This window comes from Oryzias latipes, chromosome 9, assembly GCF_053564925.1.
Source record: "Oryzias latipes strain Hd-rR chromosome 9, Olatipes_Hd-rR_3.1".
NCBI classification, from domain to species: domain Eukaryota; kingdom Metazoa; phylum Chordata; class Actinopteri; order Beloniformes; family Adrianichthyidae; genus Oryzias; species Oryzias latipes.
In genome coordinates this window covers 23,486,165-23,550,246 of record NC_136245.1, presented here as the reverse complement: position 1 = coordinate 23,550,246, position 64,082 = coordinate 23,486,165, and the positions used below count along the sequence as shown (strand labels likewise).

Genomic DNA, 64,082 nt, shown 5'->3' with positions numbered 1-64,082 from the left:
AGAAATAGTTTTGGGGATATTTAGACAAACATTCCCAACCTGAACAACCTTGAGTTTATTCAACTTTAGAGTCCATTTTTAATTGGGACTGAACTGTAACTGAAAGTTACAATATATAGAAGAATATTGGCTTTTGCCTCGTTTCTCATATCCTTTCACTAAAAGGACAAATATCCTTTCTGAAAACTTTATACATGACATTTTTCTGTCTCTGCTAAATATTTGAAAAAAAAGTAGCTTCTATAATGTCAGCTATAACTTTATTCATACATTGTTTTATTCCAAAGTTTTTTTTGCCATATTTGTAAAAAATAAAGTATTTTTTTTCTGTCTTTTGGGGAGGAAAATTTTTAGATAGATTAAAAAGTAGGATAGGAAAACCCTTATTATGCACAAGTTGTAACAGAGAATCATGTTGTCAAGCAAAAAGAAGACCAGACAAATATTATGTGCTATTTATCCATTTTATAAAACTGCTACTTTAGAATCAGAAAAACTTGCAGCATTCTATGCGATTCACTCATCAGCACTCCTTGCTAACCTGTCTCACACGAGATTTATTGTGCTACTGAGCTACTTACATGAAGCCATAAAAATGTCCACTGCCATGAGCTCCATACCCTGACATGTTCTACAGTCTTCCTGGCTGCTGTGTTCGTGGTGTGCACCCATTCAGTTGGACCACAATACAATAATCCCTCTTGACAAACAAATAAACTACAGTTAATGGTTTTAATATTTCAAGAAACAATTTTACACAAGACAGAGTCTTTTGTTTTCAGCAACAACTTGGATCCTAAAGTAAAACCTTTTGTTTGTTTTTTGTTTTTTCCCCCTCCAAACTAAGCAGACAACATTCTCCAACATCTTTCTTAAAAGTCCCCTGCAGTAAATAAAGTTCATCCTTTTGGTCTGATTTGAAATAAAAGATAGTAAATAAAAAGTCGAAATTATGGTTTTTGTTTCTTGCTGCTGGTTTTTTTTTCATGACTTTATAAGCCTTGGCTGAGTTTGCGAGTTGGAAAGAGCCGTGTAAACTGTCTAATAAAAGCTAGTTCAATAAAGCGAACAGCAGATTCTATGAAAGAAGAAACAAGTAAAAATAGATTGAAACTACTCGGTTCTGTGTAGGATAAAAGCTGAGCAAGAACAGCAGCCCTATAACAAGACAATTTTTCAGATTAATTCTGTGCAGTTTACTTGCATTTCTGTTTGGATGTTTGGCTTAAAGACAAAGATTTCAACCTTAAGATCAGTTTCTTACATCTAACTTTATGAATTATTTGTTGCAGTTGGAAAGAACTGCTGTTTATCAGCTCCCAACATTTGCTAAGACACTGTCAGAAAGAAACAGAATTAGTGTCTATCTGTTCACTATTAACAGAGATATCCATATGCCTACTCCAGATGCCCACTCTCTCATTATTTCCTCTCTATTTATGAACTGGCAGAGGTGTAATCTCATCTCATTCCAAGTGCAGCTGGAAACATTTGGTTAGTAATTAATTTTAGGACATGCTTTGCTCATTAGTAACACCTCTGATTGTTTCCTTGTAGGTAATCAGAGAAAGACGGCACTGCAGAAGATGCTTCAAAAACACATATCTTTTTCTAAATGTTAATTCCTCCGCTAACATCTCTGTTTTCTCTGAAACTGGAAGAAAAATAAAAAATGGACATGGTGTCTATTTAGGTAACCTACTATTAGGAAAACCTTTATAACATCATGACACTTTTTGTTTTTTGGCTCTATAAATTAAGCCCGTATTTAGGCTTTCATTCGTTGCTTTAAGTTAATTGACTCAATAGTTTCCTAAAATGTTAATAGGATGCCACATTATGCTCTGTAACAGTAATCTACGAAAGTGTGAATCTCATTTGTATTCGTGTTGGCAGTTACAGAATAGTTTTTCTCCTCTCCCTAATAAAATACCTCCTGCTGACAAATTCATCATGAGTTAGACTTTTTCTCTTTTGAATTATTCCCCTTGGATATCTCACTTTGTGGATTTTGGTCTCTTCCTATTAACATTGAACCCTCTCACAGTTTTTGTCATTTTCCTCTGTGACTCTGTCATCATTAGACTGCATTGCTCTGTCTTCTCCATCATTTGGTCCTTTGTGATTTGTCTGTGCTTGCCTCTTCACTCTTGACTTGCCCTCAAAAGTATCAAGTCTACATTTCTGAGCCTTTTTACTGGCAGCATTTGGGTGAGGTGGTCTTTCCTTTCTGTTCATTTAAGGCTCAGTCTGATGAAACCTGTGTTTTGAACATGGTCTTGTGGCATTTTTCTGCTGAGGGAGAACACATATTAAGAAAACTAAGCTCAAAATTGCATTTCGGAAGATTTCTTTATTCAAATCATTGTGAATCACGACAAAATAAAACAAATCTCTGTTTGACAAAAACATTATTTGGGATGCAGAAAAAATGCTAGGCAGGCCACAAGCTCCCTTGTCGGCTACATTCTGATGGATCCACTTGATGCATCCATGAACGTCTACATTTTCCTCTTCCAAGCTGGCATCTCACTCTAAACTGTACGGCTGGATGGCTCCAATATTGCTCGCCATTGTTTTTGCACTTGTAAGGTTAGGTTGGGAGTGTGAGGGGCTGTAAGTTAGTGACAGAGTGGGTAAACAGAGAGCTCTCATCCATGGGAAGGGGAAGAGGGAGTGGTATTGCTCTGCATCATTAGTCCAACACAACTTAGCCCTAAATTTCTAATGAACTACTGCCGCTCTGCAGAAACTACAGTATGTCCAAGAAAATGTCTTTTTTTTTGGCTAAAAACGTCAAAATCACGATTAAAAGACCACTGGGAACACTTTTAAAATATATTGATAGATGATTGGAGTGGGTCTTTATAGCAAGCTATGGTGGCCATTTGCGCCGTGTAGTTCCACAGGTGTTTATGCATACGCCTCTCCATCTCAAAAGGTTTACGCCAACTTCCATCTGCTGGTGCGGTGAATATGGAGCTGATCTCTCATGTGTAATGTCATTTTCTCTAATAAGCTTTGAAAATCCCAGCATGTGAACTCTGTGTCTTTGTCAGATCTCATACACTTTACTTTTACAAAAGGGTCAAAATCTGCTAGAAATGTCTATTGCTTGAAAAATATTACTTTTCATCTTTAAAAGAAAAAAAAATATATATATATATATATATATATATATATATATATATATATATATATATATATATATATTGCACCTGACTAGTCATAGACTGAACATATTTGTATCTATTAATAGACTCAGTTGCTGTCTGACCTGCTAAATCTGTGGATACCATCTGCAAGGAAGTCTTTACTCTCTTATCCGAATTTCTAGTTTCAGTTTGCACAAACTTCAGATTAAAGGTAAAGGCTTTCTGCATTGCCTTTAATCTGCATTCCATTTACCACATGTTGCAATCATAATCTTCCAATTCGCATAGACCCAATGTCTCATGGAGTGTATGTAAAGCATGACAGGTGTTCACTCTACTACAATAACATTTTAAATTCACGTGGATGTTAAAGTTAGTATAGTTTTTGTGCAACATTTCCTGCTCTTGTTCAAAAGTGCACGTTGCTCCTATTGGGATGGCAGGACCGGTGTCTTGAGGGGTATTATGGAATAAACAACAACCTCTCAGTGTTGATTAGTGTTGCTGGACTGTCAATAAGAACCATGTCATCATTACTTCTTTGCATGGGGTAACATGTGCTATACTTCTATGCACTGCTTATCTGGCTTGACATCAATAAAAACCTCAAATATTGAGATGTTCTTTGAAGTAGCTTCTGCATCAAGGCCTCTCTCTTTACTGTTGCACATCAGCTGTTGCTGAATTGTAATGTCATAATCCCAAAAAAAATTAATCTTCTATCTAGCACAACTCCAGATTTTAGCCACTTCATCAGCGAGTTTCCTGACTACATCTGTTTTTACAGCTGGTGTCATTGTGTGTGTTAGTCTCATAATGTCTGCATCACATCTTCTGTCTGCACGCTTTTGCATGATGGGCCTTCATTCCACACTTTAAACGATTGGTTTCAGCGTTACTATTCTCTCTGCTCCGTGCACTTAAGTCAGTGTGCCCTTGTGCAGCTCTCGCTACAATCTTCATCATATTGTCACTAGTTTTAGCTGCAGGTCATTTTTAGCATCTTCCAAAAATACCTACGTCTGCTTTAAACTCAGTAACCGTTGTTTTGTCCTCTGCGTGTTATGTGTGGTTCAAATAGTTTAAAACTATCAAACAGTCCTTGATTATATAATCTGTAACTATTTTAACATTTCCCTTCATAGCAATGTTGGATAGATTTACAGGCTAATGGAACACTGCTGTCTCCTTCAGTGTAATCGTTTTTCTGAATTCTCAGTGGTTTCCTCCCATCCTCAAGTCTCTTTATAATTAATAAGAAGCTTTTATTGTCCAAAAATTGAATCAGCTCAGCGCTGATTCTTCTTAGCATCTGCCATTACTTTGGCTTCAACATTGGCCATAATGATACATTTTAATCCTAATGAATATAAATTGACATGAACTTACTTTATGTTTGTACTTTCTTACATCTCTATTCAACATAAGGTAAGGTGACCCATTGTATCCTCATTGAATACGGTTTTACTGAAAGTTGCTACAGATAGTGTGCAAATGCTATCGGTACAGCTCTGAAGACTGATCCTGCTACTAGACTGCTTACTTACTTTTGAAGTTTCATCTGTCAATCAAAAGACTGTGCTCCATTTTTGCAAAATTGTATAATCTATTGTACTTAAAACTGAAAATGAATGTAAAATTAATTAGCTATAGAGTTGTCTGGAAGATCCCATGAATGAGAACCTTAAATTAATTAGCTATAGAGTTGTCATAGAGTTGACATATATATACAGTTGTTATTACCTCGTAATCTTGCCCTACAGATCAGATGTACTTGACAAACCAGACTTTTAATGTTTTTTTGTTATTGTGAGTGTAAGGTTGAACTTTTTCACATCAATTGGGAATTGACTCATAGTCATGGCCAGCCCCTAGGGGTTAATCAAAGTAATACAGAATGTTACACTTTAGGGCAGGCCTTAAATGGGAAGTAAATTGGCTCCTGCTCTGTAAGTCCCTTTATTCCCTTCATAAGGTGTGTTATTTGAATTTCAGATTTTAGATAAAGCTCTTAAATTTGCTGTGATTGCAACAACAATTTTTTTGTTTTTTTTGTGCTTCCAGGAAGCCTTGGTTTGTACTGTATTTCCCTTTTTCCCTCCTTTGATCTGTCCAATTCAAATTTACATTTGATTGTGTTTTGGAAAGCAGTCTGTCATAGATGAGCTATGATACCCAAGAGTCCTTCTTAATGATTTTGTTTGCCTCTGTGTGGGTTTGTGTGACAGAAAAACACAACAGATTCTTTGCACTAGAGTCACACAGCCCCAGTGTGTCTGTGTGTGTGCGGGTTACAGGAAGATGTAATTAAGGGAAAGTGTGTGTTGACGTTTGAGAAAGTGACAGTGACAACAAGCAAGTGTGAGTGTGTCTGTGTGTGTCACATTGATCAGTTCCTCTCAGACTCTGAAGGCGACCCACAGAGCAGTGAGCAGGAAAGCAGCAAACCCCCCCGCTGGAGAAGGAGTGAAAGAGCGGGGCAGATAATGCCCAGTTATCTTCCCTACCAGCCCCTCCTCGCCTTTTTCACCCTCTAACCCGCCTCCTCTAACTCCAAAAGACCTTCTTCCTCTGCCAGCTCACTACCTGCCTGATAAAAATACTTTAGCTGAATTTTACAGAGGTGAGGACATGGGGTTCTTTAAACTGTCTTGATTCTTTTTTTACACCCAACAGCTAAAAGCAGTAAAAGTCAATGCAGCTTGATCATTTAGACGTTTCATTATGTATTCCGCTGAGAATATAATGAAGCAGAGTCCCACTGTGGTTAGCCTTCTGGGATTAGTTAAAACAAAAAGTAATTCTATTAGAATATTATCTCAAACTGATGCTTTGTAATTAAAAATGTTTAAAAGTCTAAGCAAAACAGGGGATTTATGCAAAAGGAAAATTTTGACAAGAGCAAAGTTATTTAAGAAAACAATGACTGAAAACTGAAATCCAACACTTCTGGTACAAAAAGTGTTATTGAAAGTTTGGTCTTCTGTTTTTTTCTCATAGAAGCAACATGCTGTTTCTCCTTGAAACAAGTTACAACATAGGTCACTGGAGTCAGGCAAGTCTCCATGGAAATCACTAGATAACTTGTTACACAAGGAGGTCAACTTTTATTGGCTCTTTTATGCAACAGTCTATCCTTTTCTCAGAGATAAACAATCTTTTAGTTCTCTGGTGCATTCATACTGGACATGTGTCGCTTGTTCAAGAATGCGCTGATCGCAGAAGAGCTGAACATGCTTTTAGCAAAAGGTGATCACTCTGGACTTCCGCTACCCTATACAAGCACATGTACTCACAATTGAAAAAGACTTGATGCAAATCTGCAAATCTTACAAATTTTGCTCCAGGCCTTTTTCTTTCAAAGCTGCATTCTGATATATGAAAGACTGGGTGTAATAAAATTCAGGCTAGGTACAAACCGCAACTACTCTTGTCTCCTCCATTATTAATTTTCAAACGGTTGGCACTTCTTTGAATTAAAAGGGACGGCATCTATATGTCACTACTTCAATCCAACTCAAGTCAAAATGTAACGGCACCAGCTCTTCTCTCCCCACATCAACTATTCTCATCATTTAATCTACCATCAGTTGAGCAAATCACCGAACTCATTAACAAATCCAAAACCACCTCCTGCCAACTTGACCCAATTCCCACTGCTCTGGTCAAGGCTACTCTCCCCTCTTTATCCGCCCTCATTACTAGCATCATTCACGCCTCCCTTAAGACTGGAACTGTTCCTCCTGCTTTCAAAACCGCAGCGGTCACCCCCATACTGAAAAAAACAGGTTCTGATCCCACCAATCTCAACAACTACCACCCAATCTCTAATGTTCCACTCATTGCAAAAATCCTTGAAAAAACTGTCACCTCTCAACTACAAACCCACCTCTCTTCCAATAATTTATATGAACAACTCCAGTCTGGCTTCCGTCAATTTCACAGTACAGAAACAGCCCTCCTTAAAATTACGACCTTCTACTCGCCGCTGACTCTGGTTTAGCCTCCATCCTCCTTCTACTCGATCTGACTGCTGCATTTGATACAATCTCACACCCCATCCTTCTGGAAAGACTTTCAACCATTGGCATCACTGACTTACCCCTCAGCTGGTTCCAGTCCTATCTTTCAGGCCGCACACAATTCATACAATTAAAGTCATTCACCTCTCCCACAGTTCCAGTTACCACAGGTGTGCCCCAAGGCTCTGTCCTAGGGCCCCTGCTATTCAACATTTACCTTCTTCCCCTTGGTTACATCTTCCGTAAACACAACATCCACTTTCACTGTTATGCAGATGATACCCAGCTCTACCTCTCCTCCAAGCCTGACTCCACTCTTCCACCTGCCTCCCTCTCCAAATGCCTTCTTGAAATAAAATCCTGGTTCACTGCAAACTTCCTTAAACTAAATAGTAACAAAACTGAACTCCTCATCGTAGGAACAAAGACCACCCTAAATAAACTCCCTAACTTCTCCATTTCCTTCGATAACTGCTCCATCCTTCCCTCCCCACAAGTTAAGAGTCTGGGTGTCATCCTTGACAGCACTCTCTCCTTTACTGCCCACATAAATAGCATCACCCGGACGTCCTATTTCCACCTCCGAAACATCCGCCGTCTCCGCCCCTCTCTCAGTCCTCACTCCACAGCCATTCTAGTCCACAGTCTCATCACCTCTCATCTGGACTACTGCAACTCCCTTTTATCAGGACTCCCTTACAAAACCATTCACAAACTACAACTGCTCCAAAACTCTGCTGCCCGGATCATAACACAAACCCCCTCAACTATGCATATCACACCTGTTCTACAAAAACTTCACTGGCTACCAGTGTCTTTCCGGATTAACTATAAAATCCTTATCTTGACCTACAAAGCCCTCCATAACCTCGCCCCCCCATATCTGTCTGACCTTATCCATGTTGCCATTCCCACCCGCTCCTTTAGGTCTGCCTCTTCACTCCAGCTTGCTACACCCACCGCTCGGCTCGTCACTATGGGGGGCAGAGCATTCAGCCGCTCTGCCCCCCAGCTCTGGAACTCACTTCCCTCAGGTCTGCGGAACATGAACTCACTCCCACAGTTTGCTAAAAATCTGAAAACCCACCTCTTCAGAAAAGCATACCCACCCTAATTAATTTTATGATTACAATGTCTTGTTTGTTTTTAACTAATGTGTCTTTCTTTTAACTGTATTTTATTGTTCTCTATCTGTAAGGCGACCTTGGGTGTCTAGAAAGGCGCCATATAAATAAAATTTATTATTATTATTATTACCAAATCCGAGTCCCTGACTAGTCAAAGTTGAGTCAACGGCCACGCCTTTTGTACGTATTGCCCAAAAATGTATTTAAAAACTTGCATAGAGTGATGCAGGTCCTCGAGAGTTTGAACGTGGAAGCCCAAAATACGCATTTATGCACTTTTGCATGTTTACATAGACTTACATAAACAAGTCCAAATTGAACAGTATCCTATGTGACAGTTAAATCCTCAGCTCCCAAACAGTCTATCCTGATGTGATCCAATAACTTTCAGCATTGCTTGTTTCAGACAGTTGCCCATATTTGTAGACTCTAGGGTCTGATCATGTTACAGCCAGCTAAGATGACAACAGCAGGAGGGTATTTGCTTTCAAACTGACCCACTGCAAACTTTACAAAATCTCCAACTTTACAGTTTTTTTCTTTTTTAATTGTAATGTATTTTCTCTGTTTGTTCAAATTAATATGACTGGGACAAATAAGCAAATCTAAAACATTATCTTTTGCACTGTGTGTCTAAAAACAGGTATTAACAACCCCTCTCATGTCTGGTAAATGCTTTGATGATCTATTCCATCTCAATAGCATCGTTGATGATTTGATTTTCTCTAAATGTTGCTCTGGAGCTGTTGGCCATGAAACATAATCCAGATTGCTTTAGTTCATTTACAGAAAATGTCCAGCTTAGTTGACAAAACGACAAAGGCTAGATGCAAATTGATGCATCAGACAAATACAGGGCCTAATGCAATCACTGAGACATCCGCCACTCACACAGTGTATAATACTATATCAGGCAATCTTTTGGAAATTAATCGCTTCAAGTTGGATGATGCTAATAATCTCCTGATTGTTTTATTTTATACGCAGTTTCACAAAGGGGGATCCGTGCACATGATAAGCAGTACTTTGATGGTCTCTAAGTGAGTGCTTGTGTGTGTGGTGTGTGTACATATACATTTGCATTCCATTATCTTTGTCATTAGACACCATAATGGCACTCATTGTGGGAACCTCAGGCTATGTTTTGAGGATCTCTTGTGCACACAGAAGCTGTCTTCAGGCTGTAGTCTCGCCTAATTGGGAAGGGAATAACTGTGGTGTGGGCGATCACACTGACGCCCCTGGCTCCTTGACACAAGGTTAAAGACCTATTAGCTTGACCAGCAAAAAAATAAAAAAGGGGACAAAAAGGGAAACTAACAAAAAAAAGACAGTGGAAAGGAAAAAAGAATTATGTAAAAAACTGAAACATAAACCCTGACAGACACCTTGAAAATACAGTTCTGAGGTATAGTGCCCGAATTAGTGTTTACATGCTAATCTTTTTGCAATTATTATGCTTTGTAAATGTAGCATTACCTACCTAGATTTACACATATTCAATTAAGTACCCAACAATTCAATCAAACCAACTCCATCATGGTGAAATCTAATGACGGAATTAACAAGAGTGTCTTTCATTCTCTGTTTAACATACATGGTCATTTTAGATGTGTTAATAATAAATTTGCAGTTTGTGTTAACTTAAATACAGTCCACTATCATAAAAAATCCCCCTTCCCGCCTGCTGGTGGACTGTCAGAGCATGACTTGGAGCTCTGAAAGTCAAAGTCGAACCTCAATCTTACTTTTATCTTTTGAGCAGCACAAAGCTGAACGTGATAAAGTGATAAATCCACGGGGTGAAAGCCCGGGTAAATCAATTCTTTTTGAGCTGAACCTTTCTGGGCTATCTAATGGAGATGTACTCTTTGTCTCGACATCAGTCGAAAAGATTTTTAAAAGGAATTTTGTTGTATAAACATTATGAAAGAGGAAAGAAATTGTGAGAAAATCTTAAAATGATACTACAAGTTTCCAATACCATGATGGTCATAAAGACGTATCATCAAATGTTTAACATAAACCTACCGTGCCTTAATCCAAATGGTATTTTCCAACATTGATTATAATTGATTTATTTAATTTCAAAATGATTTGCGTTGTTATGAAACACTTTATGGTCATAATATCAGTACATATATCAGTGCAAAGCTCATAAGACAAGCTGCTGTTCTCTGCATCAGAATCAGCAGATTCACACTAATTGCGCAGTTGGTCAAAAAGTTAAACAATGTCAAAGGACGCATGTTATTTAGCTGTCACTGGCAAATTCCCCAGTGTTAAAAGGTTAAAGCAAGAAAGTCAAACAGCCATTTAAAAAACTAGAGTAATTTGACAAACATGTGCTTCTTCATCAGGTCTAAACCACACATTTCCACTTTTAATTATGGAGTATACGTAAATAATTTTTTTGTATATTACACCATCCGTTTACTTTAGTCAAATTGTGTACAGATGGATGGTTAAAAGGATGAGGAGCGAAAAAACCTTTAAGTCATGGTTGACATGACAAAGTTCTCAGCCTCTAAAAATGTAATACTTTCATCTGCTTTGTCTTAACAACTGACAAACCTGGCATGATTTGTAAACTTAATATGCTTTCTGTTCACAAAAATGCTGTTTTATCTGCTCTGACTGCAACGTCATTAAAATCATATCTTGTCCTTCAGAGGTCTCTACCTAAAAAAAATAAATATTTTTATTTTTTATTTCATAGCATCAGAAATACAATTTATGTTTTAGAAAATTTTGAATCATGTCAATTAAATTAAAGGTTTATTAGAAAAATTACAACATGGTAAGAGAAAAACTGAGATTGGATTATCTTAACTTAATTGCTCTTTCCGGACTAAAGTGTTTTCTGTAATAGGGCTACCTGCCCTGCAGGAACGACTTGTTTTTAGGATCCTATTCCCAGGAAAGAGAAACAGAGTCTTAAGGGAAGAGAGGGGAAGAAACTACATGAAAGATGTAAGGCAGGGGAAGAGCTGCGCTGAGCAGATGGTAGTGCTCTCTCAGGTGTATGAAGACCTGCAGAGAAAGATCTGTTACACAGGTGGAAAGGGGCAAAGATGCAGAGATAGATGAATAATAGGAAGGACTGAACAGGAATAGAAAGCTGTGGGGGGAAAAAAGAAGGAATAGACTTTTAGAGATCTTAAAGGTAGAAGAGGACACAGGCTGGCATTGAAGGAGAAAGCGCTGGGAGGAGAGGAAGCTGGCTGAAGTAAAGTAAAGGATGAATGCATGGTGAGTAGAAGTTGAGGCGAGAATCAGCAGGATGTGAGATGACCAAAGAGATGAAAGTCAGGGTTCAAGGGAGAGAAAGTAAGAACAGCTTTGGAGAGGGATGGAAAAGAAAGAGAGTGGGGGAGGATAAAAAGATGGAGTACGATTTTTAAGATAAGGATCAGGAGAAAGTACATGAAAGTTGACAAATCGCTTGCAAAGTAACAGAAAGCCGGAATGCAGATACTTATTTAAGGTGGGACTTTGTTTCACAATTGACTAGGGGAGGATTAAAGGAGTATTCGGGTGAAAATACTAAAAAAAATGTTATTTTCAACTGGACCAACAACAAAAACAATAAAAATCAGCAATAAGGAGATAAACAAACCAAAAACACAAAGATCTTAAAGATCAAGCAAAGTATCACTCCATACAAACATACTATACTCCAAATTTTCACCAATTACCAGTATAACAAGACAACAACAACAACATACAGATGAGCACAGTCCTGACTCAATCATGGACAATTTTAGCCTCAAAGATCTATATGTGGGGCATTTACCCAAGATTAATGGTATAGCCTTTCACAACCTACATCCTCAGACTGACGCTTTGTCCCAAAAGTGTTATATCTCTGGGGGTGTACTTATATTGCCGGTGAAGCTGGTAAAAGTTCAGATCTATAAAAAAAAAAATTCTATCAAGCTGTCTTTCTTTCTGATTTTCTTGACCGTTTGACGTGCAATTTCAAGCAAGATCTTCAAAGACAGATGCTTTTCCACCTTGGGAGTTGAGCATCTGAACGTGAGCGCTGATTTTACTTTCCTTTTTGATTTTTTGCATTTTTTAAAAAATCACAAAGATCACAAAAAAGGATCAGTTGCAAATGGCTTTATAAACTTCACAGTTGTGTCACAGTTTTGTTTTCCCCATTAGTTTTGTCATGTTTCCGTTTGGTTATTAAATATTTTATTTTCTGTCACCAAGCCTGGTGTCCTGCATTTTGGGTCCTCCACCACCGGTTCCTGACAGGGACTGATTTAAAATGAGGACATTTAAATATGATTTGTTTCTATTATTACCCCTCATCCATGTGTTATTAGTCTTATACTGCATCTTTCCAGTTGTAAAAAGGATGCTGTATGATCTATGTAGTGTTTGTTACCTTTATTTTGACATGTTGCTTGTATCTACCACTAAAGAAATATAAGACATCACTTCCTGACAAAAAATGCATTATACAAAGTACAGATTAATCAATAAAGTGTTTTTTTACAAGTGAAGACACTATTTAATAAATACTTGTTTTTTTTTAATCAAACTTCAAACACTAAAATTAAAACTACTTAATTTACTATATTTGTCAATTAAGATTAAAGTCAATTTTTTTGGAAAAAAAATGCATTTTATATTCAGCCAATCACCAACAAATTATATTCATATATGTAGCATATCAATAGTTTATATTGTCCACTCTTGTAGGGTTTGAAGAATATGGAGTTAATTCAGTTTCAATAATCAGAAAGGCACACAACCTGTTTCACATGCTTTGATTCACAACTGTAATTTTACGCAAACGTGCAACATAAATGTGGAAATGCACATGTTGTGTTTCACAAATGCACACCCTATGTTTTACTTTTTTTTTTAATCATTTATTTTTTTTAACTTGGCCTGTCCAACAGCTATGCAAACAGATGAGCGCTGAAAGCCTTTTGTGTTGGACATATTTTACGGTTACAACAGGGGTTATGAATCTCATGATACACCAAATGTATATTTAAATAAACCCCTTTTGTAATTTCAGCTAAACTTTATCCAGGTTAATTATTTTTGTAAATATTTTTTGTTGGACCGGACGGAAAAGAAAGGGAGAAAAGAAGATAGAGGGATGACAGATAACAGGGTGTGGGGGTAGAGGGGTGATTATACTAATGAGGGTAAGATCCTGAAGGGTCAAAAAGCAACAAGTTGCTGGAGCTTTATAATCACAACTGACAGGTTAAGATGCATGAAAAATCTAAAATGGGCGGGGCCTGTCCACACACACACTCAAACGTTAAAAACACACTTGTTGGCTCCAAAAGTGTTCACACACAAAAAAGGCTACATGGACATACTACCACTCATATTCACACACGCCTACTTATGCATTCAGACTAACACGTGAAACATTTCATTCAGACATGCAAACTGTTTGTGCAAAGGTGAGATAGCAGCTGTGCTCGAGTGAGTGTTTATGTTATTCTGGGGTGGATGATGGAATGTAGAAAGAGTGAGAGAACCCAGGCGCCCCCCCACCAAGGCCCCCACCAGAGCAGCAGCGGTAGCCTGGACCCCCCAATGCCACAGTACAGGAGATGGAGAAAGACTGCCTGCTGGGAACCACATCCGCCACCCCAGGCAGGGCCAGCGGGACCACCACAGTGGCCCCCAATGCCAGAGAGCAGGGGGGCGCAGTGGGTAGAAGGTGCAAACCCTAGCCGGACCCGTAGAGCAGCCCTCCCACCACGCCCAGGGGGACCAACAAGCACCCCAAGCCCCAGACAGGCGGCCCACCACCACCCAGGAGTCCTGAGCATCCCCCCGCCCCAGCCCCAGGCACGAGTCAGGCCCCCCAGGGAAGACCCGCCCCCACGCTCCAGGCAGCCCCCCCCCCTCCAAACACCCTGTGTTTTACAAACACACACATTGTGTTTCACAAATGCACACGAAATGTTTCACGCATCCACAATAAGTATTTCTCACAAATGTGCACGCTCTGTTTCACTAAAACACAATACATTTTTCAAAAATGGACAATAGATGCTTCACAAACATCATTTTTAGGTACACTTGTAATATGAACTCACAGATCGTGCATATTTTAGAATGTGCATTCACAAACCCGCTCTCATTTGTGAATCTCCCCACATTTGTGAGAAATTTCTCTGCAGTGAATATTGAGACACCCTTCACACTGCAGGTCAACTAATGTCACCATTGGCTAATGAATCTGTCAATCAAACTCATCAGCAAAGCAGGCGTGCTCGCTTTCAGCCAATTGAATGGCCCCTTAGACTTTGTAGTACTAAGCTGCTTTGTGAAACAGGTTGTGTGCATTTTTGATTATTGAGACTGAATTAACTCCATAATTAAAACAGGTGAAAGCATGAATGTTCAAAAGCTTGGCCTCACATTCACACCCAAGGAGCAATTAACTGGACATTGAAGCTTGTCAAATACAAACAAACCAACCTGTTCCACATGAAGACTGCTGGGGAGTGAAAAGACAACCTGATTGATCGGCGCCAGGGGGAAGCTGTCACTTCCTGTTAGCATCCCCATGTCGTTTTTTTTTTACATGTAAATTGAAAGTATACCTCCAACAGTGTGTGGATTTCATTAAGGTTTTGTCTAAAAGTTCCTTTTAGTCCACAAGTTGATTATGAAATTTCAAATAATAACAATTGTGCCTTCAATGTTTAATTTGAAATACAGAAAAAATTGGTTTCACTTTGAAACCGTTTTGGTATGGTCAGTGTAAATCAACAAGTCAACACTTGCACTATATAGATAGATAGATAGATAGATAGATAGATAGATAGATAGATAGATAGATAGATAGATAGATAGATAGATAGATAGATAGATAGATAGATAGATAGATAGATAGATAGATAGATAGATAGATAGATAGATAGATAGATAGATATTTCTTTTTTTTAGAGAGTTTTGTGTACAAAGTAAAAATGTTAGCCAAAAACCAAATCAGGAAAATGTCCCTGACTGAGTTTTTTGGACAGAATTCAAACAGCAACCATCTGTCCTTGTGGTTAACAAACATCATGTCAAAGTCAAACTTGACAGAGTCAAGCTCATGCAATATACAGTATTTTGTTCCTCTTGATTTTTCTGGAGCATGGATGTAATTGATAAATGACTTTGGTAGGTACGCAGCATAAATAATGTGTCCTTTAGGTGTTAGCCACATCTGCCTTTTAGCATCAACAGAATGAATGAATCTCTGAAATGTAATTACACCAGCTCATTAATTAGATTTGTTCCTATCACCTCAAATGCCTTTATCTCTGTTTGCCCACCACAGAGAGAGCTTATCAAGTCTTTCTTGTTTACCTTTGTTGAGAATTTATGTAATTAGAAAGAACAGCCTATTAACTCAGGCTCATATATTCTTAAATTCTTATGACTTTGATGTGCAGAATTGTTTTAAAGTTATCCCTGCAAAAACAAAAATTGCAATTTAGACATGAATGAATAATCTAATTATCAAAATGAATAAAAAATACAAGCTCTTTAGATCTGGTGAACTCCTGGATTTGAAATATAAAGCATCGTTACATATTCTGACACGTGCCAATCTTTTGAGTTAATTTCTTAACACATTGTGAAGGATCTTATTCTCTTCTGGACTTTTAAAAGCTCCTTCTATATTTTATCATGTGAAATATATATTGCTGTAACCTTTTCCCTGAGGTTCCACATTTCCTGGTGCACACGAACATTAAGAAGTGCTGATGGTTGCACTGCTGTGGCTTTTTCTGTAAATCTGGACAAAGAGCGCAATAATATATGTACAACTGCACTTTTTCATCTCAGTTCAGACAGGGAGACTAAACTAATTAAATTTTAGTTCAATTAAACTTTAAAAAAAACTGTCTGTTGTGAAAAATTCTATAATTTTGATGTTTCTTTTCAGTTTGTTTTTATAGTGATGAGTCTGTTGACATGAAGTCAATGAAAAATGGAAGGGTAATGAATTGCAGTTATCTAAGCATGACCTTAACCACTATTAAGCAATTTTTTATAATTGGTTTCCCGAAAACTAAGTGGGACACTTGTTACCAACCCACACAGCCACATCAAGGCAGCAGGATCTTCAGCTGCACTCCTGGACGTTAATGGATGTGAATGTGGGTCTAGTAATTGTAACAAGCAGTCAAATATTAGAAAATTTATGGGGAAAAAAGTATTCACATTTCTGGCAGTTGAGTCATGTTTATTTTTAAAATGATAAAGAAAATAGTATTTGACATTTCATTTTCAAAAAGTTCTCTGTTAAATGTGTAGCAAAATTCATTTAGAAATGTCTAATTTGACAGTTAAAATGTTTTAACCAAAATGCTTTTTCTTTTTCAACATGTAGCTGCATTAAATGACTCAAAATTAAAATAAAAAAGCAATTTTTCAAAATGCTTTTTCATTTTATACTTATAAAACCGCTTATTATGTGTCATAATTAAAACGAAAATGAAAAGAGGGGATTGCATTTGCATTTTCACATCCACCCTGCAAAACTTGTAGCAAAATTCATTAACATTGAGCAGTAGCAGAAGGGAGGCGGGGCGATGACGTCACTGCTTTCTCCGTGTGTCCGGCCGCTGAAGTTAGCTTGCGATTCACAGCTTCTGATTCGCGAGGGCACTAAAGGAACATTCCACTGCATTTTTCGCATTAAGATCCAGGAATCCAAAAATAAAGATTGATGTAATTCCTACATATTTACAAATTTATTTGCAGCTTCGCGCTGAATTTGCTGTTCGATGACAGCTGGAGCCCCATCAACAGATAGCAGATTTCACCGTGGTAAATGTTGCTGGCTGGACCAACACTCACTCAGCGCGAAGCTGCAGGAGACTATCTTCATAATGTGCTTTTATCACACAGGTAAGATTATAATTAAGGGCCTGCTCGATCATATGTTTTTAAATCCGTGCGGTCAGACGACGTTGAAGTTGGCTTGCGATTCACAGCTTCTGATTCGCGAGGGCACTAAAAGAAACATTCCACTGCATTTTTCGCATTTAGATCACCTAAAACCGGGTCCTGTTCACAAATCGCTAGACCTGGACTGATCAAACCTGGATTCCTGGATCTTAATGCGAAAAATGCAGTGGAATGTTCCTTTAGTGCCCTCGCGAATCAGAAGCTGTGAATCCCAAGCTAACTTCAGCGGCCGGACACACGGAGAAAGCAGTGACGTCATCGCATGATATGCATTTAATATTGCCATAGTCATCAAACACGAAACAATTCTTTATCAACCTATAATGATATTGCAATGCAACTTTAGAATAATCTTTTTTGGAAGACTATTTACTTTGATGTTTCATGTCAAAGTCAAAGAATTTTCAATGACACTGCAGGGAGTCGAACCCCACCTAGCTGAAGCCAGATTACCATCTACCAGTGCCTTTTGCAACAAAAAGCCTGTAGTCCAACCAGCATATATACCCTCTCCATTTCTATGGGCGTGGGACCATCACAGAAAGTACACGGGTTTGTGACTCTCTGAGGCTGGATTATATATGTATTTTATTTTATTTTATTTTATTTACTTTTTTTTTAATTACAAACTGTTAAATTTATTTGAAAAATAAATGTTGTTAAAATCTTTTTAAATGTTTTCCTGGTTATTACCAGTGTCTTGTGTCATTACGTCAAAGGAACCTGATATTCACTTGTTTTGTGTGGGGAGGGGGGGGGGGGGGGGAACTAGAGCACCCACCTAACCTAAACTACCTGCGGCAAAATTTGGTGAAGGAAAACCTCTTGACCTTCTTTCCTTTCTTTGGTTTCACTTCTTCAGCCTGATGTTCTTTTTTATCCCTGCTTTCAAAGTTCTTGACAGAAAGTTCCTCTTGGATTTCTTGAGGATCTGTCTTTATTCCATCACTTTCCTTCTCAGCCCTTCCATCATTTTCTGTGTCAGGAGAGTTTGTTTTTCCAACCTCTGTTGTCTTTTCCCCAGTCTGGTCTTTGGGATATGTGGTTTCTCCCTCTTTGGTGATGCATTCCTGATTCACAGAGTCACTCTGTACAGACACTTTGTTCTTCTCTTCAGCATCAGAGTCAGTCTGTGCAGAGACTGTTTTCTTCTCTTCACCATCGGAGTTTGTTGTGTTTTTCATCTCTGGCAGGAGGCTCTTCAGATTTTTGATTTCTTCCATCATCATCTGTTCTTTACATCTGGTTTCCCTCACTGAGTCTTTGAACTTTGACATCAATTGCTGTGTTTCGTCTTTGTTTGCCTTCAGTTCTTCCAACTCCCTTCTTGCATCTTTGGTCTCTTTTTCCTTAAGTTTGATCAATTCAAGGAGTGCCTTTTTCTCCTCTTCGTGTGTCTTCAGTTGCTGTTTCAGCTCAGCGATAGTGGATTCATGCTGAGCAGAGACCTCCAGTTTCTTGTTTAATATGGCACTTACATATTAGGTGTATTATAGTGTTAATTCCTCAAAAAAAAAAACACCTCCAAAGCTGGATTGTGATCCATTCACTCAACTCTGAGTATTTCTCTAAAAACCTGTGATCTGAGCACCAGCCCCTCCCGATCCCCCAAAACGAAAGGTTCTCACATTGTGACATCACAAAATTGGGAAACCGCTCCTTCTAGGAGGAGTCTGCACTGCCAGCATCGCCCCCAGGTTAAAACAAACATCCACTTTCTCAGTGGAGCTAGGAGTGATCGGAAAGAACCCTTTCCTTTTATATGCACAATATGCCCATCCTTCTTTGCAAAAGTTCAGATGTTGTTTGTTTTTCGTGGACGAAAAGCCGACACGCTGCCAAGACCAACTCCAGGGTAGAGTCACAAAATTGGCGGCAAAAAGCGGTGCCTCAGAGATAAAGTCGTCTTACTACTGGATAAGTTATGAACTGTAAAGATAACTGAAATTTCTTCAAAAAAAACGTTCTTTAGTGTGCCAAAGTTAATATAGTATCATATATATGGATATAATTTACTCTGAAAGGCTTAAGATTTGCATGAAATAAGCCCTTCAACAAGCCACCAAGAAATACCAGACAAAGCTGGGTCCAGTTCCTTTTTTTAGACTGGCTTTGAGGTCAAGGTGCAAGAATTCCAAATGGCAATTTTTTTCTATAGTGATTTTACACTTTAATATTAAATTGCCCCACGCCTTACACACATTCTGCTAGTGTCATGTTTACATGCCTGGCTTCTGTCACAGCTTTTAAACACAGTCTAACACAAGGAGGATCAGTTTTAGCTCAGTGGTGTCTTAGTGAGTAATGATGCTGTCTCATCTCATCTAACAAGAAACATTCTGGATTTGAACCCAGTTGCAGGAAAGAGGAGGATGGTGAGAACTGTCTGAGTCCGTTTATGTCAGAGATGAATGTTTCTCTGTGTCCTTTAATTCTGTGTCCTCTTGTCATGCCCTCCGGGACAGGTTAGCACATTTTTGTGTTTGTACTTGTGTGTCTGTGTGTTTACGTGTGACCTGAGGCAAGTGCCAACGTCTATGACCAGATTTTACCACCTCCAAACATTACACATTAGCCAGTGGCAGCTGAGGGCAAGGACACTACCACATGAAGGTCTGTGTGTGAGCGCGTTTTTCCACATGTAACGCCACGTGGATTTTTCACTGACGTGTGCACAAACTGTACTGTATGTGTCAATGGTGCATGGCAGCAAACCAACCTCACACTGCTGTGAGGTGTCGTGCTGATGCAGTGATCACTCAGCGTCTCCTTGGGTCTGAAACATTGACGCACACTGTAACTGCAAAGGCCGTCACCCTGACATATCAAACAAGTGACGAGTGTCTCATACTATCAACATTCACGTCACACTTATTAGTGCTGCAATCCAGACCGTGCTGTTGTGATTTAACCCCTTACGACCTGATGGAGCACGCTGTGTGGCGGTCTTAGCTGCCATGTTTGGACTTTTCGTTCTGCCTTGAAAAGGTTAATGCAGCCTTCAATTTCTACTGGAGGCCGAAACTATTAAATAGGAATTTTGCCTTTTTGTATGCAGTGATAACTGTGTCCAGATAAAGACTTACAGTTTTGTAAAAAGAAACTGCTTGGTAGAGTTGTCAATCATAAGTTTTGTTGATCCACCCGCCTCCCAAATAAAAAACATGGACCAATTTGAGCTCCTATAAACTAAAAAAAAAAACTTTTTTTTAAAATGATCCCAGTTTTGTTTTTTTAAAGAAAATAAATCAATACACACATCAAAATTAGTCATTACAAAAAAGCTGTGCGTACGATTATTTTGGCAAAAACTTGGACATTTACATGGGATTACATAAATTCTTTCTTTTTAGTCTGGAGTGGTCTTTTCAGTAACTGCAAAATTTTACATTATTTGCGATTGGCTTCAAATTTGGGAACAAATTGTGGTGTTTTAATGAAACAGCACATTTTCCTATCAAGAAATAACTCACCTCTAGCCAAAAATCGATGCTTTTTTGTGATACTTTTCCATCAGATATGCAAACAAACATGTCGCCTCCTCAAAACAAATCTAATTGATTTTAGAGCCTGTGGACTGACATTGATCATTAAGGACAAAGTGCAGCTGTGCTGGCTTTGGATGCACCTCAAATCTACAGTGACCAAAGACACACTTCGAATTAGATGGGTTCCTCTGCACCATGTAAATAACACTCATTAGTTTACACAGGCAAGAATACACACACACTACACATTTGAGAGCACATACCATCATTTCCGGATTATAAACCACTACTTTTGTCACACACTTTCAACCCTTGCGGCTTATTCAATGATGCAGCAAATGTATGCATTTTTTTCTTTTTTAATGATTTTTTTCTAATGGCCGCTAGGGGCGCTGGAGCAGTGAGGGTAAGAGTGAGACAGGGGGAATACGGTATGTGTCGAGGAAGACGCAGGTTTAATGTAAATTCCTGCTTTGTGAATGAATAGCAAGAACAGACCCTCATCATGGAAAATGCGGTTCACCCACCCTTCCAACACAAAATCCCCTGGCGTCGCAAATGAATACCGTTACAAGTAATAATTACAACGCACTATTCTTTATTAAATAACAGTAAAAACTAACTAACTAATGAACTAACTATATAGGTGTTGTAGAATGAGTATGTGTGTCAGCACGCTGCATGCGTAAGAGGAAGGAGCTGGAGCAGCGCAAGAGTGAGTGAGAGCGCTCCCTCATGCGCTGCACCTGCTCTCCCCTCTTTCTTATACATGCGGCTTGCGGTTTCAGCACATACACATCCTCATTCTACAACACATTATTTTAATGTGGGCACGTGCGACTTTTAGACAGGTGCGGCTTATGTATGTACAAAATGTTTTCTCCTTTAAAAATAAAGTATACGACAAGCAAGTACATGGTCTCATAGAAATGCACATAAATGGGACTGGAGCAAAAAGTGGCAGAAATCAGTTACAAACAAAGCAGGATCACTAGTGAGTGAAAAAGTCAATACTTTGCTAGACTTGAATAAATCAATGCAACTAATTGTAAAGTGTTACTGTAGCTGTTCTTATTGAGAGCTACAATGAACTGACTTGAAAAGAAATGTACAGAACAGGTCCAAAAGAGTAAAAAAAGGAAACACAAAAGAGAGAAAAAAATCATGAAACAAGCTGCAAAGAAGGCAGAGAGAAGAGGATAAGGAAGAAAATATGCTGGGCAGGTTAAGTGTGATGTGGGGATTCAGCATAAAGACATCTTGCCTTAGAAGCTTTAGTGCTCCTCTGAAAGCAGACACAAACAGCAAGAGGATTAAGTATAAACTTTAGACCTTTCTTTTACTCCCTGTCCTCATTGTCGCTCCCTTTATCACATTAGGGCTTTTCTCTTCCTTCACATCTTCATTTTCAGTCTCACTTTTTGTTTCCTTTATGGTTCACTCGTCCTCTTCAAACCAAAGCTGCTTATTTTTCCTGAATGTTTTCCAATGTCCTCTTCATATGGAGAAAGAGAGTCTAAGGGACACCAGGTTTAGTTTAGTCTGTTTAGTTAGTTTAGTTTAGAATTTGCCTGTTTAATTGTATGGCTTTATCCTCCTCATGATTTCATATTTACTATACAATTACCGATGTGGAGCCCATTAAGATGACTATTGTTGTAATATTGGGCTATATAGATAAAATTGAATTGAATACAATAATGCTTAACTTAATTTTAAAGTTGTTACACAAATAGTTAGCTCTGCTTTTCATCAGAGTGAATGAAATGGAATTTTGAGCATTGTGAATCTCCAAGAAGCATGAGGCAGTATTGCATTTGTCAGTCTGATTGTTTTAAACTCATTGTTGGCATGCAATAATTTTTTTGCATTATTCGATTTTCATCCCGCTTCATCCCAGTCGAAACACTCTTTAAATTCTGCAATTTCATGAAGGAAATGCAATCTCTGAGTACCACTGATACAAAGATGCAGTTTTCTGCATCACTGATAAAATAGTAATTGCTTTTCATTTCAAGGGAGCAGCCTCAGGAATTTAATAACTTGATAAATTGTTGTCTAAGATGTAAAATGAAATCCTTCGTATAGACAAGAAATATGTCGACCTAATCAAATTTGCCTTATTTTGCTCTTGCGTTTCTGTGTGTGGCTGGGAGTGTGTAATTGAGCATTAGATTTGAGCCCCTTTCACACATTAAAGCTCACACATGACACACCAGTTAAGAAATAGTTTTACTGTAAACACACATCATCACAACCAGTTTATTCTCTGCCTTAAAAATTCCCTTTGGAAGAAAAATATCTTTCTACTTATACTGTCTCAATGTATAAAAGTGATGCTATACATAAATAAATCTCATGAAATATAAGTAATTTAAAATGTTTTCTCTTTAAGTTAAACAAGAATGCACAATGTTGTTGAATGCAAAAGACCTGAGTGAAGAAAAAGTTTAAATCGTTAAAAGAGAAAAAAACAGTGTTCAGGACCTAAAACTTTCTAAAACATGCACACATATTTTTGCAAATAACAGCTTGTCTTTAGAACTAAAACCCACGTTTTTCAGGATTATTAACCACCTCCAATTAAAGCATGAAGCAATATGTTGTTTTGTTAGCTAGAAGTTTGGGATCCTCCAGACACAGCCCTTGGGACGCCACCTTGAGTTAATTTCAGCGTCTTACCCCTCCGGTCATTCACATATGCTTTTGAGACTCTCCTTATTGCGTGCAATATGCTAAAGGGAGATCTAAATACCTCTAAAACGGTTGTGTGGATGTGGCGTCAAGTTATAATGAAACATAAAGTAGAGCTGTACACTCTTTTGGAATCTTTTGTTAAAAAAAAAAATTGTTTTAAACTTCGGTCGACTGTGTTTGCTTTTGACAGAACTAAGAACTCTTTCAAAATGTTTAATGTTGCCGATGTAGAGACAGCTCTCAAGTAAAGAGGCCTAGAGGAAGAGCAAGGATCTTCATTGGTGTAGTGCTGGAAGAAATAAAGGAGGATGCAGAGGAGAGGGTGAGATGGAGGCAGTTCATGCGCTGCGGTGACCCTGAATCATTGGTATTCTATTGTGTTGTATAAATGTTCATAGCTCTTTGCTTCTTTCTCTTGCCATTCTTATAGAAAAATCGAATGCTTTACATTTTTTGATCAAATACGCAATAGATGTTTGACAATCAGGGAGAGAGTTCAACTTGAGAGCTGCACCTGAAACTAACTGTACATGCAACAGAAATTATTCTTAATAAAATGTCTTGCTTCTTACAGATCAACCTTTATGGTCAGGAAAGGAGCCATAATCTATGGGCTCAACCAAAGGGAAAATAGTTTAAAGAAACTTTCACTTCAAAACAATGATGTTCCTCAAAGCAAAAGAGTAAGGGGTCCTGGGGGGGAAAAAAAGGAAAAGCAAACCACAAACTAGCTACACATTGTCCGAATCAGGTTGCTTTGTCTACAGAACTACAAATAAAAATTCAGAAAACCTTTTTTTCCCAGTAGCTCCAATCAAATGCAGCTCTATAAAAGTCATGGACAAAACCCAAGATGCTACAGTATTTGAGATCGTAGCTACTGACCTGCTATGTAATAAAAAAAAAACTTAAATCAATTAATTTAGGGTTTTATCAGAGTCTGAGACAGTTAGTTTTATTAAGAAGAAACGTTTATTTTAGTGAGAAAAACAGATGTGCAAGTACAATATTAAATGTTACGGCATGAAGTTGTAATTGAAAAGAAAAAAACCTTTAAAGACACTCTGGCAAATATTGTGTTTTTTGTGTTTTCAAGAGGCCATCCTCTACTCCACTCCATTCTGATGCATCCACTTGCTGACAAATGGATCAGTTTACGTCTTTGTTTTCCTCGTCTGAGCTGGTACCTGGCTTTAAACTGTTTGGCTGGATAGCTCCAATATTGCTCTCTATTTTTGTCGCACCGGCATGTTATGTTAGATTGGGGCTGTAAGCAAGTGGTGCTGTACACAGATGGATCACAGGAGGTGGGGGCGTTCCTGCTCTGTGGCAACGGTCCACTACAACTCAGAGGCAAATTTCTTGTAAAACGACAGTTTTTCTTAGAAAACAACAGTTTTTATGATTTTGGCTAAAAGCAGCATCGTTATAATTAAAAGACCACTGGGAACACTTTTACAATAGATCAAAAGATGATTGGAGTGGGACTTTAAGGAAAACCGACAGATGAATGCTCTATTAGACAATGATAGCTTTAATTTATGAAAAATAATGATCGATAAATGAATGACCTTGGGAACTTCATTGTTCAATGGAAGAGTTATCTCATCTTAAAATGCAAATCTTAGATTTAGCCTAAAAAGTCAGATACATTTACTGAGCATTACTGTTTAGTCCACGGATCAACATCCTGATGGAAATCAAGTAGCTAGCCCATTGTAATGGATGTTTCTGCCCAAATAAAAATTCACATGTTAGCCAGATATTTAGTATGATAGGAATGTTCAAGGTTGTCAAAAATATGGAACAGAACACAGCAAGCAGTCCAAGGTCTGGAGAAGACATTAACCTCTGTGTGTGTGTATGAGCATGTTAGTGTGTGCCTGAGACATCATGCGCAGCATAATCTATTTTAAGGAGATAGTCTGGGGATTTACTCCACACAGAGCTGAACTCTGCAGGGAGTTTACGAAGCACATGGAAACACGCTCTGCAGCATCACTGCTCATGGAGACGGAGGTAATTTCAAGATGAACTCTTATTTTTCCTGTTTTCAAAGTATCATTGTTAGCAGAATAAACCTGAATAGTCCCAATATGTATAAACTGTTTTTGACAAGAGCAAGATAAAAGAAAATATTTTAAATTCAACTTTTTCTTAGAACAGTAATTACTGTAATTTGTCCTTCATCTCTCACATTCCTGCAGATCAGACAGGTCGCCTTTGAAAACAAAAAAAGCAGTTAAGAAATTTGTGAAATTTGACCTTGCATGGCTTACTCAAGTTTTTTTTTTTTTTTTACCATTTTAACCTTGTCTGGAATTTTTGATTCATAAAGCTCTATAGTGAACTGCCAGTACAGTGTAATCCAGACAGTAAATTTCTTGTTGACTTTAAGTTTTGTTTTTAAAGTTTGAAAAAAAAAATTCAAAGTGAGAGAATGTTAGTCGTGACTGCAGTACTCACAAAAGATGACACTTGAAACACTTCTGTGTTCTGTGTTCTTGTAGTTAGTGTTATGTTTTGCTAAAGCAAAAAAATTTCAATTAAAAAAGATATACATATATACATAGATATGCGTATTTTTTATTAATTAATTAATTATTAATGTTTTATTAAAACTAATCATTTATTTGTGTCCCAAAGGTAATATATTATCATATATATGGATATAACTTACTCTGAAAAGCTTAAGAAAAGCATGATTTATGCCCATTAAGATTGGTCAATTTTTATTTTTTACATTTTGTTCACATTTTGTTCTAAAATGAGGTATTTAGTTTTTTGTCATCAGAATCAGAATCTTCTATTGTAATTATGCAGTGCACAATGAATTTTTTCCAACAATATTAAAAATACTATATAAAAAATAATACACAAAGACTGTACAGTATAATGGGATCAATATTGCACTTATGAATGGATATTCCACATATAGAATTGAATCAAAACAAATTACAATTACTGTAGACAAAAACCAATTGGAGATGCAGTGGATACACTAATCAAAGTCCTTCACTTCTCCCTGAACTATTCATTGCTTAACCCATGAACTTACAACTCAACAGAAACACAACTAAACAGTACTGCTAATAGTAGCAATAATATAGAAGATATTTGCAGTAGTTTGAGTAGCAGTAAAGTCTAGTCTCTAAAAGCACTTTGGAATCCTTTTTTTTACCTGCATCTTTATCTGACAACTGCTTGTTTCAGCTGCCTCCAGGTGTGCCTCTACAGTATATTTACCTCTATCAGGCTTACAGGATGTGGATTATACACAGCATGAAGAAATGAGTTCAAAAAAGCACAACTGGTCAAGATGTCAATGGGTCACTCCCCTGGCCAGATCATTAAATTTGCAGGGTGGGCAACGAACCTGGCAGGGGCTGAACGACAGGTGGTCCCAAATCAGCTTTTATTACTGCAAATTCTGAGTTACATTTGGCTTCGGTGGTAAAGGGCAGATCCCACCCCAGATTATCCGTGCCCCCTGCAAAGCTGCTCTTAATGGGAAGGAGTGAGAAGGAGTGAAGATGGAGAAGTAAACGAAAACGGAAAGGCTCAAAAATCTAAAACTCATACTGTTACATCACTGAGCACATGGACACATCTACTGCTGGACTGTACAGATCTATGAATGGAGAGTTAGGACTGAGCTGCAAAAACACACAACAGTTCGTTTGCAGTATGCAACTGTAGGATACTGCATGAGAGATTCCCGAGGGTTTTTGCAGATGGAACAATGATTTGAATTATTTACATATAAAAAAAATAAAATTCTTAATCAGAAAACCGGCTGGACTTTTGTAAATGGTCACACACTAATAGAGTTTTACAGAAAAAAGAAAAACATTGAAGTGAAACTTAACAGAAGACCTAAAACACAAAATTCAACAATGTAATTGTCAGTATTATATAATTATCATGAATTTTAGCCTGATAAAATATTATTTTGCACTTATGTTTTGACACAAAAATATATTAATCTATACACATAATTGTGATTGGTTAACAATTCTTACTAATACAGTATAGAAAGATCCATCCCTCGTTCATGGAAATCGTAATTTTTTAAAGTCTTTTTTTTCTAAATACTGTAAAGTTTGTCAAATAATTTAATTCATTTAACCACTTTGGAAAATGAGTGGATTTTTACCAAGAGTTACCATACAGCAAAGTTTGTAATTGATAAATTTTTATAACATAAATGCTTAAAATGTGAAATTTAGAGAAAAGTGGGACACTTGGTGCTCATAAGTACAGTAGCTAAAAGAAAAAATGCCTTTTGCAAAAGTAACATTTTTGTCAAAAACTATGTACTCGCCCATACAATATTGCAATGAAAATGGAAGTGCCCCCTTCTTCACACATTTAACTAAAACAGATTTTAAAACAGCTTCTTTCCAAAGACAATACACAAAAGTCTGTGGTGACAGTAAAGGAATTGTATTCTAGTCTACATTATAACACCTTTTTACATAAAAGTTCACACATGGGATTGTTACTATAGATTGTGTCCTTAAACATCTTCCTACTCTCTTCATACAACATTCTCTCAGTTTCATTTGACTTATTAAATAAGTCATGGTTCAGAGTTGCTGGTCAGGGTTTCCAGGAACATTTCAAAAACTGGATATTACAGAGGAACACACCTGCATACATTAACCGTTCTACTAAAACTCCCATGTGTTTGAATAAACGTTCCATTTTTTAATTAATTGTACAGATGTCCGGAGGACTCAAACGAGTCCGTCTTAAAATCAGTGATACCAGGAGATCAGAAGAGGTATCAGGAGGAGCTTCAAATTTCACACAGGCAAAAGATAATGTGATAGATGGATGAGTTAATGAGGACACTGCCGGAGTAGAAGAGTGCCCTTCATGTCTCATCAGTGTTGACTTCACGTTAGTATGCAGCTCATCCATAGGTCTGTCTGTTGAAGGCCTGGGATCAGAAGGGAAAAAGGAGCTTCATGAGTTATCCTACTAGATTTTTTGATTAGAGCTGTCTTAATTTCAATACTTGAGACGCGACTAATCTTAGTCTGAACAAGTCCGTAATTTGAAACTGCACATCAGAATAAAAATATTGAATTATATTCTAATGACAAACATGAATTAAAATGGCACAAATGTTATCTCTTTTTATGATATCAGCAAAAAAGTAATTTGTCTTTGAAAGTACTCTAATTTTCATAACTGCTGCACAAACACAGATAAAGCTGATGCAAGTTGCTGCATGTACATAAGATACATTTTACTCATCAGTGGGGGTTAACATGTGCACTTGTGAGAAAGTATAAAGATTTGTGTTGTGTGGAAGTATAAATGATTTGTGATGAACATGAACAATGAAAGCAATGGAGAGGAAGGTGGGGGGGGGGGGGGGGAATACAGAGCCATCAATCTTTCCTGTGCTCCCTGTGGTCTGGGGTACCTGTCCTGTTTCTGACATCAACAAAGCCGAGCCTTCTGGGTAGTAATCAATCAGTCGCCCTCCGACAAGCTGGCGCAGCTGAATGGTCTGTGTAAGTGCAAGTATAAGGATGTGGGTGTGCGCGAGTATTCAAGTGTGCAAGAGCGTGTCAGAGTGGTGGGGGCGCATTAGCCAAGCTTAAGATGAGTAGAGGCATGTATGATGAAGTTTGGAGGGTCAAGAGAAAAACAAACAGGTAAGACCAGAGTGTGAGAAAGAACCAAAAAGAAAAAATGACCTCCAAACCCAATCACTGGTTCCAAGTGTGAAGCAGTAGGACCTTCAGTCCCATTTTTAGTCTCTGACACATCTCCAATGTAGATTTGAACCCTAGTCTCCTAATTAGCCACAAGATTATGAAAGCCCCCAAAAGAACTGTAAGTTAAACAAATTGATTAAAACAATATTCTATTGCTTATCTAGGATTCGCATCCTTCACCTCATTTTTAAGCATTTCTTTGTTGAGTTGAGGTATGTTATTGGACTTTTCTGAATATCTTAATTATAGGCATTATCTCTTTTTTAAAATTAGTATCTTGTGCTACTTCTGCCTTAATCACAACTGCCTTTAGGGGGGAATACAATGGGCAAATCTATTTGGGGCGCGCAACACAGGCTTGCTGTCCACACAGTTCAAAAATGTTGACATAATAGTGTGGGCCTTATTTTATAGGGGCATGGTGTGGGTAACAGGTCATGGTAAACACTTAAACACCACTTAAGGGTAAGTGAGTAAGTAAGAGAGACGCAGGCGTTGTACAGATTTTTCCTTTTTTCAACCCTCCCGAACCCTGTGCACTGCGCAATGAGCCTGTTCAAGTAATAAGTGCGTACTCTGTGCTTGCAGCCTGACTGTAAATGTTTGTGTGGGCACACATGCATCTTAAAAGAGCTTGCCTATCACATGCACTCCCCATGTGTGCAGCATTTGTACGTTGTCAGTAAGGAGCCAGTGCGTGCATCTCAACAATGGCTGGAGTGAGGCGTTAAGGCACCATAAAGCAGTATGACCGTTATCCTTACAAATTCTTTTCATTACACTTATCAACACAACAATTGTGCGTTCCATTTTCTTGACGTCCCTTATAGAGGCCGCACAAGCCTCAGGGGAAATGCAAGACACACCTGCACTTCCTATAAGATGCTGCAGCACCTGTCTACAGGCTTCCACAGGCCCAGACAACCCAAAAACCCACATTCACCTGTGCGGATCAACCCCATGCAGGTGAATATGTTTAGGGTATTAGTTTTGGTAGAAAGCAGTATATTACTGCAAGGCATTACTTTTATAGTCTCAACACTGATCTTAGCCAGCGCTGTTAGAAGCTTGTTTGACAGGTTGATGTCAAATTAGGAATGCAGTTGAGTCCATAGTCAGCCTGCTATTCAGGTTCTACAAGTCAACAACACGTCCAGTTCAGTCACATTAAAACAACAGATTGTTGTGCTTTGCTATAGCACCAGTCCTTCCTCTGGCTCACTCTGTGCTGTGTTTATACAGATGCTCCTTTGCAGGTCCAAGCTGAGCTGTCATGTTCTTTTTAGAGGGAAAAGGCTTTCTCCTGGCAGCTCATCCAAACAAGCCAAACTTGTGCAATTTTTTGTTCAAACTCCACTGTGTTGTGAGCTTTAAATTTTAACATGCCAACTGTCAGTCACAGTCTGAGATGCAGCTCATGGGCTTTTCACAGTTTCTATGAGTGGCACACAGCCTGACCTTGGGGTGAACTCGCACCCTATGCAGTCCTGGGAGAGTTGGGGACTGTATGAAGTGTTTTCTGCTTCTTTTTTTTTTTGTTTGTTTTTTGAATTGTGCAAAGACGCATTCTTAATTTATTAGCAATATGTCTCACCAGACTGATACACAGACCTGCTTGGCCTCATATTGACACCAAAATGCTCAGATTTCTTTATCTCAGGCTGGATTTACTTCACCACAGTCCTGCAGTACAATCAAAATGGCATAGTAAATCACTGAGGATCTCTATTGAATTATCCCTGAAGCCAGATCAGATCTAGCATAATTGCATAAATACATTACGTTGATTAATCTCTTCTTGGTATAAAAGAACGAGCAGCACACTTATTGAAAATCATTCTTTTTTTTTTTTGTTTCTTTCTTCGGTCTCTTGAAGATAAAAAAAAAACTTAATGAAGTCTGGACTATGTGAAGGTTTATTTCTCCATCCTAATTTACAGTCAGTCTGTCACGCCATTCTCATTTTTGATTGTTTTTCGCGTCTAAATGCCAGGCTGCCAGTAAAAGCTCTTTCTGCCCCTTCCCCTTTTTATCTCATTATCTTCCTCTTCATGTTCTGATGCATTGGCTTTTAGGAACCAAAACTTTGCAACACAACAAAACTGTCCATTCTAATGACAAAAACCATGTCCTTTTTTCCATAATAACAACTAGTTCATCAGTAAAAGCTTATTCACATGCACCCTGTGTTTAAAAGAATATAATTGTTGTCTGAATGATGCCATAATTAGTGGGCACTTTATTGAGAAAGAGCTCCCAAATCACTTCTCCGCAAAAGTGGATTGAATTTATTGTACAGAAGGGAAAAACTATTTCTGATCATTAAGTACAGCTTCAGCAAGAAACCAGCCATTCACAAAGTCTCTTTCTAGCTTCTTAAGTGGGCATACAGCATTTCCTTATATAAAAAATTTTAAAAAGATTTTTTGTCACTTTTTAGATATTTTTCCCCAAATATTTTATTTAATTCTTCATAAAATTGTGAAAGACACTGATAAACAATGTGCATTACAGAGAGACAAATATTTTAAAATGGCATTATTTGCTTTGGTTTCGCTATATTTAGATTTAATCACGGGTGGCAGTGGTGCAGGCGGTTGAGCATCTAATGATCAAAGGGTTGGCGGTTCGATCATTGGACTGTCGTTGTGTCCTTTGGCAAGACACTTCACCCTCCCTGCCACCAGAGTGGCTCCACTGGTGTGTGAATGCATATGAATGTCCCAGTGATGGTCAGAGGGATTGTAGGTGCACACTGGCAACCACGCCTCTGTCAACACCAAGTGTGAGTGAATAATGGACACATTGTAGGCGCATTGAGCAGCTGGAAAAGCGCAGATAAATCAAATCCATTGTTGTTATTAATGAGGCTGTAGTGTTCCAGCACAAGCTAAGATATTTTAGTGTTTAATTGTTTACAGTAACAATGTTGTTAAATTTCATTGAATTCTAAAAAGATGAAAATGTCACGGTACAACCTTTTTACAGTCATCCTAAATTCACATAGTTTAAAAACTAGGCTTAAGTGTTTTTTTGTCACTTTAAGTTAGTGTTATTGAACAAGCTTCTTAAACAAACCCATCTTGATTTTTTGCCTGTGTTTTGTCAGACTTACTAATAAGAAAAAACCTTGTTGGTACCACTGGTGCCAAATAAAAGACCTACAATGTTCACTGAAATAACCAAAAGCTGACTGAACAAAAAGTAACCACAAGTTTACCAACTATCATGAATAAAATGTAAAGTCAATATAATGCAGTGATAATACACATGCAAAGAATGGCTGTTCACTCTTACTTAAAATTCTACTACAGCCCGGGAGCTATTTCAGGACAATCCTCTAGTTTTCAGTGTTCTCACCTTACAGCATATCTCTTCAGGGGTAACCAAAGCGAGTCAGTGTTGACTGATTCACACAATGGATGCCCTTGCTGACACAACCCTGTATTTTAACCGGACTGGGGACCGGCACAGGGAGACCCAGATTTGGGCCCCCTTGTGGCTACATAGGCATTAGCGTGAAGGGTCTTGCCCAAGGAACAACTAAAACTACAGACAAACGGGGCATGTGGTGCACATTCCGCTTAACGCGGGTTCCTGAATGCATACTAAGCACATATTTATATATATGTAGCTCCTCTTTACATGCGCGTGTTCGTCACCTACAGTTGGAAGATGTTTAGTGCAAAATGTTGAAGCCGTGAAAATCTTTCTCCAGCCATCCATATGTCACCACCAAATCCCTGTCCCCCACTGGTCAAAGTTCAACCTGGTTTAACTTACAATGTGCATTTAATGGCAACACATTTTGTACATAGAGCCTGAAAACAGTTGTAGAAACATACAAAGCTACGTGTAAACATGAAAGTTTTGAATGCGGAGGCCCAAAGACTTTTCATTGAAAGTGGCCACTTGAACCATGCGTATCCAAGGGTTGTGTGAGTGTAGCTTAACAATACCTCTTAAAAGTGTCATTTTTTCCCATAATTCTGTTATTACATTCATTTCAAAATATATCTTGAGGTTCAACTTCTAAACAAGCCCTATTAACAAAAAAATATCACATAAATCTCAAGAAAAAAAAAACATTTTGACCTGTCTGAAAAAGTCAACTTGGATCTCAGCTGATGGTGCACTCTGAATAAATATTTCTCCCACATCCTCATTTATTCATTTTCTTTACCACAGAGATATATTACAATCTGTTTTTCAGGAACCATTTGAGAGTCAGCATCTAATTAAAATATTAATCATTCGGCTGACCCGGAGCTGCAGTGCTTTTCTAATGAGCGCTGCAAGCTGCGACACAAGCAGCAAAAACAGGCCAATCTCTGTCTGCATCTCACCCACTGGTGATGCTGTTTGACAGATTAGGCTTTTACCAGAGTTCTTTGGCAAGGCACCAAAAGTATTTTTTCCCTGAACAAAGGCTTTTAACAGGGACTGCAGCTCTTTAAAGTGATTATCTGTCATGTCCAGTTTACTGCTTTTTCACTTTTCTATCGGGATTCTGCAGCCCACCAGACACAATGAGGGATGTTGGCATGCACGAATGCTGTTATACTTAAATTACACCAATCAAAAATATGGCATTTTGATATTGTAAAACAAATGAAACTCTCTCTTTAAACTCAACCTATTTGCTTTTTTATAAGTTCAGAAATGGCCTATGTGCATTTGATGTATAAATTACTTGTAAAAATGTAAGCCTTTGCCACATCTGTATAGTTGATTTTTGTGCCATTATTCCAAGCACATTCGAATCACAAACCTGATCCAGTCTACCAGTTGACTTGAGGAATTTCTGACCAATCAGCATTCACCTATATGTCCATGTCTGTGATTGGCCGGCTTTTGTGGTACATTTTGAGTGAATAAAAAAGAGAATTTCTCTAGCCCTTGTGCTATCGTATGACCCCACCCTTACATTGACATGTTATTCCTATCATGACAAAGGTGGAGAAAGGTGAAGAGGATTTCATGTAATCCATGGACACCAGTGAAGATCACAAATTGTTGAAGAAAAAAGGTTAGGCACACTGTCTTGTGGGGTCTAGATGACCCAACTCCCAAAGTTAAAGTGCCCAGGATAGCACATGGGTTACAGTGAAAATTGTTTTGATGTCACATATTTATCAGTTACAAGAGCAAACAATTATTGTTTGCACATATATTTTTGAGATTTAAATGCTTTTTAAATAATTTTTTGAGCATATCAAAATGTTTAAAGTTTTATGCTTAAAACAGTGAGTGCTGTGCTTGGAATAATGGCATAAAAATCACTCAATACATCTATAAATGACTGAAAGAGACCCAAGTCAACTCTATCAAAGGGTGACAAAGTCTCAAGACAGCAATGTACAGTATCTAGAATAGCAAGAATTAAATAACCTGGATTTCCCGTACATTTTATATGAGACCACAATATATAAGTGTTTAAAGAAATAGATTTGGTAACATAAATAATGGAACAAATGTATAACAAGAAGTAATAATTGTGTGGTACTTTACAATGTGTCTTCATTCAAAAGTTTAACACGGTAGGGTGTCTGTGTATCGGGGGGGATGATCAGGAGTACACGAGGGTCATCTCTGACTTTGTGGGCTAGTGTGAAAGTAACTACCTGCTGCTTAACACCAGCAAAACAAAAGAGCTGGTCCTGGACTGAAGGACAGATCTTGGGCTGCACATTAAACTCTAACGAGGAGGTGACAGACAGGATGATGTTGGCTAAGCTAACATCCATCATGGATAACCCCTCCCACCCTCTGCACCGATCTATAGAGGCGCTGACCAGCTCCTTCAGCACGAGACTGTTGCACCCACAGTGCAAGAAGGAGCTACCGCAGGTCATTCCTCCCCACATCCATTAGACTGTACAACACCGTGTTACAGTGACACTCCACATACACACGGGTTTCTTCTTTCTTTCTTTTACTCATTTATTTATTACAAACTGTTGCAGTCGTTGTTGTTTTGACGTTCTTTAACAGTTGTTGTTTTTTGCTGTGTATTTTTGTACTTATTTGTTTTTGTTTAAATTCACTTCATCACTTATCACTTTACTCTCTGTGAATGCCACTTTTTCTTTTCTTTGCTGTTTGCCGATGACAAGAAAATTTCCCCATTGTGGGATAAGTAAAGTTTATCTTATCTTATCTTTCTCTTAAACTGCTTTCCGCAAGGATTTTAGGTAGAAAAACCTACAGAAGGACAAAGGAAGGAATAAGTCTGTTTTTGGTTTACGTTTTGGTATTTTCTAAAAATGACATTAAACATCATCTAAATATTATTTTATATCTAAAATGTACTATTCATAAATGTACTCACATATAACATCTACACTTTTTGTGAATGCACTTACAGTTTGTGCCAAAAAGCAGAAATAGCAATAGCAAAGGTTAGCAATAGCAAAGTGATGCAAATACAATACAGTAAACCCTTGTTTTTCGCGGGGGTTACGTTTCAAAAAGAACCCGTGATAGGCAAAATCTGTGAAGTAGAAACCTTTTTTTTTAACTATTATTATACAATTAAATACTCTTTTATAAATTGAAAAGAAAGAACAGACCATTTTACAGGCTCAAGCATTTGTTGCACAGATAAAAGTACTTTAGAAACGTTTTTTCAACAAATAACTTCTGTACTGTACTGACAAATAATAATTTGAATCATCGATGTGAACAGAGGGCTTCAAATTGCGGAGATTAGCCCCTCCCACCGCGACCCGAGAGTAATTGGATTAAATGGGAGAAAATTTAAAATGATTATGAATTAAATACAAAGTACAGTCGGACAAATAGTGACTCAGGTGTATTTCACTGCTCTTCAGACTGAGCCGCTGCATCCTGACTCCGCTCTGCAGTGTTTGCTTCTTTTGAACCCCGCGGTGCAGGTGTGTTTGTTCGGGAGAAGAACATAGTGATAGGCAGTTGTTGTCGCTCTTTTTTCTATGGGTTTTAGAGAAACTCGAAATTGCAAGAGAATTTACACATACGTAATGTAAATTTGGTAAGCTGTTTTACGTACATGTACATATTAAACTGCAACCTTATTGATGCACAGGTAGAGAAGAAGCGGAGTGACTTTTTAGCCAATCACGATGCAGAACACAATGCACGATGCAAATCCGTGAAGTAGCGAAACCGTGAAACCGCGTTATAGCAAGGGATCACTGTACAGTGCATACCTAATTATTATACCATGGTCCGGGTGAATACTCGATTCTGATTGGCTGCTGGGTATAAAACCTGATAACCGCACGGTGAAAAAAGAAGTTCCGGTCGGCTAGCTTAAATGATTTGTATCACTGCGCCGGCTTCTGTAAAACAACCTTTTGCTTCATCATCTGGGCAAAAACAAGCGGTAAGCAATTAACTTTCCCTCTGAATTGATGCTTTATTCAACCCAAAAGGGACGATCAGCATTTACATATATCGCCGAATCTTGACTGCAGCGGTGGTGCTGCGCGACGCGGACTATATGTTATATATATGTACTATATGTTACGTGATGCGGCGCATCGCTTCGCGGAAGCAACCGTCCGACGCGAAGCGGAGGACGGTTCAGGCTTCCACGGCGTGCGTTAAAAAGTAGTAACCGCACACTTCATCGGCCATTAACCCTTACATGTGTCCTCTCAGTAATTTGGTAAATGTTGAAGTCAGCCAAACTGAAGGTCTTGGTAAAGCTGTTAATACCTTTTACTGAATCACTGAAGGAAGGCATGTCCGTCTGAGATAAATATCTTTACAAACACCACAAAAATCTGCCAAAAAAGCCTTACTATTCCCATAGTCATGCATTCTAAAAACAAATTTTCTTGTTCTAAAAACAAGAAAAGAAAAGAAAATGTGTGCAAAACTATTTTAAATGACATCAGTGCTTTTGTGTGGTTTATTTTATTTTATTTTTTGTTAAAGCAACTGATTAAATAAAATACATAACTTTCCATTCAGTTTGGAAGAAAACAAAAAAAACTTTTTCATTCCCTAGGTTTAATGATCAGCCTTCACATTGATGAATTGATCTTGATTATGAATGAAGTTAACAATTATGCCATTGAGAGTTCAATAATCACTCAAGTGGTCGACTGACGAAATATGACAGTAGGGAGTCTCTGCATGTGACTGTGGGGGTGAAAGTAGTTAGTGACCTTTTCTTTTTGTAGGGCAGGCGTGAATGTGAAGTGAGCTTTAATGACAGAGAAATCAGGACAGTCTTATGGATGGAAAAAAACAAAAGTCGCTAAAAAGTTTTTAACACAGATATTCAAGACTCAAAGAAAAAGCCAAAACATGCTCATTGCTTTGTGTTTGGCCAGTTTCAATCCCACTTTTTTGGGTCTTCGCTATCTTGGTTGGAGGTTTCACTGAACCTTGGCCCTACTGAAAATACTTATTTGGTCAGGGAAAAATGAAATCGTATTTCTTGCAATCTTGAACGGTTGCATTCTGAAAGAAAATGGAACCACAGTGAAGTTATGGACATGAAATCTGTCCACAGCCTTGATAACAAAATGTATTTTGTTTTTTGTTGTCAAAATGGTTCGATATACACTGGGGTAAATGGAAAATGACTATATTTTTAGAGCTACCTAGTGGTTACTCTGTTTATTTACCAGACTCCAGCTTCTTTCGTTTTTAAATGTGTCTCAAACAGGAAGTTAAGGGATTTCCTCTTATTTATTTATTTTTAATTCTACTTCTACTCTTCTTTTGTGTTTTTATGGTAACTCAAGGAAGTTGGGACATTGTCTACCACTATGTCTTTTCCCATTAAACAGATGTTGTGACATCTTAATAGACTATAATCATTCACAACATTGACACTTGAACTAACATTTTATTGGTTAAAAAAAAGAAACTAGGTTTCTTCAAATCACACAATAAAAATGGAAAGCAGATTTGAAGATTTTATAACAGTTAGAGAGTCATTTTAATTTAATAAAAAGGGGACTGCAGTGAACATGTTACATTCTTCCATTTTATACTCACAACTCTGACTCTTCTACTGGAAGACTTCTTGTTCACCTTCTCCACAATAACAAAACATTAACAATCCCTTGTTTTGTAAACCGCTCAAGTAGTTTTTAAAGTGTCAGTGTTTTTTAAAATGCTCTCAAAGTGACATTTTGAAAAAAAATCTAAACTGAATTTTATTGAAAAGCTGGTTTCTTTCAGCAAAAAGTTACAGATTACACAAGTTTATGACCTAAAATTATCCAGTTTAGGTTTGACTCTGTTCATACCTGTTTGATTTCCAACTTCATCGGGTGGCTGTTTTCAGACGAAAGATGCAAAAACCTTTAGGCAGAGAAGATAAGAGGATGGAAGACCCACATTTTAGGCAACCATCAGCTAAACTTAACCCTTGTGCTATGCTAGGCACTTTAACGTTGGGAGTTGGGTCATCTAGACCCACTAGACAGTGATCTGAACCTTTTTTTTCCATGATTTGTGATCTTTACTGGTGTCCATGAATTACAATAAATCTTTCCACCTTTATCCACCTTTGTCATGGTAGGGAGAACACGTTAAAGTAAGGGTGGGGTCATATAAGATAGCACAAGGGTTATATTTAGCTGGTGACTAAAGAGATGACTTCATGTGAATGTTAATTCTATTCTGTGCTTTCTGGATGACTAAGAAGACAGATGTTTAACAGGGATCTCATTAAACATAGTGGCACTTCCATTAGTTATAGGTCTGTCTTGTGTTTAATACCTTACATTCCATTCCCCTGAAAAATCTAACAACATAATTAATGAAATCAAAAAAGATCACAAAATGCAATCTAACATAAAAAAAAAGAGAAATGACCGTGGTAAAGGTTTGCAGGTTTCCTGGTCTTAAAATTGAAGAAGCTTAGCTGAGGTCTGCTGGATTTTTATTAATATTTTTATGAAAAGTCTGATTGCTGTTGAAAGATTCAGACTGACAAAATACCAACACTGCTGTTTCTTGGCAATGATGATTTCATTATCTGTAAATGTACTGTTATGCAATTTATTATCATTTTAGTTTTCAAGTTGCTAACTCAGACTACTGAGTCATGCCCAGGATATGTTTCTAAAGCCATTTATATGTTTGCACCCATTGGCAACCTTCAAATCCACCTTAAAAGCTCAAAGCTTCTCTTTAATAGGAGTTTCATCAACTCAGCTGAACTTCAGCCATTGCAAAAAAGCTTTAAGATGCTCAATTTTACAAGGACACAGTGAAGTGTCCTTGTAAAATTGAGCCTTTAATGCAAATTATGTATCCAAATCCACATAATGTGAAAAAAATCAAAATAATTCAAAAAGCTGAACCTGATAAGTGTTTTCTCAGTAAATGAGATCATTTAGAAAAGTGTTTTTCAACTTCAGCGCGGCGCGTGCGTCAGAAGTTTCCTTCCACAACAAACACTGTTGCTCTGCGGACGCCTCTGCGCTCCGCGCTCGCCCCGCGTGCTCCTTGTCTCCCCTTCCTATTTTCTCCGACACCCCTGGCCAGGGCGGCTCCAGGGAGGAGCAAATCGTGTCTGTGCAGAGCAATCGGACTTAATACTGAACGTTTTGTGGATGAGGGGCGGATGCGTTGTTACGTGTGGGAGCAATCAGACAGCCATAGGCCCCGCAGCTCTATGTGAACGAGCAGCAGAACATGTCTCCAGCTCACACGGCGGCTGTGGGTCGGTGTGAGCTTTTCAATGCAAAATTCCGCTCAGTCCTTAGAAACCGTAACAACGATCACGTTGATTTGTGTTTCCAGTCGTGTCCCGACAAAATAAAGGCTGATGTTATTCCCACATATTTACGTGCAGCCAGCCGAGTCACTGTGACTCAGAGGTAAATTCACTCCGGACCATGCGCTGTTCTCTCCTTCACACAGCTGACTGGCTTTTCCAAACCCGTTGGTGATGGTGGATTTTGTCACGCTGCTTTTAACGATTGCTTTTAACTTGAAAGCTTCATCATATTGTAGCGGCGATCACGTGCACGTTAGGTCTAATGGCACCAAAGGATTGTGGGATGCAGCCGGGCATGCGTGTTTCGTTTTGTTGAACCATGACTGAAGTGTCTAAGACCTAGAGCCAAGTCCATCCTGTTTGGCTGCTTAGAGGTGTGTTGAAAAACAAATGACTTGTGTTTGGTGTTAGATAGAAAATTCAAACTATTCACTGAGTCCGAAAATACGTACATGGCGGCTGCCGATTAAATCCATAAATTGGCCGCGTCACTGAATAAGCCGCAGGGCTGTAAGCGCAGGAAAAAAGTAGCGGCTTATAGTCCGGAAATTACGGTAGTTATGAATATGAAAGATTGTAAAATACTTTTTTCTTTTAGTTTATTTGATTCTATTAAAGACATTTTGATAAGAATGACGGTACCACAATTTAGCCATAGCATCAGATGTTTTTGGAAAAGTCCCGCCCCTTTTTTTTTTTTTTTTTTTTTTTTTTTTTTTAACTTGTCCTGTCCAACAGCTAGGCAAACAGATGAGAGCTGAGGGCCTCTTGTGTTGGACATATTTTATTTTAACAAGAGGGGTTATTCATCTTCAGACAAACCAAAGGTATGTCTGAATAAACCCCTTTTGTAATTGAGGCCAAACTTTATTAATTTCAATCATGTTTGAAAATCTTTGGTGTTGGACCGGACGGAAAAGGAAAGAGGGGAAGAAGAGAGAGGGACGTTAGAGAGAGGGGGGGGGTAGGAGGGTGATAATAGGAGGGGAAGGGGGGTAAGACCATGAAGCAGCATAGAGCAGACAGGTTTACTGGTTGTTTATCGTTACGGTACGGTTCAAATGTAGTACAAAAAGGGCGGGGCCTGTTCACACACACTAAAATATTATCAACACACCTGCTAGCCGCAGAAATGTCCACATGTCAACATGCACACAAAACAGATAGTGTTCACGAACGCATACCTATGCCTTTAAACCAACTAGTGTGAAATCTTTCATTCATTCAATCATGCAAACTATTAGTGCAAAGGTGAGCTAACACCTGTGCTCAGGTGAGTGTTTATGTTCTTCTAAAATGGATGGTGGAATGTGAAAAGAAGGAGGAGGAGCGCCCAGCCACCCCCACACCCATACCCCCGCCGCAGCAGCAGCGGCAGCCGGAATTCCCCCAACGCCACACGGGAACAGGCAGGGAACAACCGCCCCCCGGGCGACCAAGACCGCCACCCAGGCCAGGGCCAGCAGGACCGCCGCGAGGCCCCCAGAGCCAGAGAGCAGGGAGGCGCAGAGGGAAAGAGAGCGCCGCCCCAGCCCAGCCAGGAAAGCAGCCCCCCGCCGCGCCGGAAGAGCCCAACGCAGGGCCCCACCGGAGAGGGACGCCCACAGCCCCAGACGAGCACCCCACCACCACCCAGGAGTTCCGGGCATCCCCCCGCCCCGACCCCAGGTACGAGCCAGGACCCCCCAAGGGAGACCCGCTCCGCACTCCAGGCAGCCACCCACCCGGCCCACGGTTGGTCCAGGTAGGAGCAAGGCAGGGGCCCGCCGCCCCCGCCCAGGAGGGGGGAACCCCGGGGAAAAAAGGGCGGCCCACTAGGGATGTTATAAATATGGCCCGACCAGGCTCGGCCATGTTGGAAATTTGGCGGGGCCCAGCGCCCAGGGGCAAGGACCAGGACCCACCCCCCAGGGACACGAACACCCCCGGCTCAGGTGTAATATGAACCCCCCCACCGTGCGGAGAGAGCACCGCCGGGCCCAGGGAGCCGGCACCCAAGGGACACGGCCGCCATCGCCAAGGGGCCCGCACCCCCCACCAGGGAAGGGGTAGGGGACAGATGGACCCAGGTCCCACCTTCCTTGTAAAATGTGTGTGCGTGTATGGGTGTTTGAGAGGGTGTTTGTGTGCATGTGTGTGTGTTTATGTTTGAATGTATATATTGAAGGGGGAGGGGTGTGTGTACTAAGGGGGGTGCAGTTAAAATTGGCGAGTAGGGCACTAAGGGGACATCTCCTGATTACTCACAGTGATGTCCCCTCACCCTCCACACCAAGGGGCCCTAAATGTCTAAGGTGCGGTTAAAATTGGCGGGTAGGGTGCCAGGAGGACATCTGCTGCTTGCTTGCAGTGATGTCCAAGCACCCCCCCTACCAAGGACCCTACATGTCTAAGGTGCAAATAAAACCGAAAGAGGGGGGGCCCACTCCATACGGCAACCATAGGAGGGGGGCCACTCCCAAGTAGCCCCCCCCCAAGGCGCATCGCAGGCTAGACCCCCCACCCCCTCACCCTAATATGAGGTTATATAAGGAAGGGGGTAAGTTGGGGACAGCTGGTAGACTGTCCCCCGGTGGTCAAACAGCCGTCCCCCAGCCCACCCCCAGCAAAGGGGCCAGGGCCACCCAGCCCAGGGGCCCACCCCCGGAGGCGCCGACACCCCAGGCCCGGCACCACCCACCCCACACAGAGAGAGAGGAGCCAGAAAGTCCCGCCCCTTTAACTGTCTCCACCAATCATTCTTGGAGGCTTAAACACACGTCATCAGTCTGACCAATCAGAAATGGTTAAAGTCTTCACTTCCTTGTTCCGATTCTGCTCATAAAGTCGCTCAGTTCCAACAAAAATACCAGCTAAAGCTCGTCTTTAGCGATGTAGCTTTACGCGGGATCCGGTATCAGACTGTGGAAAAAGTGAACACAACAATGAAGCTCAGAGACGCAAGTCTGTCTGGCGTTCGGCGGCTGTTTGCACTACATCTCCCATGATGCATTGCGTTAAAGTGACAACGCCTCAGCGCACAATGAGTCTTCCTTTGATGTCTTGAAACCACAATGAACACACATCAGACATTTTTTAAGTCTTCTAACTTTAATTTTATTACATCTTTTAGAAAAAACAGCTGCAACTTCCAGCTTTTTCTGCCACAATTGTCACAAAAATGCATGTGAGATTGCAGAGGGGCTGTAGATCAATACAGACCATGAGTTTCTCTTTTTTTTTGTTTTTATGCTGGTGTGCCGCGGGATTTTTATCAAGGTTAAAGTGTGCCGTGGCTCAAAAAAGGTTGAAAAACACTGATTTAGAAAGTGCTGCTACATTTTTTGAGAAAGGTATTAATACAGTTTCCCGTTAGTTGGTGTGCTTGTAAAAATGTGTTTTCCTTTAACAATAATAACATCTAAACTCCAAAAGTGATTCCTTGGAAATTCAGTTTAGACTTTTAGTATATTTAAAAACCTGCAGACTGACAAAAATAAACACACATTACAACCCACAACATTATGTCATTAACCCTCCCGGTAAATTGCTAACATGTTTGCCATTACTAGAACCTAATTTTCTATCACTGTGGCACCACACACAGAAATGAAGAAAACTTGACAAAGATCATGAGAAAAAAGCTCATTGAATCAGATCTGTTGCTTCTCCATTTGTGAAAACTCATTTAGTTTCTGATTGGGTTAAAAGCAAGGCTCCTGCTTGGCCATGTAAATGTGGTCATGGATGAGCAAAAACAGGAAGTGAAGTGAACAGAGGAAGTGACATATGCATTATGAAAATATGCATTCCACCTTCCCAACCACCCAAATAAAAGAACAGGAAAAAGTGGGAGAACCAGGAGTTACAGACACTAAACAAAATGTGTAAAGGACTGAGTAAATGTCAAGTCCTTTTTTTTTTTTTTCTTTCTTCCTTTGCGGTGCTTGTTTGGGACAACAGTGCTTCTAATGATCAGGTGCTTTCAACTGTTTCTGACAGTGTTAAACCCAGCTCATCTGGATATGTCAGTGAGAACAATGCTGGTGTTTAAGCAAGACTAGATCCATTCCTCACCAACTTTGGCACATACACTATTGATGTCTGTCAAGTTGTCAGAGATGACAAACCTACTTATTGTAACATGAAGCCTTGAACTGCACATTATATTGAGAGATACCCTCTTCCTACCCCTGGTGTGTCAAACTTTTTAAAAGCAAGTGAGGCAAAAACAACAAAACACTAGCATGAATCATAAAAAAAAAACACATAAGATCAAATTCTACAAAAGATTTTGATTTTGTAGCAAAAAAGACAAGATATTATCAGACCTAGAAGAACTACTTTATTAATACAGAGTTTGATACAATGAAGAAAGTTAGGTTAAAAATGACTTAATTTTTGGGTGGTTTGTTTATGCCTTGGTCACATGCACCCATATGGGGATTGATCCACATGCTTTTTTTTTTTTCACAGAGACACAGAAGTAGGGGCAGAAAGCGGCTTTTGCAGCAGGATGGACGAAGAGCCTACCAGGATGTGAATGAACCCAGACATGAAAATGTGATTACCGATGCTTTGGTGCTTTTTAAAATAAATAAATCTGATCTCTAAACATCCTCCGTGTCTTTTATGCAATGTAATGAGACACACACAGACAGAAATGTGAAAGTATCTGCTGTGAATCCAACCATTGTTCACATTGGTGTTTATGAAGCTAGGAGCTAAGTCCGGTAGGCGAAGCAGCAATCCGTGTTTATGACTGACTTATGAAGTAAATAATTATTTCAATCGCACAAATTAATTAATTCGCGGAAACGGAAAATTATTTTGAGGGAACAAGATATTAACTTGTGGGAACGAGATATTAACTTGTGGGAACAAGATATTCATTTGTTGGGACAAGATTTTCATTTGTGGGAACGAGATATAGTTTATTTTATCCATGTCAGGACACAGGCTCCAAAGTAGAGGGTCATTGACTGGTGCGGCCACATCTTAAAGGAAGTGTAGGTGTGTCTTGCAGTTCCCTCCCATAGCAAAGCAAAACTGAAGATGAGATCTCGTTTCTGTCACATTTACGTCTCCTAGACATAAATGAGAACTGTTTGAGACTAAACTGCTTTTCTCATTCTTCTCAAACATTTCTCCTGAGAAATAAGTCTCACAGTGAGCACTGTTTGAGATCTCAAAATTCTCTCACAACTGTCTTTTCTCCAGATCTCAATTAAGAGAAAAATGAGCCATATTATGTTGCGCTCAAGTATGTCTCAATTTGATATCCTTACTTCAAATTCCTATCTCAGTTATGTCTCAGTGAAAGACATCAATGGTTCTGTCTCTCGTTGCTCAATAATTTAGATCTTGTTTTAGCCTTTTTTTTAATTGTCTCAGCAAAAAGAAAAATGAGAGTAGTACAAGCCCTAAAATGAGTCTCATGATGACACCATTACAATTCATCTCTAGAAAATAATATTTATTTACTTATTTTATGTTCAACTTAAAAAAGTTGTTTATTGCTTACACATTTATATAACTCAATTACAATTTCAAGAGAAAAAAAGTTAAATCATTAAGACGGTCATGTCCTCAAAAGACATATTTTTAAAACTTTTTAAAAAACATGAAATTTCAAGACAACGTTGCAGTGTCAATTTAATAAACTTTTCTTTTGACTGCTTAGATAAACATAAATGAAGAAGAATGTATGTTGGGTTAATGATGCTAGGTTTAGTTAAACACAAACACACGCATGCACTGGCACACATGCATACACGCATAAGTGCATATACGCACACTTATATGTTGGTGGGTATAAAACATTTAACACATTGATGTCTGAACTAAATAAAGGACATTTGGGATCAAATTTGGATCACCTTAAAGTGAACAAACAATAGATTGTTCATTTGAAACAAACAAATAAAATACATAAATAAAAATAATCAAATAAATAAATCAACTTTAGGGCGGTACAGATTTATGGGGTTCAGTTTGAGTTAATTTATCTTTGTCTTTAAAAATCCCCCTTCATGCTACGACGGAGTTTTAGGGCCACGGTGAGGAAAAAAAATTCTGGCCAACATGACGAGATTAAAGTCGTCATGTCGACTTTAATCTCGTCATGACGAGAAAAAACTCGACACAAAGTTTCGAGAAAAAACTCGTCTTGTCGAGATAAAAGTCGAAATAAAGTTTCGAGATTAAAATCGCAATGTTGCGCGCGAGCGAAAAAAACTCATAAATTTACGAGATTATTGTGGAAGTGAGCAGCACGCAGAGCAGCAGGTGAACGCCGCGCAGCAGCAGAGCAGACCGACTAAACTTTGTTGAACAGGTGAGCTGAATGTTAATTGATAACGTCCCAGATGTCTGGAAGCTCATTTGTTTGATTTACAAGTTATTAAAGTTTTATTTATTGATGGTTGGTTTGCAGGATCCCTGCAGCCCGATAGCCGTCATCGGGTGTCCCTGCAGCTGTTTGCTTGAATCCTTTCTTCCTCCACCAAAGACCAGATCTCTATTTTTGTGTGATGCTTCCGTCTGGAGGAAAAACACTTTTTGCCTTTTTCAACGTTGTAATGCTAATATAAAAGACTATTTTCATTCATCTTTGTTTTTTAATGATCAAACGGGTCGCTTCATCTGCAGGAGGGGGCGTATGTATCACTGTTTACTTCCGCATTGGTGTTTGGATGACAGGTTCATGACGTAATGTGACAGATGAACTTCAGGATATGTGAATGAAAGGGAGAATAAAGGCTGCAGCGATCCTCTACACCCAAACGTGTCTCTGAGCTCCTTATTTTACATATGAAAGTCCGCTTTACTGACACCGAACCCTGGCAAGACTGCTACACAGAAAATAATCTGATTTTGAGTCGCCAAAAGACTCAGAATCTCTTTGTTTTAAACCTATAATCCGGAAATAAAGCTTCACAAAAGGCTCCACATATTTCATCTTCAAGCGATGCTCCGATAAACAGACAACTTCGGGGTTTTCTCCTTGTTAATCTATGACTTTTTTCCCGTAAATTTACGAGTTTTTATCTCCTAATAAAATCTTTTTTTTGGTGGCCATAAAACTCTGTCGTAAACTCTTAAATACAAAGCCACTAGCTCACTAACATTAGCCATAACACTGAATACTCCTGAAAGACTCAGCTTCACAGCTGTCGCGCAACATTGCGACTTTAATCTCGAAACTTTATTTCGACTTTTATCTCGACAGGACGAGTTTTTTCTCGAAACTTTGTGTCGAGTTTTTTCTCGTCATGACGAGATTAAAGTCGACACGACGACTTTAATCTCGTCATGTTGGCCAGAATTTTTTTTCCTCACCGTGGCCCTAAAACTCCGTCGTATCATGCAGCCTTACAAGCTGAAAATATTTTCTTTTTTCTTGATCTTAGTCTGCATCATATTGAACAAACAGAAGCCTGGAGTAACGCGATTTGAATTTTAAACTGTATCACAGCCTCACTTGACACAGATTTCTGATTGGTTGATCACAGTGGGAGGGAAAACTCAGTGGTTGACGTCACCAACGGGCCGGAATCTGCAAGCGGGAGAAGTGCAGAGAACGATAGACTTTTGACGAGCGCTTGTCGTATTTTTTCTGCGTTTTAATAATCCGTGGGATGAATCTCCAACCCTTTTTTTGCTTGTCTAGAAAAGATTCAAGTAAAATCTTTGAAGTTTGAACGGTAAGTTTGCGATTTCTGTCCTCCAACTCTTAACTCAGTTGAATGCTAAAGGTGTTTTAAGCTAGCTCCGCCAGTAATGCAGACGTCTGGGCTATTCGCGGTGGCTTTGGCTGTATAAGTAATTATTAAATTTTAAAAAGGATAACTTGTACATTTTGTAATAAAAAATAGACATATTGAATTGTTATTTGCGGTGCAGAGTTTACAGGAATGAGCATCGATATTTTTCCAAACGCGTGAGTAACTGTAACTGTTGGAAGACATTTTGCTCTTCAGTTAGGGTCTGCAGGGTTCGTCCCATTCACAGTATGACGACACCACAGACCATTTCCATTATTGCAAACTTCAAAATGTGCAGTTTCACTCTATATGCATTTTTAAGCTAAAGGCCTTTTCTTGTTTAAAAGATCATCTTGCAGACGTTTGGCCTGGCATGTGACGTCATCTTTTGAAACTGGTCATGGACGTGTGTTTAAAGTAAAGTCATCATTAACTGCTCACATGTCTAGAAATCATAATCTGAAAATTTAAGTATGCATATTAAGGAAACATGTTCTCAGCCCTCTGTCAGTGGTGGAGATGTTTAGAGAGCACAGATGTAGCTAAGCCAACAAATGTCAACACTGATATGTACGAGGATTTTAGTGAATCATATAAATCATATTTAAAAACCTATCCAGATCTTACTTTGTGCTGTATAAAATGTGTGTACACGTTTTTTTTTTCACCCTCTCTGATTCAAGGTGATCTAAATTCTACATGTGAAAATGAGTGAATCAGAACCCATGTTCCTCCACACTGCCATTATGGAGGTCCTACCAGAGCCACAAAAGACATCCTGGAAGAACACTTGCAGTCCATTGGAATAAATGGAGTTGTATGACGATCTACGATTCATAGAAGAGGCTGACTTGCTGCCAGCTTTGAGACCTCTTCAAGCCCGGAAACGTCTTGCTTTCTGGAAATTTAAATGTGAGTCTCAAACATTACAAATGAGTTTTTGTAATGCACGGAAGTGGATATGAATATGAATGGGTAACACACTGACAGTACAGTGTAAACTTAATACACTTATACTGTTTGTTTGTTTTTTGTTGCAGACCAAACGCCAGAGAACAGCACATCATCATCTGTTGAGACCTCACCAACACAATCATCGTCACTTTTGTTATAGTCACCGAGGAGTTCGTCATCCACATCTTCCAGAAGCCAAGGACTGTACGTACATTGACTGGGAGGACAGCTTTGAAATTCCATGGAGTAAGTTTTCTGAGGAATTTGTGCAGAGGGGAAAGAGACCTGGCCCAAGACTAAGGAAAGAAATGGTTTGCACTCTTGTTGCAGAAATGATGAAAGCAAGACGTTTTTCCAAACTCTAAAAGGCTGCAGATGATGCAGGGAGAGCAGAGTGGCTGCTCAGAAGAGATGAGATGTTAAAGAGATGCTCTTTCTTCTGCTCTGCTAGTTTAATGAGGAGGATGCCATGTTCTTGTAGAAGATGCAGACGAGGTCCAGCTGCAGCAGGTGCCGTTGACTCCAACTGTTATTGTATGTGGTAAGTAAAGTTTCAAATGTTAAATTATTCTAAAGGTTTTGTCTTTGTACACTGTACATGAGTGACATGTTTACTTTATCCATTGTTCTGTCTTTAGGACAGTCTTGCTTTTCCCCAAGGAGGTTCATGCTCAGTTGGGACCGCTCCATCGTACACAACAACATTGCAGCACTGTGCCTGATGTTCAGAAGCTACTTCTGCTTTAACAGTCATTATCCAACTGAGCTGGCTTCAACCCTGGAGTTTCTGCAAAGGTACATATTTATGAGTGCTGTCATGCGATTCATTTTTGGGTGTGGTTAGATAATCATGACCTGCAGTTAATTATTCTAATTAATCTTGTATTAATCTAACTCAGGGCTGCTCATCCCTGGTCCTTGAGATCTACCAGCCTGCCTGCTTTCCAGCTCTCCCTGAATTGCTTGCTGCTGATTACCTGGACCAGGTGTGTTCATCCAGTCAGAATATGGAGACATCTGGTTGAGCTGATCAACAGCTAGCAGGGCTTGGAGATCTAGAAAACAGGCAGGGTGATAGATCCCAAGGACCAGGAATGAGCAGCCCTGGCTAACCTAAAATTTAGCTGTGAAAAATCCTTATTTTGGGGTAATTTGATTTAAATAGCAAGATTGTGTCACAGTAAAAGAAATATAAAATACAATTTAAAGGGTGGCTTTATGAAGTTTTCTTAGTTATTTGTTAAATAGTTAATGCCCATAGTATGCTGCATTTCAATTCTTTTAACTGAAACAGATGTCCTCTCAAGCGACGTGTGGCTGCTTTAAGGGATGACAGAAATGTAATCTTATGGTAGCATTATGCAGCTGCTTTTATAAAACTACAGTTTGCTTCTAGTTTGAAGTGTTATCTTTGTTTGTTATGTGCGGTCTATTATCAATTTACTCATGCCAGATTTTAATGTTCTTGTCTTACAGCTGATGTCCTAAGATGTGCCACTCTACCTGGTTGGGAACAAATTGAAGAGGCCAAGCTCAAGAAAGCCGTTGTCAACAAATGTAGGGCCAGAACAGGTTCTAAGGCCACTGCTATGATCTACAGTATGCGGACTGGTTTCTCTTCCATCTTTTTTCTTATTTTTTATCTTAATTTGGTTCTCAAATTGGTTCATGGATTTGGTAGGCTGCAAGTTTCAGAGAATGTTTTTATCAGGTACTTTTTTACGTGGTTACATAATCTTGTTTTTTTCCTTGTACCTCAGCAGTGATGTCAGTGTGTTTGTTGTTTAAAATCTGGAAGTTTTCTTTACCATCATGTCAGCCACATTTAGTACGCCACGGTTCATGTACTTAATGCATTTAATATTTTAAAAAATGTGTAATACTGCTACCACAATTCAAATGCTGTACTGATGATGGTGCTGCCCAAATAAAGTGTAAAGCATTTACATTTTTAGTTTTGTTTTTACTGTTACTGTATATCAGTGGTCTCCCATCCTGGTCCTTGAAGGTCACTGTTCTGGATGTTTTAGCTGTTTTCCTGCTCCAACAGATCTGCTGCAGTGGTTGAATTTTTGTGGTCTGCTCCCGTAGTCATGAAAATGAAACGTATATTTACCGTGCGGGTGGTAAATGTATTGTAAAGTATTTGTAAGGTCAATGAAGGTTACACGCACTCATAGCATACAAGTGATGCTGTCGTAGTGCCTTTGTCCATTTTTCACTTACACTTACAGTAAGGGCAGTTGGAACAAGGTACAAGTTCAGACTACATCATTTTGTAATGTTTCAAATGAAGACCAGCAGTAATTCTTTTTTTATTAGAAACAACTGAAAAAGGTAAATTTGAATCCAATTGGACATAATTAAACCAATACCATGGCCAATCATTTTATATGAAGAGTAAGGAGTTTTGGGGGGGGGGGGGGGGGGGGGGGGGCTTGAGCTACAGCAAATAAAAAGACTTTAACTCATTCATCATAATCAGTAAGTTTTTAAATGGAATCAATGCCATTTGTAAGAAAAAAACAGCATCATGTGTATAGAGGATGAATTTCATGAGCTGGAACTGAAAATCAGCAAAAGGAGTATTGCACACTCTTTTTTTTTGTGAGATTAAAAAATTGAAAATTCCACATCCTTGGGTCAGTTTGGTTTCCTTAAGGTTTTATTGCTAAAGTTCAATCATTTAAACATCACACAGCAAAATAAATGATTAAACTCCGTTTTCCTGTTTAAACCATGCTGTCTTTTGTTTGCTTTTTTAGCAAACTGATTAAATACTGATGCTGAAGACACTCTACAAGATGAGAAACAAAATGGGGAATCAGATTAGAGCAAAGTCATACAAATCAACATATGGGTAATACACATTAGAGCTTTTTTCCTTTCAGATCTTTAGGGCTTTTATCTGCAAAGTACACTGTTATTCACTGGTTTAATCTCATTTATTGGGACTGAGGGAAAAGGCCCTTTTTACTCTGTGGCTGCATTTGTGGTTGATCTGATTCTACATATACAATTGTCTGTTCTTATTTTATTCTCCGTTATTTAACCTTACTATTTTCCTATACACATATTTTCTTTTGACCAAAAACTCTATAAATGTTGATTTTTACTTCATTTTTTTCAAATACATTTATAAGAAAACATAAAAACCATTGGAAAACAGATAAAATTCCTTAAAAATGTTTATGTATGAAAACAATAAAAATTATTTTTCAATGATTTCAGCAGTTGTGAAAAAAACATTTTGATAATTTTCTGTTAGGCACTAGGGCTTAGCTGCTTGGAACACCTGATTGGTAAATTGGAGATTCTGGGTTAGTTTACCTGCAATCCCTCTTCGGGAAAGAAGCCCTTTTGTATGTCTGTCAATGCTAAAACAACACAAAAATATATATATATTTTTTGTTTTGTTTTTTGTAATTTTAGCAAAAAAAGTCAGGCACTGTGGCTTAGCTGTCTAGTAAACAGGAGATCCTGGGTCCAAATCCCAGCAGTGCCTCTTACTCAACCAACTTTTTTTTTTGTCTGTACATGCTAAAAACTAAAATAGACTCATGGCAAAATATATTTACAAATGCCCTTAATAGCAACATATTAATGTTCTAGATGATTTTTCTTAATTGTCTTTCAAATACATGGATGAGAAAACATGAAACCCATTAGAAAACAGGTGGCATTTCTTTTAAATTGCTGTATAAAGTTGTTGTTTTTAGGTTTATTTATTTTTTTGCGTTTTTAATAGACTATACCAGGGAGAAAGCAGGTTATGTGAGTTGCCACGGTAAGTTTGAAGCTAAGGAAGTGGATGACCTCAGTTCCAAAAACTGAGGTTTGTTTCAGGGTATGTTAAGTTGCCATAGCAACTCATGCTCTGAACATAACCTGGTCTGGAGCAGGTTTAGTTGACGGTTAGTTGGTTTCAGAGAGGTGACAGAGCATAGCGTGTCCATTTGAAGATGATTTAGTGGATGCAGAAGCTCAGATAATACTTTTTCCACCGTGAGAGGGTGATAAGACCACCTTTGGATGTTGGAAAGATAAAATATTTACATTGATCTAACTTAATTATTTGCTTCAGTTAAGATAAATCATTTTTTTGAGTTCACTCAACTTAAAAATAACACATAGTTATCAACGACGCTGAAGTTGGCTTCCGATTCAGAGCTTCCGATTCGCGAGTGCACTAAAGGAAAATTCCACTGTTCTTTCCGCACTAAGATCCCCTTAGACCGGGTCCTGTTCAAAAACCGCTGGACCAAGACTGCTCAAACCTGGATTGAATTATGATTAAGATAGTAAAGAATGCATTAAAACATAGTTTCTGATTTGTGAAACCTTTGTTTGCTGTTTTAAAATGAGGAAGGGAGAGATACGAATGACAGATTAACTGAAAAAGAAAGAGATAAGCATTAAAACATTGGGGTCTGAAAAGAGAAAAGTGGACAGAGTTTTTAAACCAGGATGAATAGACTTTCTTTTTTCTTTAATTATTTTAAAGGTAAGGACTTCATTTAGACCTCCTGGAGAGTGTTGTTCACTTGGTTGGCTGTTGTGAACGGGTTCCTCTTCACCATGGAAAGGATTCTGTGATCATCCACCGCTGTTGTCTTCTGTGGACGTCCAGGTCTTTTTGTGTTGCTGAGTTCACCAGTGTTTTCTTTCTTTCTCAGGATGTACAAAACTGTTGATTTTGCCCCTCCTAATACTGTAGCAATTTCTCGCATTTTTTCTTTCTGTTTTCTCAGCTTAATGATGGCTCCTTTCACCTGCATTTTAATGTTATAGAAATGCTTTTACTTTGTCCGATCTTTTTCTCCATGCAGAAAACCTTTCTTTTGGTGATGCAGCTGTATTACTTTTGCGAAGGACGTATACCGCTCTCTTTTTTTCTCCACGCGTTTCCATGTTGACTCCAAAAATCTGCGACCCATTGAGAATGCCTTCATGTACTTGCCGTGCACGTGCATTAACCAAGGGTTACCAAGTCGTGCGTAATTACGCTAAATCTTATCCGGCCTTTTGAAACCGACATACCCACAGTAAGCAAGTTCAGGCGGATTTAAGCCAGAGTTCAGGCTTAAAGTCAGGGTAGTTAAGACATGCTTCCTGGGATACCCCCCAGGCGTTGTGGCTTAGCTGGTTAAAGCGCCTGTCTAGTAAACAGGAGATCCTGGTTCCAAATCCCAGCAGTGCCTCTAACTAAGCAAACTCTAAGTTTATTGTTTTTGTCCATACAGAATCATGGCAAAAATATCTTTACAAATGCCCTTAATAGCAAGATACAAATGGTCTAGAAGATTTTACCATTATTTCCTTTCAAGTACATTCATGAGAAAACATAAAAACCTTGAGAAAACATGTGACATTTCTTTAGAATTGGTGAGACAAAACATACCAGAAAAAATTAGGTTGCTTTTTATTTTTTGGCGAATTTCAGCACCATAAGTCAGGCGCTGTGGCTTAGCTGGTTAAAGCGCCTGACTAGTAAACAGGAGATCCTGGGTCCAAATCCCAGCAGTGCCTCTTACTAAGCAAACGCTAAGTTTATTGTTTGTCCATGCTTAAGACTGGAATAGAATCATGGCAAAATATATTTACAAATGGTCAGCTTTACAAGATAGAAATGTTCTAGATGATTTTTCTTTAATTATTTTCAAGTACATCGATGACCAAAGCATAAAAACCCTTGGAAAGCAGGGGACAATTCTTTAAAAATTGGTTTCTAAAACTACACAAAAATGTTTTTTTGCTTTTTATTTTTGTGGTTTAGATAGACTGAAGCAGGCGTTGTGGCTTAGCTGGTTAAAGCGCCTGTCTCGTAAACAGGAGATCCTGGGTCCAAATCCCAGCAGTGCCTCTAACTAAGCAAACTTTAAGTTTATTGTTTGTCCATACAGAATCATGGCAAAAATATCTTTACAAATGCCTTTAATAGCAAGATACAAATGGTCTAGAAGATTTTACCATTATTTCCTTTCAAGTACATTCATGAGAAAACATAAAAACCTTGAGAAAACATGTGACATTTCTTTAGAATAGGTAACATAAACCATTCCAGAATAAAGTAGATTGCTTTTTATTTTTTGGCGAATTTCAGCACCATAAGTCAGGCGCTGTGGCTTAGCTGGTTAAAGCGCCTGTCTAGTAAACACGAGATCCTGGGTCCAAATCCCAGCAGTGCCTCTTACTAAGCAAACTCTAAGTTTATTGTTTGTCCATGCTAAAAACTGGAATAGAATCATGGCAAAAATATATTTACAAATGGTCAGCTTTACAAGATAGAAATGTTCTAGATGATTTTTCTTTAATTATTTTCAAGTACATCGATGACCAAAGCATAAAAACCCTTGGAAAGCAGGGGACAATTCTTTAAAAATTGGTGTCTAAAACTACACAAAAATGTTTTTTTGCTTTTTATTTTTGTGGTTTAGGTAGACTGAAGCAGGCGCTGTGGCTTAGCTGGTTAAAGCGCCTGTCTCGTAAACAGGAGATCCTGGGTCCAAATCCCAGCAGTGCCTCTAACTAAGCAAACTCTAAGTTTATTGTTTGTCAATGCTTAAAACTGGAATAGAATCATGGCAAAAATATGTTTACAAATGGTCTTATAGCAACAAGGTTATGTTCAGGATGGTTTTTCCTTAATCTCATCCAAATTTATCACTTAGAAAACATAAAAACCTTTAGAAAACAGGGGACATTTTTTTTAGAATTGGTAAGATAAACCAAACCAGAATAAGGTATATTGTTTTTTATTTTAATGGCGATTTTCAGCATCATAAGTCAGGTGCTGTGGCTTAGATGGTTAAAGGGCATGTCTAGTAAACAGGAGATCCTGGGTCCAAATCCCAGCAGTGCCTCTAACTAAGCAAACTCTAAGTTTATTGTTTGTCCATGCTTAAGACTGGAATAGAATCATGGCAAAAATATGTTTACAAATGCCCTTAATAACTAGATACAAATGGTCCAGAAGATTTTACCATTATTTCCTTTCAAGTACATTCATGAGAAAACATAAAAACCTTGAGAAAACATGTGACATTTCTTTAGAATAGGTAAGATAAACCATTCCAGAATAAAGTAGATTGCTTTTTATTTTTTGGCGAATTTCAGCACCATAAGTCAGGCACTGTGGCTTAGCTGGTTAAAGCGCCTGTCTAGTAAACAGGAGATCCTGGTTCCAAATCCCAGCAGTGCCTCTTACTAAGCAAACTCTAAGTTTATTGTTTGTCCATGCTAAAAACTGGAATAGAATCATGGCAAAAATATATTTACAAATGGTCAGCTTTACAAGATAGAAATGTTCTAGATGATTTTTCTTTAATTATTTTCAAGTACATCGATGACCAAAGCATAAAAACCCTTGGAAAGCAGGGGACAATTCTTTAAAAATTGGTGTCTAAAACTACACAAAAATGTTTTTTTTGCTTTTTATTTTTGTGGTTTAGATAGACTGAAGCAGGCGTTGTGGCTTAGCTGGTTAAAGCGCCTGTCTAGTAAACAGGAGATCCTGGGTCCAAATCCCAGCAGTGCCTCTAACTAAGCAAACTCTAAGTTTATTGTTTGTCCATACAGAATCATGGCAAAAATATCTTTACAAATGCCTTTAATAGCAAGATACAAATGGTCTAGAAGATTTTACCATTATTTCCTTTCAAGTACATTCATGAGAAAACATAAAAACATTGAGAAAACATGTGACATTTCTTTAGAATAGGTAAGATAAACCATTCCAGATTAAAGTAGATTGCTTTTTATTTTTTGGCGAATTTCAGCACCATAAGTCAGGCGTTGTGGCTTAGCTGGTTAAAGCGCCTGTCTAGTAAACAGGAGATCCTGGGTCCAAATCCCAGCAGTGCCTCTAACCTAGCAATTTCTAAGTTTACTGTTTGTCCATGCTAAAAACTGGAATAGAATCATGACAAAAATATATTTGCAAATGGTCAGCTTTACAAGACAGAAATGTTCTAGATGATTTTTCTTTAATTATTTTCAAGTACATCGATGACCAAAGCATAAAAACCCTTGGAAAGCAGGGGACAATTCTTTAAAAATTGGTTTCTAAAACTACACAAAACTGTTTTTTTGCTTTTTATTTTTGTGGTTTAGATCAACTAACCCAGGCGCTGTGGCTTAGCTGGTTAAAGCGCCTGTCTCGTAAACAGGAGATCCTGGGTCCAAATCCCAGCAGTGTCTCTAACTAAGCAAACTCTAAGTTTATTGTTTGTCAATGCTTAAAACTGGAATAGAATCATGGCAAAAATATGTTTACAAATGGTCTTATAGCAACAAGGTTATGTTCAGGATGGTTTTTCCTTAATCTCATCCAAATTTATCACTTAGAAAACATAAAAACCTTTAGAAAACAGGGGACATTTTTTTTAGAATTGGTAAGATAAACCAAACCAGAAGAAGGTATATTGTTTTTTATTTTAATGGCGATTTTCAGCATCATAAGTCAGGTGCTGTGGCTTAGATGGTTAAAGGGCATGTCTAGTAAACAGGAGATCCTGGGTCCAAATCCCAGCAGTGCCTCTAACTAAGCAATTTCTAATTTTATTGTTTTTGTCCATACAGAATCATGGCAAAAATATCTTTACAAATGCCCTTAATAGCAAGATACAAATGGTCTAGAAGATTTTACCATTATTTCCTTTCAAGTACATTCATGAGAAAACATAAAAACCTTGAGAAAACATGTGACATTTCTTTAGAATTGGTGAGACAAAACATACCAGAAAAAATTAGGTTGCTTTTTATTTTTTGGCGAATTTCAGCACCATAAGTCAGGCGCTGTGGCTTAGCTGGTTAAAGCGCCTGACTAGTAAACAGGAGATCCTGGGTCCAAATCCCAGCAGTGCCTCTTACTAAGCAAACGCTAAGTTTATTGTTTGTCCATGCTAAAAACTGGAATAGAATCATGGCAAAAATATATTTACAAATGGTCAGCTTTACAAGATAGAAATGTTCTAGATGATTTTTCTTTAATTATTTTCAAGTACATCGATGACCAAAGCATAAAAACCCTTGGAAAGCAGGGGACAATTCTTTAAAAATTGGTTTCTAAAACTACACAAAAATGTTTTTTTGCTTTTTATTTTTGTGGTTTAGATAGACTGAAGCAGGCGCTGTGGTTTAGATGGTTAAAGCGCCTGTCTAGTAAAAAAAGGAGATCCTGGGTCCAAATCCCAGCAGTGCCTCTAACTAAGCAAACTCTAAGTTTATTGTTTGTCCATACAGAATCATGGCAAAAATATCTTTACAAATGCCTTTAATAGCAAGATACAAATGGTCTGGAAGATTTTACCATTATTTCCTTTCAAGTACATTCATGAGAAAAACATAAAAACATTGAAAAAACATGTGACATTTCTTTAGAATAGGTAAGATAAACCATTCCAGAATAAAGTAGATTGCTTTTTATTTTTTGGAGAAATTCAGCACTGTAAGTCAGGCGCTGTGGCTTAGCTGGTTAAAGCGCCTGTCTAGTAAACAGGAGATCCTGGGTCCAAATCCCAGCAGTGCCTCTAACTAAGCAAACTCTAAGTTTATTGTTTGTCCATGCTTAAAACTGGAATAGAATCATGGCAAAAATATATTTACAAATGGTCAGGTTCACAAGATAGAAATGTTCTAGATGATTTTTCTTTAATTATTTTCAAGTACATCGATGACCAAAGCATAAAAACCCTTGGAAAGCAGGGGACAATTCTTTAAAAATTGGTTTCTAAAACTACACAAAACTGTTTTTTTGCTTTTTATTTTTGTGGTTTAGATAGACTACCCCAGGTTCTGTGGCTTAGCTGGTTAAAGCGCCTGTCTCGTAAACACGAGATCCTGTGTCCAAATCCCAGCAGTGCCTCTTACTAAGCAAACTCTAAGTTTATTGTTTGTCCATGCTACAAACTGGAATAGAATCATGGCAAAAATATGTTTACAAATGGTCTAATAGCAACAAGGCTTTGTTCAGGATGGTTTTTCCTTAATCTCATCCAAATTTATCACTTAGAAAACATAAAAACCTTTAGAAAACAGGTGACATTTTTTTTAGAATTGGTAAGATAAACCAAACCAGAATAAGGTATATTGTTTTTTATTTTATGGCGATTTTCAGCATCATAAGTCAGGTGCTGTGGCTTAGCTGGTTAAAGGGCCTGTCTAGTAAACAGGAGATCCTGGGTCCAAATCCCCGCTGTGGCTCTTACTAAGCAAACTCTAAGTTTATTGTTTGTCCATGCTAAAAAACTGGAATAGAATCATGGCAAAAATATAATTACAAATGGTCAGGTTTACAAGATAGAAATGTTCTAGATGATTTTTCTTTAATTGTTTTCAAGTACATCGATGTCCAAAGCATAAAAACCCTTGGAAAGCAGGGGACAATTCTTTAAAAATTGGTTTCTAAAACAACACAAAACTGTTTTTTTGCTTTTTACTTTTGTGGTTTAGATAGACTGAATCAGGCGCTGTGGCTTAGCTGGTTAAAGCGCCTGTCTAGTAAACAGGAGATCCTGGGTCCAAATCCCAGCAGTGCTTCTTACTAAGCAAACTCTAAGTTTATTGTTTGTCCATGCTAAAAACGGAAATAGATGGCAGAAATATATTTAAAAATAGTCAGGTTTTCAAGATATAACTGTTCTAGATGATTTTCCTTAATTTCGTTCTTGTACATCTATGACCAAAGCATAAAAACCCTTAGAAAGAAGGGGCCAATTCTTTAAAATTGCTTTCTAAAAATACAAAAAAAAATCTTTTTGCTTTTGCGGTTTAGATAGACTAAACCAGGCTCTGTGGCTTAGCTGGATATAGCGCCTGTCTCGTAAATAGGAGATCCTGGGTCCAAATCCCTGACTAAGCAAACTCTATTTTCATAGGGATAACATGTCAATTTATGATAGTACAAGGGTTGTGACCATTTATAAATATTTTTTTGTCATCAGTCTATTCCAGTTTTTAGCATGGACGGACAAAAAATAGAGTTTGTTCAGTCAAAGGCACTGCTGGGATTTGGACCCAGGATCTCCTGTTTACTAGACATGCCCTTTAACCATCTAAGCCACAGCACCTAGATTTCTTTTTTCAAAATTGCCAAAAAATTAAAGATAATAAACAATCTACTTTTATTTTGGTTTGGCGTATTTTACCATTTTTAAAGAAATGTCACCTGTTTGAAAAGTCTTATTGAGTCATCTTCTATACCGTTTTTCTCCCTTTCGGGGTTACAAGGCTGCCAGACCCTGTCCCATCCACTTGTGGGCAAAGGACAGCCACTTTAACATTGGGAGTTGGGTCATCTAGACCCAATAGACAGTGGTCTGAACCTTTTTTTCTTCAATGATTTGTGATATTCACTGGTGTCCATGGATTACATGAAATCTTTCCACCTTTATCCACCTTTGTCATAGTAGGGAGAACAATGTAAGGGTGGGGTCATCTAAAATAGTACAAGGGTTAACTGCATCTCAAAATAATGCCATGGAGGAACTAGGTCAGCAAAGAATCCATAGAAACGTTTGCCTGTCACGACTGTCCTCCTACTTTTTATACTTTGTGCTTTGATTGCAGAATCTCAAAATTAAAGTGTTGATTACTCTTAGCTTTTTTCAACTGGATCATATAAAAAACTCAGAGGAATCTAAAGATTTGATGAAAAATGAACATTTGCTTTTTTTCCCTGCCTTCTTTGTTCCAAAAAATAAGATTTTATTTCAAAAGGACTTATTTTTATGTCTGGTGAAATAAAGGATGAATAATAAAATGAACATTTTTAAGCTAGTAATCAATTATCAAGTTCCTCAAAATTAAGTATTTAAAAAGCTCTAATAAAAAAAAAGTTTTCAATAACACTCTGTAAACTCCAAATAAGACTAACCAGTTTTTGATTCTGGTAATTACCTTTTTGCAACAATTTAGCCTGTTACATGACGAAAGTCCCTGTCAAGGTTGCTATGGAGAGATAATAAAATAACTTGAGAGTAATAAGTGCACAGCCCCCGATACTCGCCAGGGCTTGATGTTGATTATTCTAATATGAAGTATAAGAACTTTAACTTTCATGAAAAGAACAGCCTTTTTAAGTTCATTTACAAAATGTTAAACTAAGAGTTACATGTGTCTGTGTCCGTTTATGTTCAAAAGTTTTATGTGTTTAATTTTGTGCTGGTGTGTGTAGGATAGTGGTCCCTGTTTTGTCTTACAAAGGTTTTTCAAAATAAGCTTTATTAAGATTTGTTTAATTAGGTATCAATTGTCCATAATTTAATTTTTCAAACTGAATTTTTTTGACCCATAAGCTCTAGATGTTAATTGCAGTTATCCAGTTTTCATGTTTTGCAGAACTTAGAAGAAGACGAATAAACCTATGATCAGTTCAAAATGTTGTGATATCTTCAAGATAGATCTGTTACAAATGTAAAAACAGAGGGTTTTTTGTTAGCAAAATAATTACTAACTTATCTGTGGGTCACTGCTCTAAGAGGTTAAAAGGTTTTGCTGGGTCATAAGAACGCGAGTTGCCTCATTTAGCACAAGATTCAAAAGATGGAGCTGATCAGGCATAAACAAATGGATATTTGAAATGAATAACATAACACTTGTGACATGCTGAGCAGCAATCTGTCAGCATGAGCAGCAAAGAAGTGTTCTCTGCTGATTTGAAGAGATTAGTCACACATGTTTGAAATTCAGGAAATAGGTATGTATTTATTTGGTCCAGGAAGAATGTACTTATCAGGTACTACGTAACAGAAAATTATGAAAGATGATCACAAGGAGTCCACGATTTAGAAAAGCCATAGAAAAACATGTCCAAGGATAAAAAAACGGATTCAATATGACTTGAAGACATGTGATAAACAGCATTTCTAAAAAATCCTTATCTTTATTTTTTGTTATGATTCTGTTTAAACATAAATGACACTTACAGAACTGTACTACTGCATATCTTTAAAGTCATAAAAGCCAGATAAATGGCGTACTCGTGTGGGGCTTTTCTACCTTTCTCGAAGTCCCAAAGCGCTTCAAAGTCACAAACACATTCGCACACTGCCGAACACTGGCGCTGGACACAGTTAAACTGGATTGAAAAGGAGACAGAAGATCCAGGTGGCAGAGGGTGGAAAAAGTAAATCAAAGATGTGGAAAAGAGACTACAATCAGAGACGAAGAGAAAGCAGTGGAAAGTATGAGTGAGCTCTGAAGGGGAAATCAGCAGCCTTCTAATGGGGGCTGATTACATTCCCTCTTAAATGTCAAGTGCATTTCCATTTAAAGTGCCCTGCTACTTAAAAAGTCATGAGAAGCCCACCCAGACCACTTAGGTACACACACACACACACACACACACCGATGTGCAGATACATGAATACAGCCACAGATTCACAGGTGTGGTCAGGTGCAAATGTTAGTTTATGTGAATATCTGTTTGTATATGAACATCGGGACATGGAAACATTTTAGAAAATCGTATAGTATTTGGTAGAAATAAGAAGAAAAAAGGTCAAGAAATAACATTGCATGGGCAGTATAGGGTTCCTCCTTACTGTCTCCACTGGACTGATAGAATAGATAGCAAAGAGAAAAGAAAATGCTGCTGCAGCAGAAACATCCAGCAGAGAAAGGTTTAGGGCACATGTGTCAAACTCAAAGCCTGCGAAAGCATAAAAGTTTTTAATTTCTTAAAATAAAAAATTAAAATTGGTGTGTATTTATTCATATCTAGGGGGAATCTGACTTGAAATATTGTATTGGGTAACTATAAATTAGGACTTAAACTGTCCATATAACCTAACCTGACATAATCCAATTTAAAGTATTCATGCTAGAGTAACAAGCAAATATATGTTTTCTATGTAACTGTAAGTGTCCCTTTAAAAAGTTATAATAAATAAATAAATGAGTTATTTAACATTAAGGAGTAGATACGTTTATTTTTCTTTACATTCAGTTACATGTATAAGTTTTGCCTGGCCCTTTGAGGACAGCAACTATGCTGATGTGGCCCTCAGTGAAAATGAGTTTGACACCCTTGGTTTAGGGGTTGTTTGCAAGTGAGTCTGGGCACCTTGAAGACAGGATATATGCAGGATATTAAGGCAAATGGGAGAAAAGCAGTCTCCAAAGTCAAAAACTAACCGTGCAACTGGACTGTGAGTCAAAGGACACCAGCAGAACTGCACCAGGAAAACTGATAAAGAAAAAAAAAAACAATGTGTTCTGCTTTTTTCAAAAATCCTGGTAAAATGATTATGGAATGAAAAACAAATATATTAAATCCTTTTTTTTAATGTAAAAATAAAATTATTACCTGTTGGTGAAAACTCCTTCGTGGTAAAGTGGTTCTACAATTAGAGTAATTTTTTTTCTCGCAAAATAAGAACAAAGACAAAGATATAAATTAAGCAAAATAAGCAACGCAAACAGTGCCGCTGGGGGTACCGGATGTTCTCGGGTTGCCGGATGTTCTCGGGGTGCTTCGGGGTCCTCCCAATGAGTTTTATCACTAGAGGAGACATCACGTGGTTCCTCATGGGAGGAGAGCACCGCCATCTTGGTGAGGTCAAGTTTTGAAGACCAAACCGCACTTTTTATAACATTTAATAAAGAGCTCTGTTTTTACTTTCAATCACTTTATTATATGAAAAAAAAGAATGGCTTGAAATTGCTTAGTTTTGTTCAGAAATACAAACTTCACGAGTACCCCTAACTTAACTAGTATTAGTGTCACGGTACCCCCAGCCGGCTCCTCCTCCTCGTCAGGTCCACCTGCAGACACCAGCTGTGCCTCCTCATCCTCATCAGCGGCTGGACTCATAAGGAGAACCAGGACCTGTACTCGACGCTAGTTCGTTGTACTCCACGGTGCTTCCTCTGGCCTAGTTTACTATTCTTGTTCTCGCCTTGTTACCTCGTCTAATTGTGCCTTGTCTCCTCACTACCCAGGATCCTGACCTCATCTTGTACGCTCTGGATTGCCGACTCACCTACTCTCTGGTTCCGTCCTGCCGCTTCTCTGGACTTCCACTGGATCACTCTGTTCGCCGTCAAGACCCTCCAACCATCCTCGCCACATCCCCATCTGGAACTATATACATTAAATCTATTCCTATTTCACCTTCCTTGCTAGCCGAGTATCATTCCGGGTTACAGCATCTGGGTCTGCCTAGTCCACAAGCCATGACACTTAGACTATTTAGATTTTTTCTATGTTCCTTTATTTTATTTTACTTATGTTTTTATTTATTTGTGTATTATGTTCATTGTTAACTTTTTCCCCTCTATTCTTTATTTTCTATGTTAATATGTTATGTTTGGCGATGGTGACTGATCTTCGAAGCAATATTCATTACATTGTTATTGTTCGTTGTTAACGTTAATGTCATTGTTAATGTATGATGCCGCAATTGTCAATAAAGTTTTAAAAAAAACTTAGCGACGTTAACTCATTGGTCGTGGCAACTTACAG

At 38.3% G+C, this 64,082-nt stretch overlaps 1 long non-coding RNA gene and 12 other non-coding genes across 14 annotated transcripts; all 13 read left to right on the top strand.

Annotated features, from left to right (window-relative positions):
- Nucleotides 1-25,390: 25,390 nt before the first annotated feature.
- On the top strand, nt 25,391-50,562 carry LOC105357973 (uncharacterized). Of its 2 annotated transcripts, XR_013658165.1 has the most exons (7): nt 25,391-25,469; nt 44,373-47,602; nt 48,346-48,574; nt 48,703-48,862; nt 48,947-49,157; nt 49,255-49,411; nt 50,093-50,562. It is a non-coding gene; the product is annotated as an uncharacterized LOC105357973 (long non-coding RNA). The 2 variants fall into 2 exon arrangements; XR_013658164.1 differs by having other exon boundaries at nt 48,703-49,157.
- A 3,181-nt stretch (nt 50,563-53,743) lies between these two features.
- Nucleotides 53,744-53,817, top strand: trnat-agu (transfer RNA threonine (anticodon AGU)). The gene has a single exon. It is a non-coding gene; the product is annotated as a tRNA-Thr (tRNA).
- A 254-nt stretch (nt 53,818-54,071) lies between these two features.
- On the top strand, nt 54,072-54,145 carry trnat-agu (transfer RNA threonine (anticodon AGU)). Its single transcript has one exon. It is a non-coding gene; the product is annotated as a tRNA-Thr (tRNA).
- A 260-nt stretch (nt 54,146-54,405) lies between these two features.
- Nucleotides 54,406-54,479, top strand: trnat-cgu (transfer RNA threonine (anticodon CGU)). The gene has a single exon. It is a non-coding gene; the product is annotated as a tRNA-Thr (tRNA).
- A 252-nt stretch (nt 54,480-54,731) lies between these two features.
- trnat-agu (transfer RNA threonine (anticodon AGU)) lies at nt 54,732-54,805 on the top strand. The gene has a single exon. It is a non-coding gene; the product is annotated as a tRNA-Thr (tRNA).
- A 261-nt stretch (nt 54,806-55,066) lies between these two features.
- On the top strand, nt 55,067-55,140 carry trnat-cgu (transfer RNA threonine (anticodon CGU)). Its single transcript has one exon. It is a non-coding gene; the product is annotated as a tRNA-Thr (tRNA).
- Nucleotides 55,141-55,744: 604 nt separating this feature from the next.
- trnat-agu (transfer RNA threonine (anticodon AGU)) lies at nt 55,745-55,818 on the top strand. The gene has a single exon. It is a non-coding gene; the product is annotated as a tRNA-Thr (tRNA).
- Nucleotides 55,819-56,080: 262 nt separating this feature from the next.
- On the top strand, nt 56,081-56,154 carry trnat-agu (transfer RNA threonine (anticodon AGU)). Its single transcript has one exon. It is a non-coding gene; the product is annotated as a tRNA-Thr (tRNA).
- A 252-nt stretch (nt 56,155-56,406) lies between these two features.
- Nucleotides 56,407-56,480, top strand: trnat-agu (transfer RNA threonine (anticodon AGU)). The gene has a single exon. It is a non-coding gene; the product is annotated as a tRNA-Thr (tRNA).
- A 261-nt stretch (nt 56,481-56,741) lies between these two features.
- Nucleotides 56,742-56,815, top strand: trnat-cgu (transfer RNA threonine (anticodon CGU)). The gene has a single exon. It is a non-coding gene; the product is annotated as a tRNA-Thr (tRNA).
- A 593-nt stretch (nt 56,816-57,408) lies between these two features.
- Nucleotides 57,409-57,482, top strand: trnat-agu (transfer RNA threonine (anticodon AGU)). The gene has a single exon. It is a non-coding gene; the product is annotated as a tRNA-Thr (tRNA).
- Nucleotides 57,483-58,072: 590 nt separating this feature from the next.
- trnat-agu (transfer RNA threonine (anticodon AGU)) lies at nt 58,073-58,146 on the top strand. Its single transcript has one exon. It is a non-coding gene; the product is annotated as a tRNA-Thr (tRNA).
- A 935-nt stretch (nt 58,147-59,081) lies between these two features.
- On the top strand, nt 59,082-59,155 carry trnat-agu (transfer RNA threonine (anticodon AGU)). The gene has a single exon. It is a non-coding gene; the product is annotated as a tRNA-Thr (tRNA).
- Nucleotides 59,156-64,082: the final 4,927 nt, after the last annotated feature.